Source organism: Odocoileus virginianus, chromosome X, assembly GCF_023699985.2.
Source record: "Odocoileus virginianus isolate 20LAN1187 ecotype Illinois chromosome X, Ovbor_1.2, whole genome shotgun sequence".
Lineage (NCBI taxonomy): Eukaryota > Metazoa > Chordata > Mammalia > Artiodactyla > Cervidae > Odocoileus > Odocoileus virginianus.
The window spans coordinates 5,911,972-5,984,060 of NC_069708.1; the positions used below are offsets into that span (position 1 = coordinate 5,911,972).

General features: G+C 39.6%; 1 protein-coding gene and 1 non-coding gene across 2 annotated transcripts; both read right to left on the reverse strand.

Annotated features, from left to right (window-relative positions):
- Nucleotides 1–23,969: 23,969 nt before the first annotated feature.
- Nucleotides 23,970–24,103, reverse strand: LOC139033187 (U8 small nucleolar RNA). Its single transcript, XR_011485815.1, has one exon. It is a non-coding gene; the product is annotated as a U8 small nucleolar RNA (small nucleolar RNA).
- Nucleotides 24,104–30,917: 6,814 nt separating this feature from the next.
- TASL (TLR adaptor interacting with endolysosomal SLC15A4) lies at nt 30,918–45,916 on the reverse strand. Its single transcript, XM_020871047.2, has 2 exons — nt 45,656–45,916; nt 30,918–34,355 (listed from the first exon to the last, which is right to left on the reverse strand). Exon 2 carries the CDS (start codon nt 34,352–34,354, stop codon nt 33,452–33,454), a length of 903 nt encoding a protein of 300 aa, XP_020726706.1. The 5' UTR covers nt 34,355; nt 45,656–45,916; the 3' UTR covers nt 30,918–33,451.
- Between the last annotated feature and the right edge of the window lie 26,173 nt (nt 45,917–72,089).

Genomic DNA, 72,089 nt, shown 5'->3' on the forward strand with positions numbered 1-72,089 from the left:
CAACTCCCGGAGTTCACTCAAACTCATGTCCATCGAGTCGGTGATGCCATCCAACCATCTTATCCTCTGTTGTCCCCTTCTCCTCCTGCCCCCAATCCCTCCCAGCACCCCAATACAAAGTAAAAAGTTTTTTAAAAAAGAAACAAAGATACACATAGATTAAATGAGTAAAGGGAGTCTATAGTATGATGATGGATGGACGTGAAGCTTTTGGTGATGAGTATGCTATAGTGTATGTTATGTTGTTGTTTATTGCTAAGTCATGTCCTTCTCTTCTGTGACCCCACAGATTATAGCCCACCAGGCTCCTCTGTTCATCGGATTTCCCAGGCAAGAAAACTGAAGTGGGTTGCCATTTTCATCTCCAGAGGATCTTCCTGGCCCAGGGATTGAACCCACATCTCCTGTGTCTCCTGCATTTCAGGGAATTCTTTACTACTGAGCCACCAGGGAAGCCCACAGTGTATGGCATAAAGAAGTCAAAATACACACATGAAGCTTACATAATTTTATAAACCAATAAATTGTTAAACAGTTTTAAAGCAAAATTTAAAAACCTAAATGGATGAAGAAAAACATACCATGTTAACATTAATCAAAATAAAGCAGAAAGACTTCCCTGGTGGCACAATGGATAAGAAATCACCGGCCAATGCAGGGGGCACAGGTTCAATCTCTGATCCAGGAAGATCCCACATGTCGTGGAATAACTAAGCCCATGTGCTACAACCACAGAGCCTACTCTCTAGGGCTTGTGTGCCATATCTACTGAAACCTGCAAGCCTAGGGCCTTTGCTCCACATCAAGGGACGCCACCACAATGAGAAGCCCTCCCATCGCAACTGGAGAGTAGCCCCCGCTTGCAGCAACTAGAGAAAGCCCATGCAAAAGCAACAAGGACAGCAAAGCCAATAAATAATTTAAAAAAAAGAATCTATGAGACTGTCTCCTTTTAAAAAATTATTGGCAGGTCTCATTCATTAAAAAAAAAAAGAAAGCAGGAGTAGCTATGTTAATTTCAGACAGAGCAGACTTCATAGTAAGGAAAGCTATCAAGAATAAAGAAAAGTATTATGTGATGATGAAGAGGTCAGTTCTCCAGGAAGACATAAAAATTCTTAATGTGTATTTGCCTGACAGCAGACCATCAACCTGCAGGAGGCAAAAACTGATAGAAATAGATGAATCCATTATCATAGTTGGAGACTTCAACCCCCCCCCCCCAGAAATAGATAGATCCAATGGCAGAAAAATCAGTTAAGACATACATACCAATAGCTGAACTCAATAAAGCCAGCAGCCAACTGAATATGATTGATATCATTCAACAACGGTAGAATTCATATTTTTCTCAAGCGCATATGAACCAGTCAGCAAGTCAGACCACAGTCTGAGCCATAACAAACTTGAAAGCATAGGAATCATACACTGTCTGTTCTCAGACCTCATTGAAATTAAACTTGAAATTAATAACAAGATAACTGGAAAATCACAAAATATGTGGAGAGTAAGCAGTACACTTCTAAATAACACATGGGTCAAAGAAGACATCTCAGGAGACTTTTTAAAATACTTGAACTAAAGATGAAAAATAACATCAAAATTGTGAAATGTAATGAAAACAGTGTGTAGGAGGATACTTATGGCATTGAATGCATATATTAGAAAAGAAAAAAGATCCAAAGTCTGCAATCTAAGTTTCCACCCATAGAGTGTACAACACCAAGAGTGAACTCTAAGGTAGACTATACACTTTAGGTGATTGTGATGTGTCATTGTAGGTTTATCCTTGGTTAAAAGAAGTAATTTATTTTGGGGGGGGGCTCCAAAATCACTGCAGATAGTGACTGCAGCCATGAAATTGAAAGATGTTTGCTCCTTGGAAGAAAAGTTATGACCAACCTAGATAGCATATTAAAAAGCAGAGACATTACTTTGCCAACAAAGGTCTATCTAGTTAAAGCTATGGTTTTTCCAGTGGTCATGTATGGATGTGAGAGTTGGACTATAAAGAAAGCTGAGCACTGAAGAATTGATGCTTTTGAACTGTGGTGTTGGAGAAGACTTTTGAGAGTCCCTGCAAGGAGACTGCGAGGAGATCAAACCAGTCGATCCTAAAGGAAATCAATCCTGAATATTCATTGGAAGGACTGATGCTGAAGCTGAAACTCCAATGCTTTGGCCACCTGATGCGAAGAACTGACTCATTGGAAAAGACTCTGATGCTGGGAAAGATTTAAGGCAGGAGGAGGAAGGGACGACAGAGGATGAGATGGTTGGGTGGCATCACCGACTCCATGGACATGAGTTTGAGTATGCTCTGGGAGTTGATGATGGACAGGGAGGCCTGGTGTGCTGCAGCCTATGTGGTCGCAAAGAGTCGGACATGACTGAGAGACTGAACTGAACTGAAAAAGAAGTAATGCCAGTTTGTGATATTGATAATGGGAGAGACTATGAATGTGTGAGGGCAGGGAATAGATGAGCAGTTTCACAAGTGCTAGGGTGTGAAGATTAAATGGGTCCAGACAGATAGAATTAGCAGCGCTCTCTGTGTGACTGGGAAAATGGTATGGCATTAATACAAATCAGAAGCCAAGAAAGTAAGACCTAGGAAAAAGGAGAGAATTAGATCAGGTTTATGCGAAGAACTGACTCCTTAGAAAAGACCCTGATGCTGGGAAAGACCGAAGGCAGGAGGAGTAGGGGACAACAGAGGATGAGATTGTTGGATGACATCACCGACTCAATGGACATGAGTTTGAGCAAGCTCCAGCAGTTGATGATGGACTGGGAAGCCTGCAGTCCATGGGGTCACAAAGAGTTGGACACGACTAAGCAACTGAACTGAGCAATAATGTTGAATTTCAGGCCCCCATGGTACAGTCATACAGGAAATCCCAGTGAAGTGCAGTGGTATGAGTGTCAGTAGACCCATTCAGTTTTGTGATTTCTTTTTGTTTGTGAGCAGAAACCTTAGACTGTAGAGTTTATCACAGGCTGGATATTTCCACCTGCCCTGTGAATGAGACTCATCCAAAGTGAAGTCCAGACCTCATCTGGAAGGATGAGGAAGAGGACCCATCTGGAATGAGGTCAAGAAGAATGCATACATTTCAAATTACTAGAAAAATAGAGTGGTATTGAAATAGCTGGTCTTGGAACCTAGGTTGGACAAGATAGAAGGAACAGACCTCTTGGTTTATTTCCCTCTATCAAGCCTCCTCACCTCTCTTGATTTCCATGGCTTTTTCTTTGTTACCTAGGATTACTACATCTTTTTCTTCACGCTTTTCAGAACTAGTCTAGAGTTTTACCCTGTGACTAGCCCTTACAGATCAATATACCCAATGGCATAATTCAATAGGGTTTCCAAAATGCAGTGTTTAAAAGGAGGTTTTTTTTAAAAGTCACTTTTGACAGATAAGGAATAGAGTGAAAATTTGGCTGAGCTAGCCAAGCAACGTTTGCCCTCCAGCAAATCACTACCACAGGAAGAGAAGAAGGGGCTAAGACAGGAGGACAGGGAGGAGAAGGAAGAAGAGGAAGATGAAAAATGAACAAGAATTAGAAGGAAAGAGGAAAGGAGGGAAGAAAGAGGAAGAAAATGTTTTGATTGGATCCACTGAGGTGCAGTAGAATCACATAAAGATTCGTTGTTCAGTCACTCAGTCGTGCCCAACTCTTTGCGACCTCGTGGACTGCATGCAGCACACTAGGCTTCCCAGTCCATCACCAATTCCCAGAGCTTGCTCAAACTCATGTCCATTGAGTTGGTGATGCCATCCAACCATCTCATCCTCTGTCATCCCCCTCCTCCTGCCCTCAATCTTTCCCAGCACCAGGGTCTTTTCCAGTGAGTTGGCCCTTCACATCAGGTGATTGTTTTCAGTAATTCAGGTCAACATGGAGGCAAGAAATTCAGATATGCCAGTCTTCACTCTTTCATTCAGTCTTCAGCACTCATCAGTCAGATGAAACTCATTCATTCATTCTCACTCATTCATTCTGCTTCAGACATATAGATCCTTCTTAGGTCTGTTAGAAGTAAAAAATAGGGTCAAAAATAGGATCTTGAGTCCTGAAAAATTTATATTAATTCAAGCTTTACTTTGTATTAAGTATGTGAAGTGGAATAGCTTATTTATCTTTTGAGCCTTGATTTTCTTGTGTATAAAATAGTAAATATTTAGTTTATTTGCCCTACTTTAAAATGTCTTCATGTATGTATGCTTATGCATCACCCATCATAGAGCTCAACAAAGTCTCAGTAGCTTCTAGTTTACTTCCTTACAGAATTACTTTTAGATTTAAGTGAAATAATGTATTTGGAGGCACCTGGAAAGCAGTAGATTAGCTTGACAAATTTGCAAAGTAATAAAATGATACTTGAAAAAATAGCTGTAGTGGTGTATATATTCTCATGATTTTTCTAAGTTGACATGAGAATGAACTTATTTTCCTTTACTGAATAATACCTTGTAGCCTTATTAAAGTTCTAAATAGTCTCCCTGCTAAAATAAAATGGTAGTGCATTCCCTAGAATGTTTTCAGTCACTGTAAAACATCATCTAACTGCAGTGAATATTTTTTTAGAGGCAAGCCACATTTGACTTTGAGACTGCTGACAGAGAGAAAATACAGTGTTGATTAGCTTGCTAAACCCCACTAGATTTCCAAGATAATCATCTTCTACTCTACATTTTATTTGTATAAATGAGGCCCTAGTCTGTATCTACATGACCTCCAAAATTTAGATTAAAATGGTTCCTAACCTGTAGATCTCTGATCCCTTGTGGTAGTTAATTGCAAGATGTCTTCATGTTGATATACACACAGAATGTTAATTTCTCATTTAACACTATGTCTCATGAATATTTGTGCTAATATTTTAAATATTTCTTGCAGTACACACAGCACTCAGCTCCTGGGGATTAATGAAATAAAATATCATCTCAAGGCATGTATATTAGAAGAGATTCCTACTTTTGAGTAAGAGAAACCAAATTCAAACTAAAAATTATATGTAGAGATTCATATATCTGAAAAATATATGAGTAAGTCCAGGCATGAATAGTTCTAGGAGCCCAAACCATGAAAATGGAACTCCATCTCTTTAAATATCTCATCTTTATGCCCTGTCACTGAGCTTTATTCTCATGAGTACTTTATTATTGTGTAGATGGTTGCCAACAGCTAAAAAGGCTTATATAGGCAAATGCCACTAGTCCAGGAAAAAAACGGGACTGTCTCCCTCTCAACAATCCCAACAAATATTCAAAGATTATCTCAAATTGGGTTAGTCCGTGTCCATCTTGGAAGTAATTATTGTGGCCAAGGAAATTGGTTGTTCTGATTGGCCAGGCCTGAGTCACATACCTACCCCTGAAGACAAGAATTGAGTCAAAATAATTCAAGATGAATGGATTGAAAGTAGAAAAGAAGGGATGCTTCACCATAGGAAAACTGGTGTATATTGGGACCTCAGTAAACAGAAGGGACACTGACCAGTAAAAATAACAGATGGCCATTATAGCATTTTGACCTTCTAGTGATGTCCATGTGTAGAGTCTTCTCTTGTGTTGTTGGAAGAGGATATTTGCTATGACCAGTGTGTTCTCTCAGCAGAACTCTGTTAACCTTTGCCCTGCTTCATTTTGTACTTCAAGGCCAAATTTGCCTGTTACTCCAGGTATCTCTTGACTTCGTACTTTTGCATTCCAGTCCCCTATGATGAAAAGGACACCATTTTGGGATGTTAGTTCTAGAGGGTCTTGTAGGTCTCCATAGAACTGTTCAAATTCAGCTTCTTTGGCATTAGTGGTTGGGGCATAGGCTTGGATTACTGTGATATTGAATGGTTTGCCTTAGAGACAAACAGAGATCATTTTGTCATTTTTGAGATCGCACCCAAGTACTGCATTTTGGACTCTTTTGTTGGCTATGAGGGCTCTTGCCCACAGTAGTAGATATAATGGTCATCTGAGTTAAATTCATCTATTCCACTCCAGTTTAGTTCACTGATTCCTAAAATGTTAATATTCACTCTTGCCATCTTCTGCTTGACTACCTCTAATTTACCTTGATTCATGCATTCCAGGTTCCTATGCAATATTGCTGTTTACAGTATCAGACTTCCATCACCAGTCACATCCACAACTGGGCATTGTTTTCGCTTTGGCTCCATCTCTTCATTCTTTCTGGAGTTATTTCTCCATTCTTCTCCAGTAGCACATTGGGCACCTACCGACCTGGGAAGTTCATCTTTCAGTGTCATATCTTTTTGCCTTTTCATACTGTTTATGGGGTTCTCAAGGCAAGAATAGTGAAGCGGTTTGCCATTGCCTTTTCCAGTGGACCACATTTTGTCAGAATTCTCCACCATGACCCGTCCATCTTGGGTGACCCTATATGGCATGGCTCATAGTTTCATTGAGTTAGACTATGCTGTGGTCCATGTGACCACAGTGGTTAGTTTTCTGTGATTGTGGTTTTCATTCTGTCCCTCCTTATGGGCTTCCCAGGTGATGTTCATGGTAAAGAACTCTCTTGCCAGTGCAAGAGACAGAAGAGATGCAGGTTCGGTCTCTGAGTTGGGAAGATCCCCTGGAGGAGGGCATGGCAACCCACTCCAGTATTCTTTCCTGGAGCCTATGGACTGGTGGGCTACAGTCCATAGGATCGCAAAGAGTTGGACATGACTGAAGCGACTTAGAACAGAGCAAGTAAGTTTCCTTAGCTGTCCTTAGCTCTCCTATGAATACCATGTCAGGGTAAGTAAGTCTCTTGAGCATACTATGTTGGGTAAGTAAGTCTCCTTAGCTCTCTTGAGAACACTTGCTTGGGGTAAGAAAATCTCCTTAGCCCTCCTTCAGTTCAGTTCAGTTCACTCAGTTGTGTTAAACTCTTTGTGACCCCATGGACTGCAGCACGCCAGGCTTCCCTGTCCATCATCAACTCCTGAAGCTTGCTCAAACTCTTGTCCATCGAATCAGTGATGCCATCTAACGATTTTGCATGAGGTGATCAAAGTATTGGAGCTTCACTTTCAGCATCAGTCCATCCAATGAATATTCAGGACTGATTTCCTTTAGGATTGACTGGTTGGATTTCCTTACAGTCCAAGCAATTCTGAAGAGTCTTCTTCAATACCACAGTTCAAAAGCATCAATTCAGCCAAGGATACTGGGGTGATGGCCTATCCCTTCTCCAGCAGATCTTCCCAAACCAGGAATCGAACCATGGTCTCCTGCACTGCAGGTGGATTCTTCATTGCAGCTGAGCTACCAGGGAAACCCCAAGCTCTCTTTAGCTCATCTTAGAAAACTTGTCTGGAGTAAGTAAGTCTCGTTAGTTCTCCTTAGAACACTTGTTGGGGTAAATAAGTCTTCTTAGCTCTCCTTAGAACACTAGCTTGGGTTAAGTAAGTCTCCTTAGCTCTCCTTAAAACATTTGTGTGGGGTTAAGTAAGTCTACTTATCTCTCCAAGGTCTCTGTAGCTCTCCTTAGAACACTTGCTTGGGGTAAGTAGGTCTTCTTAGCTTTCCATAGCTCCCCTTAGAACATTTACTTGGGGTAAGTAAGTCTCCTTAGCTCTCCTTAGCACACTTGCTTGGGGTAAGTCAGTCAGGCCACTGCCAACCCACACCCTCCACTGGAGACTCCTGGACACTCACAGGCAAGTCTGGGTCAGTCTCTTGTGGGGTCACTGCCCCTTTCTCCTGGGTCCTGGTGCAAACAAGATTTTGTTTGTGCCCTCCAAGAGTCTTTTCCCCCAGTCCTGTGGAACTACTGTAATGAAATCCCACTTGCCTCCAAAGTCAAATTCCCTGGGGTTTCTCAGTCCCTTTGCCAGATCCTCAGGTTGGGAAATCTGTTGTGGGTCCTAGAACTTTCTTAACAGTGTGAGAATTTCTTTGGTATAATTGTTCTGCAGTTTGTGGGTTGTCTGCTTGGCAGCTCTGTGGTGGGATTAATGGCGACCTCCTCCAAGAGGACTTACACCCAGGCTGTGTGACCCAGGTAGCTGCGCACAGAGCCCCAGCCCCTGCAGCAGGCCACTGCTGACCTGTAATGGCCAACACCGAAATCAGACCGATTATATTCTTTGCAGCCAAAGATGGAGAAGCTCTATTCAGTCAGAAAAAGCAAGACTGGGAGCTGACTGTGGCTCAGATAGTGAACTTCTTATTGCCGAATTCAGACTTAAATTGAAAAACGTAAGGAAAACCACTAGACCATTCAGGTATGACCTACATCAAATCCCTTACAATTATACAGTGGAAGTGAGAAATAGATTCAAGGGATTAGATCTGATAGACACAATGCTGAAAAACTATACACAGAGGTTTGTGACATTGTACAGGAGGTAGTGATCAAGACCATCCCCAAGAAAAAGAAATGCAAAAAGGCAAAATGATTGTCTGAGGAGGCCTTACAAATAGCTGAGAAAAGAAGAGACGCTAGAGGCAAAGGAGAAAAGGAAAGATATACCCATTTGAATGCAGAGTTCCAAAGAATAGCAAGGAGAGATAAGAAAGCCTTCCTCAGTGATCAGTGCAAAGAAACAGTGAAAAACAAAAGAATGGAAAAGACTAGAGATCGTTTCAGAAAATTAGAGATACTACGGGAACATTTCATGCAAAGATAGGCACAATGAAGGACAGAAAAAGTATGGACCTAACAGAAGCAGAAGATATTAAGAAGAGGTGGCAAGAATACACAGTACTGCACAAAAAAGATCCTCATGGCCCAGATAACCACAATGGTGTGATCACTCACCTAGAGTGATCCTGGAGTATGAAGTCGAATGGGCCTCAGGAAGCATCACTACAAACAAAACTAGTGGAGGTGATGGAATTCCAGTTGAGCTATTTCAAATCCTAAAAGATAATGCTGTTAAAGTGCTGCACTCAATATGCCAACAAATTTGGAAAGCTAAGCAATGGCCACAGGACTGGAAAAGGTCAGTTTTCATTCCAATCCCAAAGGAGGGCAATGGCAAAGAATGTTCAAACTACTGCACAATTGCATTCATCTCACATGCTAGGACAGTAATGCTCAAAATTCTCCAAGGCAGGCTTCAACAGAACATGAACCATGAACTTCCAGATGTTCAAGCTGGATTTAGAAAAGGCAGAGGAACCAGAGATCAAATTGCCAACATCCATTGGATCATCGAAAAAGCAGGAGAATCCAGAAAGCATCTGCTTTATTGATTACGCCAAAGCCCTTTGACTGTATAGATCACAACAAACTGTGGAAAATTCTTCAAGAGATGGGAATACCAGACCACCTTACTTGCTTCCTGAGAAATCTGTATGCAGGTCAAGAAGCAACAATTAGAACTGGACATGGAGAAATGGACTGGTTCCAAATTGGGAAAGGAGTATGTCAAGGCTGTATATTGTCACCCTGCTTATTTAACTTCTATGCAGAGTACATCATGAGAAACGCTGGGCTGGAAGAAGCACAAGCTGGAATCAAGATTGCTGGGAGAAATATCAATAACTTCAGATATGTAGATGATACCACCCTTATGGCAGAAAGTGAAGAGAAACTAAAGGGCCCCTTGATGAAAGTGAAAGAGGAGAGTGAAACAGCTGGCTTAAAACTCAACATTCAAAAAAACTAAGATCATGGCATCCAGTCCCATCACTTCATGGCAAATAGATGGGGAAACAATTGAAACAGTGGGAGGCTTTATTTTGGGGAACCCCAAAGTCACTGAAGATGGTGACTGCAGCCAATAAATTACAAGACACTTGCTCCTTGGAAGAAAAGCTATGGCCAACGTAGACAGCATATTAAAAAGCAGAGACATTGCATTGCTGACAAAGGTCCATCTAGTCAAAGCTATTGTTTTTCCAGTAGTCATGTATGGGTGTGAGCATTGGACCATAAAGAAAGCTGAACACCGAAGGATTCATGCTTTGGAACTGTGGTGTTGGAGAAGACTCTTGAGAGTTCCTTGGACTGCAAGGAGATCCAACCAGTCAATCCTAAAGGAAATCAGTCCAGAATATTCATTGGAAGGACTGATACTGCAGCTGAAACTCCAATACTTTGGCTACCTGATGCGAAGAACTGACTCATTGAAAAAGACCCTACTGCTGGGAAAGATTGAAGGTGGGAGGAGAAGAGAATGACAGAGGATGATATGGTTGGATGGTATCACTGACTCGATGGACATGAGTTTGACCAAGCTCAGGGAGTTGGTGATGGTCAGGGAGTCCTGGCGTGCTGCAGTCCATGGGGTCACAAAGAGTCAGACATGACTGAGCCACTGAACTGAACTGACTATAGCATTATGGAATCAATAGTGTTAATTTGCAACAATTCATTTTTTCAAACTTTGTGGATATTAAAAATGTTTTGATGGCTAAAAAGGGGTCCTTACATTGGAGAAGTTTGAGAATATCTAACCAATTATTTCGATAGGAGTATATGAACTGATATTGATAGAATATATGGGTGAGGAAAGTTTCTGTCTCTCAATCTGGGTGATTAATGTGTTCAATACGATGCCTCAAATGACTGCTTTGGAACTTCTTGTTCCAAAGTCTACAGGTCCCTAGTTCAGTGAGTTTTCTTGGCCCATTAGATAACTTCACAAAGCTTTGCTTCCTCCAGAAAGCAGGAAACTCTATGGAAGAAAATTTTATAAAGCACATTTTCAGCAAGAATTGTCTTGCAATTGAAGTGTTTATCCTTGTACCTTCTGAGGTATCCAGATCTTTATCCATTCCATATATAATAGCTTATATCTGCTAACCCCAATCTCCCATTCCATCTCTCCCCCCAACCCCATCCCCCTTGGCAACCACAAATCTGTTCTCTATGTTCCTGAGTCTGTTTCTGTTTCATAGATAGGTCCCTTTGTGTCATATTTTAGATTACACATGGAAATTATATATATTTATCTTTCTTGTACTGACTTCACTGAGCATGATAATCTCCAGTTGCGTCCATGTTGCTGCAAATAGCATTATTTCACTCTTTTTTATGACTGAGTAGTATTCCATTGTATATAGATGCCACATTTTTTTATTGTTACTGTGTTGGATCTTCGTTTCTTCTCAGGCATTCTCTAGTTGCAGTGAGCAGGGGTTACTCTCTAGTTGCAGTACACGGACTTCTCATTGTGGTGGCTTCTTTTTTGCAGGGCACAGGCTCTCGAGCACATGGGCTTCAGTAGTTGTAGAGCATGGGCTCATTAGTTGTGCCACATCTTCTTTATCCATTCATCTGTCGATGAACATTTAGGCTGTTTCCATGTCTTGGCTATTGTGAAGAGTGCTGCTATGAACATAGGGGTCCATGTATCTCTCTGAATTTAGTTTTGTCCGGTTATGTGCCCAGGAGTGTGATTGTTGGATCATATTGCAACTTTGCCAAACCTCCATGTTTTCTGTAGTTACACCAACTTACATTCCCACCAACAGTGTAGGAGGGTTCCCTTTTCTCTACACCCTCTCCAGGATTTATTTGTAGACTTTTTAATGATGGTCATTCTGACAGGTATGAAGTGATGCCTCATTGTAGTTTTGATTTGTATTTCTTCAATGTTTAGCAATGTTGAGCATCTTTTTATGTGCCTGTTAGCAATCTGTATGTCTTCTTTGGAGAAGTGTCAATTTAGGTCTTCTGCCCATTTTTTTCAAATGGGTTGTTTATTTTTTGTTTTTGTTGAGTTGTAAGAGTTGTTTGTATATCTTGGAAATTAAGCCCTTGTTGTTCATATCACTTACAAATATTTTCTTCCATTCTGTAGGTTGTCTTTTCGTTTTGTTTACTGTTTCCTTTGCTGTACAGAAGCTTGTAAATTTGACTATGTCCCATTTATTTATTTTTGCTTTTATTTCTATTCCCTTGGGAGATTGACCTAAGAAAACATTGGTATGATTTATGTCAGACAGTGTTTTGCTCAGCACATGCTTTTGTTCCTTGTGTATTTTGTAGAAGTTCACCATTGCCTTTTGGCCTTGATTGATACTATGGAGAAATCTGAGGCCAGCCTGAGTGACTTGATTTTTTTTTCGCCTGATTGCCCAATGGATTCTTTTATATGTATATTTATAACTGATGTACTAAAAAGGAATTTTCATAATGTACTTACAAATTTTGATTTGAAAAAAGTAGTTGAAGTGTAGGTGTGAATATGTTAGTAAAGGTATTCAAATTTGGATCTTTCATTTATTTTTAAGGTCTGGTAGATTTACCAGTACATGTTTTAATGCAGACCATTCTAAGTCAGTTTTTTCCCTAGCCAACAGTATAAAGATTATCTTTTGTTTAAAGAAAGTTTTTTAATATTTAAAATTCTGTTTTTCTTTTCCTGGGACTGCAGTGTGTTTTGGCTGTCTTCTATAACTATTGTTTTCTCTCTAATCTCTTTTAATTTCTTTCTTTATACTTCATTAGGATGACTATTTTCATTTCTGTCTTCTATTTATCTCCCACTTGTTTACTCTAATATCTATAATTACACCTATGATGTATTTTCCTCCCGATTCTCTTTATTTCTGTGATTCAGCCATTTTTCTTCTCATACTCTCCCATGTTTTGACAACTCACTTGATATTCTGCCTCATGTCCTCTTTTCCCTGAGTTCCACCATTCCTTCTTTACAACTATTCTTCCAAGTGGCAATTGCTTTCTTTCTTTCTTCTTCTTATTTTTTTTTATTTCTTGATAAAATGTTTTGTCACCATCATAGGTTGAGTTTCCTCAGAAATAGATTCTAAGATAAGGATATGAAGCAAGTTGTTTATTTGGGCGGGGATCCTAAAAATACTGGTGTGAGACTGGTAAACTGAGAAAAGAAAAGGACGAAAGGACAGCAGCCAATAGTAGGTGCATTCATGGGCAGGTTACTGCTGTGGACAGTAGGTCCCAATCCTGCTGGTGTCCTCTTGGAGACTGTGTATAACAGGGATTCTCAAGTTTTATTTAAAGTCATATAGATGACCATGGGATCTTTTCAAAGAACAGATTCCTGTTCAGCAGATCTGAGATTCTGGAAGTCTATTAAGATCCCTGGTAATGTTGAGTGATAAAAATGTAGAACCCACTTCAGAATTGTCCCTGACATTTCCAAAGTGGTGAGTTTATTATTGATTGAGGGCTGCCTCTGGAGACATAAACCCTTGCCCACCTTGCGTTAGCCGTCATGAAGTCACAGGAGCTTGCAGCAAGTAGCCAACAGCATTTTCAGGAACTGTGAGTGCAAAGGGGATGGAGCAGGCACCAGTTATGTCTATTAGTCACAGTTTTCCTTGTCCAAGGCAACATTCTTCTGGTGAGCGTTTTCAGGTATTGGTAATATTTACAGCTGTATCATACATTTTTTTTTCATATGGTGTCTGTATGCCTGTTTCTTTTCTATTACTCATGGTTAAGTAGGTTATATTCTTGGGGGTCAGCTACTTCCAGTCCATGTTTACAGCAGGGGGTGAGGGGAATGATAGCGAGAGTGACTTCACAGAACAAAGGCTCCCCCTCTGCTACCACAGAGGTACATTGCTTCCTGCAGTTATGGTGCATCTGTGGATTATCCGTGTAGCCCCAACTCTTTTGCTTTTCTGACCCGAAGTGGACTTCTGAGAGCTTCTGCGTGCAGGCCAGAAGACCCAATTCCTATACCTACGGTTATACATAATGTATATAGCTTTAGCACATCTGAGTAAGCCCCTTCCTTTCTGATATTTTCTGAGAGCTTACATTATTACTACCTCTCACCGTTCTCAAGGGCTTCTGTTCACTCACTGCCTCCTATACACTTACACTCAGTCTCAGCTTCCTTCCTTATATATTTACATATATAAATATACTGTGTATATATATGTACAAATGCATATAAATATAATATATTTTGAAGTCTGAGGAATATTTGTCTCCTGGTTTCATTCAAAGTGGAGTTTGTACAGCATTTTCCTCCCTTTTGCTTTTGTAATAATTCCAGGAGGAGAAGGGGTAAAAGTATTTGCACTATTAGGTTTTTAATTCATAATTTAATTTTTTATTGAAGTATTATTGATTTACAGTGTGGTGCCAATCTCTGCTGTACAACAAAGTGACTGACTCAGTAATACACATATAGACATTCTTTTTTATATTCTTTTCCATTATGGTTTAGTACAAGATACTGAATATAGTTCCCTGTGCTATACAGTAGGATCTTGTTGTTTATCCATCCTGTATATAATAGTTTACATCTGCTAACCACAAACTCCCAATCCTTCCCTACCTCACTCCCCCCTTCCTTGGCAATCACAAGTCTGTTCTCTATGTCTGTGAGTCTCTTTCTGTTTCATAGATAGGTTAATTTGTGCCATATTTTAGATTCTACATGTAAGTGATATATAGTATCTGTCTTTCTCTTTCTGACTCACTTCACTTGGTATGTTAATCTCTATGTTCATCCATGTTGCTAAAAATGGCATTATTTCATTTTTTTATGACTGAGTAACATTCTATTGTATATTTGCACCAGCTCTTCTTTATCCATTCATTTGTTGATGGACATTTAGGTTGCTTCTCTATCCTGGCTACTGTAAATAGTGCTGCTATGAACACTGAGGTACATGTATCTTTTTGAATTAGAGTTTTGTCTGAGTAAATGCCCAGGAGTGGAATTACTGGATCATATGGAAATTCTACTTTTAGTTTTCTGAGGAACCGCCTCACTGTTTTCTGTCATATTATTAACTTTAGAACACAATCCTCTTATATACCAGGCTGATATATAGCCTGGTATATATACCAGGTAAATATACCTCTTATATACCAGGCTGATACTGTATATACAGTACAGTCAAAGATGAATATGACATTGCCCCAGCCCTCACCTTGCTGATGGTCCTGCATAGTGTGTTAAGGCAAGCTGGAAGCTGATGTACTGAGCTAAGACAGTTTGGCTCCCTATCTGGGCTGTCGTTGTGGCACTGGGGAACATTAAACTTGTCTGACTCAAGTTTCCACATATGAAACCAAGATAATTATTTTTGTGCCTAGCATCTGTAAAACATACTGTCAATGCCTAAACCTATTGCAGATCCCTTTATACATATGTTAAGAGATGATTCCTCTGTTTAGGAGAAAATAGGTAATTGATGTTTATAAAAAATAATAGAAGTGTTACAGAAAATATCCCTTTAATCACCAAAATAAATACTAATAAGTATTATGATCTACCAAACTTCAGAAGTGTTAACAAAATGTCTATGGCTACACAGCAAACAGTTGGCTAAACAAATATTCAGATTCTGTCATTCAGTCCCAAAACCTGTACTTTTTCCAATGCACCATATTGCCTTTCCCTGGAAGAGGGTAATTTCTTCCAGAAAATTCTTAATAACCACATGCCTATCTTAACAAACTTATACTTTAGGAGTCAATTAAATATTTTTTTGTTAGACAAACTAGCTACCCTATCCAAATCAACCCTCCCAGAGCACTCATTATTTGCTGTTATGGCATTCTGCTTATTTCCTTCATAACACTTATTCTGACTTGTAATGTTTTTTACTTCTGTTTTACCTGTTTATTCTGTCTCCTGGACCTGCTCAATATACTATACCAACACTATGCCTAGTAGATTCTGTAATACCTGGGAAGTAGCCAATACAAATTGATTAAAAGAGTGAGTAAATGGGGTAATGCACAGATTAATGAGTCCAGTGCCTGGAGAATACTGAGCCAATCTACCAAATATGCTGGGCCACGTTTTCAAAGAAAAAACCTAGTAAACATTAATATCAAGTAACAGATAAAGTTATACAGAGAATTAAGAAGCCACTTTAGAAATAAATGCTCAAGGATATTAATAGTTTGTAATAATATCTCATGAACCAGAAATGGTGGAAGAGACCCTCTCCCCTTCCCTCTTCTTTCCCTCCTCAGATGACCTATCATAGGGATCTAGTTTGGCTGGGGAAGAAAGGGGTCTCTGAAAACATGGTAAAGGTATTCTTCACCAGGGTAGACTGAGGCTTTTGATGGAATTTTTATTACATCATTAGCTCTGGAGCTCCATATGCCTCTGGAAAGTACAGGAAGATGGTGAGAAGTGATGAGGTGTCCAGAGGAGAGAGATCCCAAAATGATCTATTCAGGCATTATGCTTGGTCTGAATTGAAGGGAATGGCAAAGAGCATCTTCAAGGTTATTTTCTAGATTTACAATGTAGGGAAAAGTGTTGCCTAATTTATTTCTGTGGCATGTTTCTCAGGAGCCTCAGTGACATTTAATTAATGTGTAGGAGACCCCAATAAGAAAGAACAACTGGACTCCATGCTTGTTTAGTACAGACAAGAGGTGATTGGTTTAGAGTAGAAGTTTTCAGTAGTTATATATTAAGAAAAATATGTAAAGGTTAAAAGATGTTAGAAGTTTCTTTGAAGAGTTTTGAGAAAGGGCTTAACCATTTCTTAAGTTCTTCTCAGTTTGGTCTTGCCTGAAGACATGAACCAGATGGTTTCTCAACATCCCAATAGTTGTGTGAGTCTATGATAACATGAAGGAGTACTTCTTTTTATACTTCCCAGATTCTCCCATATTTGCATTTTCAAAATGGGTTTATTGAGATATAATTGACATTTTATAAATTGTGCATATTTAAAATGTAAAATTTGACAAATTTTAACACACACTCAAGAAACCATCAGCACAATCAGAAAATGAACATACTCATTACCCTCAAAAATAATTTATTTTTAAATATCTACAGAGCCTGGGTATCATAAAGAGGTACATTTTGACTCAGAGTAATACATTTATAGCAATTATAATATCCAATCTGACAAAAACATGGACCACCAAAGATAAGAGTTTATTGTCATCGGAGATGTTCAGTGAGGTAGAGGTTGAATGAGATCATCTCTTTGTCCCTCTCAATTCTGAGATGCTCTTATTATCTGAAAATCAGTGTTTCTCTTATTTCCATTTTTCAAGGAATATGTTTAATTTTAATTTTAATTATGTCTCATAAATCTTATAATGAAACTTTGAAATTAGAAAAAAGAAAAATAAACCTACATAATACTAATGTCACAGCATAACCATTATTAGTTTGGGCGTAAAAAATCCTCCTAGTTTTTTTTTCCAAATGTATATTTCATTTTCATAGTTGATGGTACTTTTACTGTCCATACCATTTTATATAATTTCTTTCATTTGGTAATATTTTCTCCATAGTTACTATACATTTTTTCAAATCTCTTTACTTGTTATTTTGAAACAGTTATAGATTCTCAGGAAGTTGAAAAAATGTACAGGGAGGTTCTGTATACCCTTCGTCCAGTTTCCCCCAATAATAAGAAGTACTGAGGAATGGAATCTAGTCATGTACTCCTGTAAGATTTACAATACTATAAAAACAGAAATCTTACAAGACCCCAGAGCATCCCTCATCTGAAGCAGTCCATCTGTACTCAGTCTCATCTCTGTGCCCTTGGTAGTCCTTGTGTGGAGTAATGAAAGACATTGGAAGTCATGCCTGGAAGTTGTTAAGACCTTTGTGGTACTGTCAGTATGTATGCTGTTTCTCCTGCCTTGCACCCTGTTAGTTAAACCTGGCGGTATTTGAAGCCAGTGGTATATTTTGAATGTGATTGCCACTATGAAACTAAGACATTCTTTAGTGGCTTTATAGGCTTCAGTTCTCCCCATCCCACAAGGACTTGGCCCAATTTTGGCAACAGTGGGCAGGGCAGAGGGCCTCCTTTCAGGAACTGCATTGATGTTCAAGCTCTTTCCTATTTTCTGACCTTGTCTCCCTTTTTACCAGTCTATGAATCTGTTTCTAGGTTTAGGGTGAAGAAAACTGTCCATTACTGATGATACAGTCTTTCAAATAGTTTCTGTTTTTTAATCCTTCTTTACTGAAGTATAGTTGATTTACAAAGTTGTGTTAATTTCAGAAGGTGTACAGTACAGCAATTCAGTGTCATATATATATATATATATGTATATATAATTTTTCAGATTATTTTCTTTTTTTCATTTATTTTTATTAGTTGGAGGCTAATTATTTTACAATATTGTAGTGGTTTTTGCCTTACATTGACATGAATCAGCCATGGATTTACATGTGTTCCCCATCCTGAACCCCCCTCCCACCTCCCTCCCCATCCCATCCCTCTGGGTCATCCCAGTGCACCAGCCCCAAGCACTTATCTCATGCATCCAACCTGGACTGGCAATCTGTTTCACACTTGATAATATACATGTTTCGATGCTATTCTCTCAGATCATCCCACCCTCGCCTTCTCCTACAGATTCTTTTCCATTATGAAAGGTGAAAGGGTTAATCGCTCAGTTGTGTCCAACTCTTTGCAACCTTTATAGGTTGTTACAAAATATTGAGTATAGTTCTCTGTGCTCTACAGTAGGTCCTTGTTGGTTGTGTGTGTTAGTCACTTCAGTCGTGTCCAACTCTTTGTGACCCCATGGACTGTAGCCCACAAGGCTCCTCTGTCCATGGGATTCTCCAGGCAAGAATACTGGAGTGGGTTGCCATGCCCTCCTCCAGGGGATCTTCCTGACTCAGGGATCAAACCTAGGTCTCCTGCATTGCAGGAAGATTCTTTACTGTTTGACCTATCTGGGAAGCCTTGTTGGTTACCTGTTTAATATAATGTAGTGTGTATATTTATCCCCACCTCCTAATTTACCCCTCCCTCCACCCTCACTCCCAATTATTTTCTCTTCAGCCATAACCTTGGCTTTGTTTTTCAGTTCAAAGCCAAGACTCGGGCGTCTCTGAGTTTGGGATTCTCAGCTCTTTTATGAGGAAGTAAAGGTCAAATCCCTTAGCTATCTTGGTCTGTCTCTATTATCCTGCTGTACCTGTCAGTTGAGGCAGAGTACTGTTTTGTGGGATAAAGATCAACTATGGTACCAAACACACCTTGGTTCACATGTCACCTTCAGCTTTTAGTAGGTATATGATATGCAGCAAATCACTGAACCTCTCTGAGTCATTTAATAAGAGTTGACAGTTTGAATTACTCTTTGGTTATGCCCATGCTTCTTTCAGATTCTCTCAACTGTCTTTCTCTGATGCCACAAAGGTTTCATTTTTCCTGAATTAGAGTAACATGTCATATTTAAATAGCAGTCTTTCCCTTCATCAGTTTTTTTTTAATATTTTTAAATTTATTTGTTTGGCTGTGCCAGTTCTTAGTTGCAGCATGTGAACTCTTAGTTGTGGCATGTGGAATCTAGTTCCCTGACCAGGAATTGAACCAGGGCCCCATGGAGTCTTAACCACTGGACCACCAGGAAAGTACCCCCTTTGTCGATTTTAAAAACAAAATATCATTTGCACCTTCATCACCTTTGCTTCCTGGTGTGACAGTCTTCAGAAAACTGAATAGCAGAAAAGATGTAAAAAAAGGGAAGAAAAACAATACCTGTGAGACAGTGACAATTTCTGCCTTGCCTTCCTAAATCTCTCCAATGTCTAGAAATGCCAGAGCACAGTTCTTCTACCAGCACATCTTTTCTTTAATCTCATTCTTATTTCTTCAGCCTCTCGCAGATTCTGCTTATGAGAAAATCCCTCTCATCCCGCCACCCTCTGTCTTTTCCTCTCATCTTACTCATCCTCTCTTCATATCCACAATCATCACAGCAATCTTGAAAGAGGAAAAGCAAAAATTCTCATAAAAGTGATGAATATACCTACCCCACAGGGTTTAGAGAAGATCAGGTGAGCTCATGGACTAGAAATTCCTTTGGGAATAAGTGCTACCTATATGCCAAGTATTGTACCGATCATAGCCCTAGCAACAGCAAGGCAGCAGGAGTGATATTCCTGGCATCAGATGAAAAGCAATCAGGGATATGAACCTGTCGGCCCTGTCTTGCTAATTGTTAGAACAGGTGGTCAGACGTGTATTTGCATAAAAGACTGAGGTGCTCCTGGGAAATACCTTATTTTGAGGACGGAAAGCAGCACAGTGAATTTGACACAGGAACAAAGCTGCTGAAGATGATTAATTAATGTTGCCGCACCTGGAGACTGTAGACACCTCCTATCAATCATGAAGATCTGAAACTGCTACCAAAAGTCTTGGTCACCGAGAGGCAGCAGTGATGCTGAGTACAGCATGGTGGCAGCAATTTGAAATTACTCCTCCATTGGAAGCATTCTCAGGTCATTAGGAGAAAAAGTGGCTGTAATGAAAATCTTGATGATTAAAAAAAAAAAAAAAAAACCTGGAGGAAAACACTGGGCCACCTGCGCCAGGCTTTTTCTGTCCTGCTAACAGAAGGCAACAAAAAGCAGAGGGAACAAAATGCCAAGAAGTATTGATATGTTCAGGGCTCCAGGAGTATTTGGGGAGTAATTGGGGGAACATACAAAGATTGATAAGAGAGGGCCCCTGAATTAACAAGTATGCACTTCAGCTTGGAAGGTAGTATTAAATGTTTAAGAAACACTGAGAGGGACTCCCCTGACAGTCCAGTGGTTAAGAATCTGCCTTGCAATGCAAAGGACATGGGTTCGATCCCCGGTCAGGGAACTAAGATCCCACATGCCACAGAGCAACTCAGCCTCTGTGCTATAACTACTGAGCCCTTACACCGCGAATAGAGAATCCATGTGCCATAATGAAAGATCCCCCATTACACAAGGAAGATCCCACATGCCACAGCTCAGACCCAACACAGCCACATAATAAATAAATATTTAAAAAAAATAAGAAACACTGAGAACTAACACAAACCAATAAGGCAAACCTACACCAAGTACCTGTACATGAGCTAGTTATAATGATTTGGGTACTTTAAAAAACCTTGCAGACCAGCAGAGGTCTGTGGGTCACAGTTCAACCAGGTATAAATATAAGAATAACTGATCCTGTTCTTACACACACACACACACACACACACACACACGCACACACACACACACTCCTTTCCTATGAGCTTTCCTGGATTGCTGCACTAAAGCTTCTAAGTTGCTGTTGTTGTTTAGCTGCTCAGTCGTGTCTGACTCTTTGCAACCCTATGGACTGTAGCCCACCAGGCTCCTCTGTCTGTGGAATTCTGCAGGCCAGAATACTAGAGTGGGTTGCCATTCCCTTCTCCAGAAGGTCTTCCTGACCCAGGGATTGAACCCAGGTCTCCGGCATTGCACGTGACTTCTTTACTGCTGGGCCACCAGGGAAGCCCCAAGCATCTAAGTATTTATATCTTTTTAAAATATTTATTTACTTGGCCGCACCAAGTCTTAGTTGCAACATGTGGGATCTAATTCCTTGACCAGGAATCAAACCTGGGCCCCCTGCATTGGGAGTGCACTGGACCACCAGGGAAGTCCCTAAGTATGTGTATCTAAGATACTCTTCATCCTTAGTGAGATAAGGCAAAGGAACTGGCTTCTTCTTCTACAATTCCCTTGAGTCTTCCTTAATCCCATAAATAACAATAAAAATGTTAAGATTCTTAAAAATGAAAAAGCTCATGTCTACAGTATCACATGGTTTTCCGGAATTCTCTTGCTGCAAGAAAAGAAAAACTTCCACAAAGCCTACCAGAAAATTAGCTGAATATGAATATTTGGTTCTTGAAGACCTGAGGCTTTTTTTCTCTGACTTGGGTTTCAGGAAGACAGTTTCCACCCCCTCCCCAGACATGTGTAGCCCTGTTGTGGGTCTGGATATGCTCAGCAAGTGTGAGGCTATGGTTCCCATTTTTGTCTTGAAGTTTTTTAGTCTTCACTTACATCCCACCATTCCAGCAAGAATTAATGATCTTTATTTATGACTCAGAAGTAGAAGAGTAATGGTAGGAATGTAGATTCTTCTAGCCAATAATAAATTGTTATTTGACTACAAGTGACACTCATATTTATTAGTTACTGGCTATAATAAACAAAAATAACTAAAATTATCACACAGGCATCGTATATCATGAAACCGTTTTTCAGTAAATGGCTTTGAATTCTTAGAATCATTGAATCTTAAACCTAGAAGAAACTTTAAAAGTTATATAGTACAATGCATAAAGCAACTATACTCCAATAAAAATAAATTTTTAAAAAGTCATAGCACAATGTAAATTTTTCAAAATCAACATTATAGACCGTGCATTTTCATTAAAGATAATTTAGAAAATATAGAAAGACAATATCATGTCTAGACCCATTGCCTACAATCATTTTGAATATTATGTGTCCTTTGTTTCAGCCTACTTTCTATGCAAAGGTGACTTATTTTATAAAAATATAAATCATACTGGATATATAATATTATATTGGGATTTTGCACTGAAAATTGTATTGTAAATATTTTCTACACTAATAAATAACCTTCCCAAATAGCATTTTAAATAGTTTTGGAAAATAATTTACCAAATGCTGTATCATAAGTTATTTAAGCATTCTTCTTGTAATTAACAATTAATTGATATATTAACTTTCAGGAACATAAATTACACAGAAATTAATTTGTTAAGGTGTTATCTTGCTTATCCTAACCTCTTAATTTTGTATAACTGGTATACTCTTGTTTACCCCACAAATAGAATAAAATTTAAGTTTTAGTCCAGCCTGGTAAATGGCATTAAGTCTAATAATTTAAACTGAGTTTCATTTGGAAGAGCCCAGATTTCAGATATTCTTTGCATCTACTGTTATTTTTAAGAGGTCTATAGGGCAAACTGTACCTCATTGCACTGGGGGGCAGTGGGGAGAAGGAATCCATATGATGGTATTGATGTGATCCCATCCCTGTGTGTTCTGCTGGCTTCTGTTGCTAAAATTTTGGCTGATGCAATTTTTGACCTGTTTTTGTGACAACTTGGCCCAATCTTTGTTCCCAGTGGCACCTGAGAATTCTCTGGAGTCTTAACATGTCAGTTAGCTTTAGCTGCCTAATAATCCACTCTAAAATTCAGTAGTTTAAAACAACGATTTTACTCATGATTTTTCTGGGCATGTTTCTATCTGGGCCAGGTTCATGGGGGCAAGCTGGGCTTGTTCATACATTTATGATCAGTTGCCAGGTCAGCCAGGTGATGGGTGGCCTCATAGGTCCCCATTCACACATTTGGCGTTAGGCAGAGGCAATGGATGTTACTATCACTAGCCTGCCTACTCCTTGTTATCCGGCAGGCTAACCTGGACTTTTTTATATGGTAACCAAGTTCCCAAAGCAGAAAGAGGGCAAACTCCAGTCCACTATTCAAGCCTATGTTTCCATAATGTTTGTTAATGTCCCTTTGGCTAAAGCAGTTGAAAGAGTACATACACTACCAAAGGGCATGGATAGAGGGAAAGGAATATTTTGTGACCCTTTTCATAACCTACAACATACTATGTTTGTCATTCACCAAGTTACAGACACCATAGCAACCCACTCTGGCTATCCTACCCATTTAGACTGTAGGCAACCCAGTGGGGACATGCAGAAATGTTCTGAGGTCAAGAACCAAGTGTAGCTTTGGAGTAGCAATTGTACTTATCTTTCTAACCATTCACCGTCCCTTGTTTCTGTAGCACATGGTTAAATGACTCCATCTCACAACCTCTCTTAAATACCTCCTTTGTTTGCCAGGATTTTTAGTTGTAAACAGAACGATCCACAAGTGCTATAATCTCAGGATCAAAGTCTCAAGAGTTCATACAGCCTGGGAAAAAATGCACAGTCTTATCACAGACCCACTACTCCAGTCTTTGGCACTGGATGCTGGAAATGCCGCCACAGCTGAAGATAAAATTCTTTAGTCTGTGTATTTCCTGGATGATCAACTCTTCCCACATGCAACCATTAATTTATGTTGCTGCCTCCAAGTTGAACCCTGAGGTTAAGGACCTGGGTCACATGCAGAACTCTAGAAGCAAGGAAATCTCGGAAATGTAGTTTTTAAATTTCTGACTTTGTATGGAAAAGAAAGCTAGAGGGTGGTTGTAATGGGTGCTAGGTGATCTAATTTCCAGTATTTTTTTCCCAAGAAGAATCAAACAGGAGCAATCAATGTTGCAACTCCTGATTATGCAGAGCTCCTAATTATGAGTCATGCCAGCTCAAGTCATAATGTTCTATTCTGCCCTCCCAAGGGAAGAATGGGTAAGGATTATGCTTCTTGATGATTGACCTCCAGTGTTCACTGTAGCTTCCTATTCTAAAGTCCAAGGTTAGAAAAGGGAGAACAGGATGGATAACTGACCATCTGCTCCCCATATCCATCTCTCCTACTCTTCTTACGATCTCATGAGCTTGAAGGAAATGGATTCTACTTTCTCTCTGGTGAGATTTGATCTACATAGACAGGCAACTGAGCTTTAATGGTGAATGGGACATTTCGGGGTTCAGTTCCAGAGAAGCATACCCTGAGGGAAAGATCTGTGCCAGTGATGTATAAAGGAAGTGCTCTTGGAATCAACTTGTAAAAAGAAAAATGAGTAGGAACAGAATAGCAGGATAAGGAAGTAGGAAAAGCATGACAGGTTTTCATTTTCAGGCAAAATCCTTAGGAGGACAGCTGCAGCCTGATCCTTCGAGGCAGCTCTGAGGCATAGTACCTGAGAGTTTGTCCTAGGTAGACACAAGGGGGCTGAGCTTTCATACTAGTGCCTTCTTCAGCTGTTGTTGGCTAAGGGTCATGTCTTTGTTTCGTCTGCTATAACAAAAGTGTCATAGTCTGAGTAGGTGAAACAGCAAACACTTAATTCTCAGAGTTCTGGAGGTTGGGAAGTCCACCATCAAGGTGTCAGTGGATTTGGTGTCTGACGAGAGTCCTCTTCCTGGTTCATGGATGGCTGCCTGCTGGCTGTATGCTCATAGGGCAAAAGGGTCAGGGGAACTTTCTAAGGCTTCTATTATAAGGGTGCTAATCCCATTCATGTGGGCTCCACCCTCATGACCTAGTCACCTCCCCAAAGTCCTGCCTCTTTGGGGATTAGGATTTCAACAAATGAATTTGGAGGAGTAGGGACACAAATATTCAGTTCATCAGAGGCCACCACAGGGTTATATAAATGCCTAAGCAGTTCCAACTCTTTTTTTTCCCCTGGGCAGACTTTGGGAGCCCAATGGCAGTCTTCCAACTAGGGAGTAAGAAGGAGGTTGAAGGCAAAGTACATTGAAGCTGGCAGAGGCAGTTGAAAAGATGACAGGATGGGAGTTCCCTGGTGGGCCAATGGTTAGAATTCTGGGTTTTCACTGCTGTGGCCAGAGTTCAATCCCTGATCAGGGAACTGAGGTATCCTGAAAGCCACGTGGTGTGGCCAAAAAAGAAAGGATCACAGGAGACCTAAGGGAGTACAGTGGACACTGTCCACTATGCAGTATCTTCTCATTAGCAATATCATGCAGTTCCCCAGGCCTGGATTTTAATTCGTGTGATGGGATAGTGGCTTGGCATTCAACATCCATTCCACCCTCCTTGTGTTCTGCAGTGGCTTGAAAGCAAAAACTACATTTCCCAGGCTTCCTTGTGATTAGAATTCTGGGTGTGATTTAAAATCGGGTGCACCCCTGCACTGGAGAGGAAGGAAGGGAAAGGATGGGGAAGGTGGGGAAGAGAGAGAAAATTGAAGGAACAAAAGGGAAAGAAGAAAAAGAGGGAGATAAAGGAAGAGAGGGAGGAAACTTCCCTATTTCCATTGCCTCCTCCCCTCAGTTCACATCCATTGGACTAGCACTAAACCTAGCTTCTCACTGGTCCCTCTCCTAGTGCTGTTACTTTAGAAAGTTGGAGATTTCCATCTAGGTTACTTCTTCCTGGGACACAGCTGAGGAATAGGAGTCAGTTATAACTCCAACTTCCCCACCAACTTGGGTGTATAATAAGTAATTTTCTTTCTCTCTCTTACCCCCCCATCTCTCCCCACACTCCACCCCATCTCTCTCTCTCACCACCCCATCTCTCTCTTTCTCTCTCTTTCTCTCTCTCTCTCTCATGCACACTTGTGCTTTCTTAAAAAACAAAACAAAACTGAGTCTCTGAATCTAAGCTTCCATTTTCCCATGATGGCAGGAAATATCAGTCATTCTTGGCTTCTCTATTCCTTCTCAGGGTTGTGTCACAGTTCTGGAGTCTTACACAATGTCAAGGAATGGTAGAGGGGCAAATGGGGAGTTTATGTCTGACCTTCAATTTATAGACTGTTGGTCATCATTGGACACGGATTATCACAGGTCATTGCCAGAAGAGTCACTGCTTCATCTACACGGCCTCTTCAGATTCCCAGCCGTCCACTGCTTCTAGGTTGCCGATAGAACCAGGAATCTTTTTTCAGGGCTTTCTGTGGTCCCATCTGCCACAAGGCCAGTCCTCTTTCAAGCCATGGTACCTCCCAACGTGTATGTAGCATGGGGGTGGTGTCGTTGTGGGGAAATTCTCGAAATGCACATCCAGGTTCCTGGTTTTCTATAACCTAAAAATCACTTTTTCTTCTTCTTCCAACCATGTGCTTTCTCTCACTTAAAATAATCTGGTAAGTCAGAACATTCTTCTGACAGGGATATACTGACAGTACAAAATATCTTTGAATTCATCTTTCAGTTTGAGCTGAACTATTCACTTCCTGAACCTTGATCTTCCCCTCAATTTTTCAAGAGGGAAAAAAAAATAACCATAGCGTGCAAAAGAAAATTTGTTAAACCTTTGCCATGTAAATTTGTAAAACTCACTTGTCTTCTTTTTCCCATCCTCCCAATCCCCAAAGTTAGTGAGTCATAGAAACAACTTTAACAAGTATTCTCTACAGGTCTCCAGTGAAATGTTGAAAGACTCTACTTGACCTCATTTCTTTCAATATTGGAGTTGTTCCTGCCAAGATATTGGACACAGAAAGACACAAGTAAGGGCTTGGAGAAGGAGGGGAGAGGTCTCAGTACCAAATGGGCAGTGAGATTAAGGCCAGAGTATGTGTATACATTCAGTTGCTTAATTGTGTATGACTCCTTGTGACCCGCCAGGCTCCTCAGTCCATGGGATTCTCCAGGTAAGAATACTGGAGTGGGCTGCCATGCCCTCCTCCAGGGGATCTTCTGACCCAGGGATCGAACCCGCATCTCCTGTGTCTCCTGCATTGGCAGGTGGATTCTTTACTACTGTGCCACCTGGGAAGCCCTGAGATTAAGGCCAAGTCAAGGTCAAAGCCAGGGCTGATTATTAAAGTCCATACTTAAGGTACCCCATCTCTACCCCTTCCCTTACTTCCCAGAGTGCTTAGTAAAGAAGATTCTAGTCATAGCCCTGTAATAATGCCTGAGAGTCCAAAACTAAAGAAATAGAGGTAAGCAAGGACGGGCTTCCCTGGTAAAGAATCTGCCTGTGAGATGTGGGTTTGATCCCTGGGTCGGGAAGATCCTCTGAAGAAGGAAACAGCAACCCACTCCAGTATTCTTGCCTGCAGTGGAAGTGAGAGTCTTAACCACTAGACAACCAGGGAAGTCCCCACTATTCTTGTCTGGGAAATCTTGTGGACAGAGGAGCCTGGTGGGCTACAGTCCGTGGGGTCGTAAAAGAGTCGAACATGTCTTAGCAACTAAACAACAACAGCAGCTACTGAATTGGTATAAATCGAAAGAAAAATGATTCAACATGCCTTAAATAGTCATTGCACAATTCTTACTACGTTCAGCGTGCCTTGCTTAAAAGGTTTGATACTACATCATAAAGGAGCTGTTTATACAGGGACTGTGAATCTCATCTTTGCATCACAGTTGATGCTCAGTAAATATTTGTTGAATTTAGCTGAATTTAAAATGTGAGGAGCTAAAACATGACAGATGGTTTTGTATGGACAATACAATAGAAAAAGAAAATAATCCAAATTATATTTGTTGAATGTCAAATCCTAGGTTAGCAAAACTCAGATTGCTGTTGTTTATTATGTCTTATTGTTAATACACACAACTGCCTGCTTATGTTGGCTGAATGCATTAGCCTCGATTATGTAGGTGGGGCCAATTTATTCATAAGGTCCTTATAAAAGCAAGGCAGGAAGCTTAGGGTGAGAGACAGAGGTGTGATGCTGGCTGAGGAAGTTAAAACAGTGCACAGTCAGGAGCTGAGGAACAAGGTTGGCCTCTAGGAGTTCCAAAGAGTTAGAGAACCAGTTTTATTCTAGAGCCTCCAGAAGGAAGGCAGACCAACCAAGAAGTTGATTTTGACCCAGCTAGAATGACTTTGGACTTCTGGCATATATGACTGTAAGATACGTTTGTGTTGTTTTAAGCTCTGAATTTTGTGGTCATTTGTTACAGTGTCAAAGGGTAGTTAATATGCTGCTCATTCGTTCATTCATTCAGCTCTGGTTTCAGCCATTGACTGTCGTTCCAGACACTTTCATACCTCCGCTTAGAACACCCCTTCCATCCATCTACCTCAACCCTATCTCGTTCTTCAAAAGTAATTTAAACCATCACTTCCCCTTTGGAGTCTTTGGCCCTGGGCCCCTCCACTGTCCAGCACTCCTGAGCACATCTCCTTTGCAGCACTTACCACACTTGAGTTGGAATCATTGATTGCTCTATTCCTTCCTGTTGGTACCACTTTGCCAAGTTCTTGCTTAAGCAAGCAGCTTTGTTACTTGTTCCTTACTTGTTTGCCAGGTCCCTCCAGGATAACAAGGTGACAGAGAAGGGGTCAAATCCTCTGTGTTTGTACACATGCACACACGTGTCTTCCCTGCATGTTTCATATCAGTACACAGTGCTCCCCCAAAGCAGCATCAAATAAATGCTCATTTGAAAAAGAATGAACCAGTCTGCTTTGTAACAAGTCACTTCTCAAATTATCAAAAGGGTAAACATGTGCAATATTACTATAACATGTTTTTATTATACCATTTACTAAGCTGCTATAAGAAATTAAGCTCACTTATTCAATTTTCTTCTTGAGGAGAAACTCTGAATAGCACTTTTTTCTAGTCAAAATTACCTAGTTTTCAGACTGATGGATCTTTCGATTCAGCCATCAGACATGGTATCCAACACAGCAAAACTTGTTTATCTCTTGACATGTATGAATCAGCTACCAACTGTGTGCAGGTATTGCTTGGAACATGGAGAAGCAAATGAATAAATCAAAAGTTCCAATTTGTAGGCAGGAAGACGGGCAAGTAAATACTACAAAACAGAACACTATAAAGAAAAGAACATAATGGTAAAGAAGGTATTTTTTCCTTGGAGTAGAAAACCAGTCTTTAATGAGACAGATGGTGGTATGACATGAGCTTGAGTAAATTCTGGGAGTTGGTGATGGACAGGGAGGCCTGGCGTGCTGCAGTCCATGGGGTTGCAGAGTCAGACACGACTGAGCGACTGAACTGAACTGATGGTGGTCCACAAAAGAATAGGTGGTAGTAGTTAAGAACCAGTACTTTAGGGACTTCCCTGTTGGTCCACAATGCAGGGGACATGAGTTCGATCCTTGGTTGGGGAACTGGGATCCCACATGCCATGGGGCAACTAAGCTGGGGCACCACAACTACTGAGCCTTCACACCACAACAAAAGATCCCACGTGCCACAATAAAGACCTAATTCAGTCAAATAAAAAGAAATAATTTATTGGAAAAAAAAAAGAACCAGGACTTTACATTTAAATGGAAATATATTCAAATCTGGTTCCACTACCGCCTGTGTGCCCTTGGACAAATTACTTACCTGCTCTGAGCCCAGCTTGCTCCTCTGTGTTTAAAAAAAAAAAGGCAGGGGTGGAGGAATAATAGGCATACTCTCTCATGAGGTTATTATGATAATTATATAAAATTCATAGAAAATGCCTAACATGGTGCCAGGCACCATGGCAAGCAATTAATGCATTGTTGTTGTTTAGTCGCTAAGTCATTTGTGACTCTTGCAACCCTATGGACTAGCCCACCGGGCTCCTCTCTCCATGGAATTCTCCAGGCCAGAATACTGGAGTGGGTAGCCATTCCCTTCTCCAGGGGATCTTCCCACCCCAGGGATTGAACCCAGGTATCCCACATTGGCGGGTGGATTCTTTACCACTGCACCAGGAGGGAAGCCTAATTAATGCAGAGTGGCTATTATTTATTTAAAACAGTGGATAACATTTCTGAATTAATATTTCAAAACCAGATTTTTTACATGATACCACATGTTGTTAAAAAAGAAAATTCACCCTACAAATACTGGGAAAATACAGAGGATGCTGTTATGCTTCATATTCCTCCTCCTGGTTGAGGAACTCATTCTCCCAGGAGCTGCCAGGAGTTTGGCTTCTGAAGGCTGCCAGCTGATTTCCCCTTGAGAAATTTGACTCTGAATTACTTCAGCTACCGTTGCGCCCCCTGCTGGTCAAGCGGGAGAACCAAAGCCAACCCTCTCATTTCAATTTGGAACAATTTTTTTTTTTTTTTTTTTTTTTTAGTTTTGAAAAAATTTTATTTTATATTGGAGTATAGTTGATTTACAATGTTGTTTTAGTTTAAATATACAGCAAAGTGATTCGGGTATACATATACATATATCCATTCCATTTTCAGGTTCTTTTCATATAGGTTATTACAGAATATTGAGTAGAGTTTCTTCTGCTATACAGTAGATCCTTGTTGTTTGTTTATTTTTTAAAATTTACTTATTTTTAATTGAGGGATAATTGGTTTACAGAATTTTGTCCTTTTCTGTCAAACCTCAACGTGAATCAGCCATATATGTATATATATCAGACATATACATGTCCCCTCCCTCTTGAACCTCCCTCAATTTTTTAACTTTATTTATTTATTTTGTTCCCTGGTAGCTCAGCTGGTAAAGAATCCACCTGCAATGTGGGAGACCTGGGTTCAATCCCTGCATTGGGAAGATCCCCTGGAGAAGGGAATGGTTACCCACTCTAGTATTCTTACCTGGGAAATCCCATGGACAGAGGAGCCTGGCGAGCTACAGTCCAGGGGTTTGCAAAGAGTCAGACATGACTGAGTGATTAAGCACAGCACATTTATTTTAATTGGAGGATAATTACTTTACAATATTGTGATGGTTTTTGCCGAAGGCCCACCCCAACCAAAGAGCTCCCTTAAGTGGCTGAGGCATCTATGGAAACCTCTTTGGCTTTCATCATTCCCTCACAGAGGTTCCCAACAGGCCCCCATAAACTCACCAGTCTCCCTCTCACGGTCACCCTCCTCAAGGCGGCTGAATTAACTCAATCACCCATTGTATGGTCAGGGCACTGCTGTGGAGCCGGGTAGGCAAACCTTTTGTGGAAGGAAAGATAGTGTTTTTGGCTTCTGTTGGCCATATGTTCTCCATGACATTTACTGAGCTTTGCCTTTCTAGTGTGAAAGCAGCCGTAAAGAATACAGAAATGAATAGATATGGCTTTGCTCCAATGAAGCCCTGTTTAATGGACACTGAATTAGAATATCATAATTCTCATGTCATAAAATATTCTTCCTTTTATTTTAAAATGGCTGAAAAAATTCTTAGCTCATAGGAGTTCAAAGGATGTAACTAGGTGTATTGTGGTCGTTGTTTCATAATATGCAAATAGCAAATCATGTTGTACATGTGAAACTAATGTATTATATGCAGATTGTTGTTGGTGCTGTTGTTTAATTGATACATTGTGTCTAACTCTTTGTGACCCCATGGACTATAGCCCACCAGGATCCTCTGTCCAGTGGGATTCTCCAGGCAAGAATTCTGGAGTGGGTTGCCATGCCTTCCTCCAGGGGATCTTCCCAGCTCAAGAATTGAACTCGTGTCTCCTGCATTGATAAACAGATTCTTTACCACTGAGCCACCGGGGAAACCCTCTCAGTAAAAGAAACAGGTGGCAGGCTAGATTTGGCCAATGAGTCATCATTTGCAAGTCCTTGAATTAGAGAAATTAAGTGGAGCAGTGAGACTCTCATGAAGCTACCATTCTAGGGCATGAATTTACAGAATTTGACACCATGAGATCCTAGAGCTTGTAAGAGAATACAGAAGACCCCTTCCTGACTCCAGAAGGGACAAGAGAGCATGTCGAAAAAGAAGAGAAAAATGGGAAAAATAAGATGCATAATTCCTTTTCAAGCTTAGTACCACCAAGAAAATCAAACACGGCAAAATAAAGCAGTAGTTTAATGTTCAATATGTGGTATTTTCCCTTTTAGAGAACTTCATCCTCCCAGTAAACAGAATCAGATTTGAGTGGCTATATTTGAGGTTGTAGCTAAGTAATCATTAAAAAAATAAAAGCACAATGGCAATTTGCTACTATTTTCATCTTTATAAAGAATATAGTTTTAAATGATCTGGCACAGGATAGGGAAAATAGATACAAATGTATTTTTTGAAAGCTGTTTGAACCTGTCTTTCTACCCAAATATAGCAGCCTTCAGTGGTCCATTTCCTTCAAAAAGAAACAACTCCGAGGATTTTACTTGGGTGACAAACAGATGCTTAACTCCCTACCCTGAAACTTTTGGCTTTTAGTTTTGCCATGGTGTGCATTCTTCTTTTTTAAATTTATTTATTTATTTTAATTGAAGGATAATTTCTTTACAGAATTTTGTTGTTTTCTACCGAATATCAACATGAATCAGCCATAGGTATACATATGTCCCCTCCCTCTTGAACCTCCCTCCCATCTCCCTCCCCATCCCATGCCTCTAGGTTGATACAGAGCCCCTGTTTGTGTTTCCTACAGCAAATTCCCGTTGGCTATCTATTTCACATATGGTAATGGAAGTTTCCATGTTACTCTCTCCATACATCTCACCCTCATCTCCCCTCTTCCCATGTCCATAAGTCTATTCTCTATGTCTGTTTTTCCATTGCTGCCCTGCAGATAAATTCTTTGGTACCATCTTTATAGATTCCATATATATGTGTTTATATATGATATTTTATCTTTTTCTTTCTGACTTACTTCACTCTGTATAATAGGCTCTAGGTTCATCTACCTCATTAGAACCAACTCAAATGTGTTCCTTTTTATGGCTGAGTAATATTCCATTGTGTATATGTACCACAACTTCTTTATCTGTTCATCTGTCAATGGACATCTAGGTTGCTTCCATGTTCTAGCTATTGTAAATAGTGTTGCAATGAAGAGTGGGATGTGTGTGTCTTTTTAAATTTTGGTTTACTCAGGGAACTTGCCTAGGAGTGGGATTGCTGAGTCATATGGTGGTTTTTTAAGGACTCTCCATACATTGTATGCATCCTTAACTTGGTTTGTCTTCTTTTTCCTTTTCTGTATTCCCTTATATGAATCATACCATCTTTTTTGATCATTTTTATTTTTGCTTTGTTGCTGTACAGCCCTCACTTGGAAGTCATTATAGCTCCTCTCCCCACATTCCTTCACGTGTAATATTATGAGATTTCCTCTTAATCCATACCTGACCTGCAACCAACCTTTTCTTCTCTACCCCTTGCCAACCCCTTCCTGCACATTCTCAGAATAAATGAATACTTGTTGCTTAGGATTTGAGTAGTTGAGAAAGAGCAGTGGAAGCACCCTCTCTATGGATTCACGTTGCTATACTGAGAAATATGGAGACTCGGTGTGCTGATTTCGGTTGACCCATACTGTAATAGGCGGTTAATGACGATATCCCTGGCTTTCGAGATCTCCAGGTTCTTCTCTATAGAGACTTGAATACTGATTTGGTCCACGTTTGTCATGATGAGTTCAGATGCCAGAATCTGGGTAGGTGAACTGTCATGAAACCCAGTGTCCATAAAGTACTGCTTATACAACTCCACCAGCTTCTGCTCCAGGTATTCATTCAGTACCGCATTGGAAATAGGCTTCTGCATTTGCAGGCTGTTTTTCTCTTTGATGCTGGTTATTCTCCAGTAGGATGAATACCGCTGGATAGGGGTGGGTGGCAAGTCGCTGGGCTGGGTGGACATGGAATCCTCCATGGACAAAGGAATCTCAGATGATTTCAGCAAAGGACCATACTGAAAACTGCCCTCAGAGGGGAAATCTGTTGTCACTGAATTAATGGCCATCACCTGGCCCCCTGCAATCTGTAAGTCATTGTAATTCTTGCAGATACTCTTGCAGGAAGGTGGGACCAAGTAGGTCTCTTTGCTGGTGTCTCTGTATAGTTCAACTGCGGCCAAGTTTGGGCTTTCATACACAGGATTGGGGTTTGTTTGCAGCACCGTGATTCTCGGATTTCTACTATGTTGGCTCTCTCTTGAATACACTGAAGAAATGATCTTGCCAGAGGATTTGCAGCTCACATAGAGATTTTGGACTTGTGTTTCATCCACGGAGGAATAGGAAAGACTGTCAGCTGCTGTGGCTTCCATCTCCTCTTCCTTTTCCTCAGCCACTTGCTCATTAGAAGATGGATAATTCCATTGGATGTCATTCCGGTACGCAAGTCCACTGAGATAGCCTTCTGACAGCATTCTGGAAAGAGAGTGTGTGAGTTACAATGGGGGACAAGAAGATTGGAGTCTCACAAATGGACAGCTGTGCTATCAAAAAAGTAAAGGGCAATAAATAAGTTGATTTCATTCATTCCCCAAGCTCTTACTCATTCTGTGCCTGCTGTGGTACCAGAGTGCTGGCGTGTGCTGGAGGTATAAAGATGAAATGGACACAGTTCCCTCCTTCAACAACTTTCTGAGTAACAACCTGGGGTGAAGGAGGAGAGATGACAGGCTATGTCCCAGAGAAGGTGGCATTTCAGATAAACTGAAGCCTAGGAGTTCCATCCCTAGTCACAGAGTTATAAGAAATTGATGAGATGGCCTTACATGGCATATATAAGACACTGAGCCTAAGCAGAGAGGTCTGGGGATATTGACTGAAGTTGAATCCTAAAGGGCCTTGGGAGTCGGGCAAGGGCATCTGCCTTCTGCTTGAAGGAAATGGAGAGTGATTGAGTAGCTGCAAACTGTGGAAGCAGCATCACTAGTGGGTTATGGAAAAATGAGAGAATTGGTGGCAGATTCTACTGAAAATGAGAGCTATATCTTGCTCATCATCGTATTTTATTCTTGGGAGCTAGCGCAGTTGTCTGCCTTGAGGAGGAAATCAAAGGATCCTTAACTTGAATGAAATAATGAACAGCAGTGGCAGGGTATGAAATTAATTCACTGTCAACCTGTCATTAAGGACCATGAAGCCTTCATCTCCCTTTGCTGCCCAGGATGGCTTTCTTGCTCTCTCCGTCCTAGTTTTTACTGTATGTCCTGGAAATGTTCCTGTGTCTGACTGACGTGTTTACCTCTACCCCAGTTACCAGGGAACTTTTCTTACTGTGAGCTTTTCCTCTGCCTGCACCCGCCCCCTCCCACTGTCAGCAGTTGTCACTGGATTCTAAGGTGACTAGAATAGTACTCTTGCCTGGAAACTCCCATGGATGGAGGAGCCTGTAGGCTGCAGTCCATGGGGTCACTAAGAGTGAGGCACGACTGAGCGACTTCACTTTCACTTTTCACTGTTCATGCATTGGAGAAGGAAATGGCAGCCCACTCCAGTGTTCTTGCCTGGAGAATCCCAGGGACAGGGGAGTCTGGTGGGCTGCCGTCTATGGGGTCGCACAGAGTCAGACACGACTGAAGCGACTTAGCAGCAGCAGCAGCAGCAGGATAGGCTCGGGGCTTCCCAAGGGGCTCAAGCAGCAAAGAATACACCTGCCAATGCAGGAATATTCCTGGGATGAGAAGATCCCCTGGAAAAGGAAATGGCAACCCACTCCAGTATTCTTGCTGGGAAATCTCATGGACAGAGGAGTCTGATGGGCTACAGTCCATGGGCTCGAAAAGAGCTGGGCATGCCTTAGTGACTCAACCACAACCACCAATGTTCTCAATGTTTATTTCTTTTAGGGGGGACTATTCCAAAATATGTTCAGAAGATTTATTAATGATTTAAATGTTTACTGTATTCCAGGCACTGGCATGTACTATGAAGCTACAAAGTTAAAGGTCTTCAACACATCCGTGAAGCGATTCTTAGATGCTGGACACACTTATAACAGTAAGAAAATGTTCTTTCCAAAAAAAACTTGTGTGGTTCTGTTCTTAACAAACTGAACATCCAGGTGAAAAGGCAAATCTTCTATACATGAGAAGATAATTAACAGAGCAAGAAAGTTTATCCTAAGGCTTCCTAGTGATGTAGTTACCTCATGACCCTCCCACTTCACTCCACCCAGATTGCAAGTGGGGTCTTCTACCTTCAGGACCTAAGACTATCTTTGTGGGAAATCAGAGCAAAACCACATCTCCCAGCTTTTGAGTTACTAAAGAATCTTTAGAAAGTCTTGGTAGAAATCATAGTTTTAGAGAAATGAATTTTGACATTCCATAACCTGAGCTTTTACCCTTCAGAATCCAGAACCCTAAATGACTGGCGGCTCGGTCACTGAGCCAAGTGGCTCAGTGGTAAAGAATCTGCCTGCAATGCAGGAGACCCGGGTTCGATCCCTGGGTTGGAAAGATCCACTGGAGAAGGAAATGGCAACCCACTCCAGTATTCTTCTCTGGGAAATCCATGGATAGAGGAGGCTGGTGGGCTACAGTCCATGAGGTTGCAAGAGTTGAATACAACTTAGCAACTAAGCCACTACCAAATGACTTAGGGCATCATATTGACATATCAACAATAGACTCGGTGGATGGAATCCCTGTGGAGGGAAAGAGGATGGCGCCAGACAGATTAGGGGAGCCCTGAGTAGATGAGGCCTGTGCCCTAACCCCCGTGTAGAACCTGAGGAGCAGGAGGAAAACCAACCAAGTGGAATGCCTGGGTGGACCGTCCTAAAGGCTGCATTGTGAAGTCTGCTTAGGTACCAGCATGCTGCCCAGAGCCTGCAAACCTGGTGAAAAAACCTCCACTGGGGATGGGCAGATTGCAGACATGATAGCTGTAGGGCCAGATGAATGATGAGAACTTACCATGGATGCCCATGTGACTATGTGACAAACAACCAGAAATGTCCCCACTGCGCCACCTCCCTCCCATCCCCAGCATCCCCAGCTGATGCTATGGCTTTATGGAAGCAAGCTGGAATTCAGAGGCCAGCCCAAGCCAGAGGGACCCCTGAAGTGACTGTGATTACTCAGAATGTGAGCCCAAAAGCAAGATCACACTGAGGGAGAGAAAAGCAAAGGATTTTAGGAAAAATAATGGATTAGACATATACCTGTATTCTTTATCCCCCTCCAAACTTCACTAAAACAACAGTAAATTATTTTTTTAAATATAATACATGAGAAAAGGGAGAACAAGAGAAGAGACTAGAGCAGTTATACTTTAGAAACTGGAAAGCAGTAGATCAGGGGTAGATGACTTAGAGAAGCAAATGAAAAATCTAGACCAGTGCAGTCCAACAGAATTTTCTGGGATGATAGATTGATCTTCATATGTGTTGTCCAAAATATTAACAGCCATATGTGACTATTAAGCACTTGAAATGTGGCTAATGAAACTGAATTTCACTAATTAATTAACTTCATTTAATTGAAACTAAAAATACCACGTGGCTAAGATATTGGACAACACAGACTTAGAAGATCATCAAGGTGATAATGCAAAATCATTCTTGAGTCCCCCTTGTTCCCATTCAGCCATTATCCCAAATCACCTGTTTATCACATTTCTTTTCATATTAAAAAAATTATAGTAGATTCTTCTCTCATTTTATGTGGCTGATGTGTATAAGTTCTCCAGATAACCTCTGCTCGTTCACAGTAGTGAAGGAAGTGGATTTTGTTTTGAGTAATGGCCAATACCTGGATTCGATCCCTGAGTCAGGAAGATCCCCTGGAGAAGGGCATGGCAACCCACTCCAGTATTCTTGCCTGGGAAATCCCACGGACAGAGGAGCCTGGCGGGCTATATATATGCCATGGGGTCATAAAGAGCCGGATGTGACTGAGCAACTAACACACACATAAAAGCCTCTTTGCCCTATTTATCATGGGCTGAGAGCTTTGTTGATACCTTAATTCTGGTAGAATAAGAGCCCTACCATAGGGCCCAAGGCAGACCAGTACAGTGGTAAGCTCAATGATGGAAAAGCAGAAAATGTGTCCTAATACCAAGGGACAGAGACACCCATGCCTAAAAAAACAAATTCCTGAGAAAGGAGTGAGAGAAAAGGTCAGGGAGGTATATTGGGACATGCAAGGCTGAGGACTTTAAGTTTACGCTGAAGGCAATACAAACCTCTGGAACGTAACCAAGGTTTTTCAAGGCATGATATCTATGAATAAAGGGCAAGGTGAATGTCAGCAGAATGAAATTGGAGTCCAGGACCCAGGTTAGGAGCTTCTGGATTCATGCCCACCTGAGCTGTTCAGGGGCAGGAGCCAAGAGGAAGGAAGCAGAAAAGGAAGAGAAGCAATGAACTTGAGAGGCCATGACTCCTGGACTTGGTAGTGAAGAAGAGAGAGGAGTCAGAAGTAACTGCCCCTAGGCATGCTGACAGTTGACACAAGCATTGACCAAAGTGGAGAGATCAGGAGAAGGAGCCAGGAAAGGAGCTGATGGGCTTACTTCAGTTCGTCTTGAGTCAGACGCGGGGTAACTGAGTGCAGGTGTCTAACCGTGCACTGGAGATTCAAGCAGGGAACTCATTAGAAGGCTTACTGTCTGTCAACAGTGACGTCGTCTCCCAAGTGTGGGCTGCAGGATTTTCTATCTGGAGGCTTGAGGAGCTTGTAGGGGTAATAATTTCTGTGGGAAACCTGCCTTGAACAGTACAAGGAGTAATGAGCCACAACAAGCTCTGCAGTGTCGATAGTGTCACAGAAACTACAAGAACTTCCAACGTGAGCAGGTCACATACTAAAAATCCACATTGGACATTGGAAGGTAAAATTTGGTTGCTATGCAGACTCAAAAAAGAAACTATTGAACTAGTAGTCAAGAGACTAGAATTCTAGTCCTGATCTTGCTGTGGTTTTCAGTCTAGTTAATGGCAGGTCTATAACAGGACTAGCATTTACACTAGCTACAACCCAGACACTGTTCTAAGTGCCTTTTATGTACTAAATCAATGAATCCTCACAAAAATTCAAAGGTGTAGGTACTATTCTCATTTTCTGTGTATCAAAATTAAGTACTATGTCCATAACCAGCAGGCATTCAAATGCTGATCAGTCAGAAAACAGAGTCTGCTAGAATCCCCTGGTAGTTCAATGGTTAGAACTCCACCATTCCACTACAGAGGACCTGGGTTCAGTCCCTGGTTGGGGAGCTAAGGTCCCACAAGCTTCACAGCATGGACAAAAAAAGGAAAGGAAACAGAGCCCACGCTTGCATGTCACTTAACCTCTCAGAGACTCAACTTTTTATCCGTAAACTGAGAATGTGGGATTGAATTATAGAATCCCCTCAAACTTTAATATTGCATGGGCTTTTGACTATATTAAGAGAAGAAAATAAGTGAGGTAAGCATTGCATATGTGCATGCTTCAGTTGTGTCCGACTCTTTGCGACACTATGGGCTGTAGCCCACCAGGCTCCTCTGTCCATGGGATTCTCCAGGCAAGAACACTCGAGTGGGTTTCCATGCCCTCCTCCAAGGGGTCTTTCTGACCCAGGGATCGAACCTGTGTCTCCTGCATCTTCTGCATTGCAGGCAGATTCTTTACCGCTTAGCCATCAGGAAGCCGGAGGTATTACTCAGAATCAAAATCCATTTCTGAAAATGAGCAGCAGAGGGCAGCAGAGAGCATGCTAGAGCAGCTTTTGCAAGATTTTTCTCAAGCTGTGGAGAGTAATGTGTGAAACTCCTAAATTATACATATGTTAACTCATTTGATCTTTATAAAAACCCTTTAATGTACCACCAGAATTAAAATAGTACTATGTATCATGATATCTTAAAATTTTAAAAGAGAGAAAGTTATTTGGGTTTATTTTGATTAATTGTTGGCATTTTTCTTAATAAGCTTCAGTAATTACAAAATTTTTAGAAGACCTCACCCTTCAAAGTTATTAAAAAGATGTACTTCAAATAAATATTTGACTTAATTTTATCCAAGATGGTAAAACTTAAGTCAATGGATTATTTCAATTGTTCAAAGATATTTTATCACTTGAATTTTTATTTCTCATCATAGAAAAGATAGAGACCGAGATACATCTGGAATTTTCCATGACTGAGTAAGAGTTTGAGGGAAAATGGATACATGTGTATGTATGGCTGAGTCCCTTCACTGCTCCCCAGAAACTGTCACAACATTGTTCATCAGCTCTACCCCAAACCAAAATAAAAAGAAAAAAAAATTTTTGAAGTGTGAAGGAAAAGACTTTCAAGGACATTTGCAGATGAGATGTTCTAGACAAATTTAGCCTCCATTAATCATTACCAGACAGGGGAATACCAAAATTAACCTGCTGTGCAAATTCACAACTTAGAAATATGTACTGAAGTGCAGCACGTTGTTAAATCATTTACTTGGATTTCAGAAGAAATTGTAATATGAATTCTTCCTTCTATATTAACACTTTTCAGAAAACTGTCATTATAACTCTGTACATAGACATACTTTTAATTTACCTTCAAATAACACAAGCATGGATTTAAAGAGAAAAATTCAAGAGGGAAGAAACTGGTAAGAGGAAATGTTTGGAAAAACCCAACTTAGGGTTCAGAAAACTTTTTCTATAAAAGGCCGAATATTTAATATTTTAGGTGTCTGTCACAACCACTCAACTTGGCCATCATAGCAGGATAGCAGTGAGAGACAGCATGTAAACAAATGGGTGTGGCTGTGTTCCAGTAAAACTTTATTTACAAAAACAGACAAAGGGCCAATTTGACCCACAGGTTATGGCTTGCCTATCCTTGACCTAAATTGAAAAGCAGGTGCAGTAATTGGGATAGGACACAATAGTTGTGTTGGGTGCTTTCCAGCCATTACCCCTAAACTTCCAGTAGCACTGCACTGTTAGATATTATCATTATCCAGGTTTTCCAAATGAGAAAACTGAGATTAAGATAGGACAATACATGTAAATCCATGGCTGATTCATGTCAATGTATGGCAAAAACCACTACAATATTGTAAAGTAATTAGCCTCCAACTAATAAAAATAAATGGAAAAAAAAGAAAATAAAAATAAAAGAACATCCAATTAACATAGGTAACTTTCTTAAAAAAAAAAAAAAAAAGGACAAATGACCTTCCCAAGATCACAAAGCAAGTAAGTAGTAGAGGCAAGATTCAAGTTCAGATTTTCTAACCCCAAAGTGTGTGGTCTATTCTTAAAACATTACACTAATGCATAGTTGAGAGCAGTTAATATTGCACAGTCATGAGAAACAATTAGTCCTTCCAGGAAAAGGGTACCATCCCGACTCTTGTTGTAATAACAACCGTTGCCGAGGAAGGGAAGGAAGATGCAGTGAAATATAGAAAGAAAAGCTAAGAATACAGCCAGTGCCCACCCCACAGGGCTACATGCTTGAGTCAGTTGTGTATCAGTGTTCATATGTCTTTGAGATACAGAAATAATTTCTATTCTGCTCTTTCTGAAAAATTTTTTTCTTTAAAAAGTGTTTTTACTTGGAGGATAATTGCTTTACAACGTAGTATTTGGTTTCTGCTGTACAATAGCATGAATCAGCTATATGTATACATATATCTCCTCCCTCTTGAGCCTCCCTCCCCGCCCCCCTCCCCACCTCCCACCCTTCTAGGTCATCACAGAGCATGGAGCTGAACTCCGTGTGTATACAGCAGCTTCCCACTAGCTGTCTTTTTTATACATGGTAGGGGAGCCTAGCGGGCTCCAGTCCTTGGGTTCGCAAAGAGTTGGACACACACACACACAGTGTATATATGTCAATGCTACTCTCTCAATTCATTCCACCTTCTCTTTACCCCACTGTGTCTACATATCTGTTTTCTATATCTGAGCCTCTATTTCTACCCTGCAAATAGGTTCCTCAGTACCATCTTTCTAGATTCCATATATGTGCATTGATTTATGATATTTGTTTTTCTAACTTCACTCTCTGTGATGGCCTCTAGGTTCATCCACATTAGTCTGCTCTTTTAATCTAACCATATGACCACTTTCCTTAACTATTCCCACTGCTGTAGCCTGGCATTGCCTTCCCCTTAACTTTACAACCACAGGGTAATTTAATATTACAGATACCCTGTTTAAATATCAACAGCTCCCCATTACCTCCAGGATAAAGTCCACACATGTTAGGCCCTCATGATACATAGTTCTTATCTGCCTTCTTCATCTCAATCTCTGCCTGTTCTCACAGAACCCAGGACCCCAGCCATGTTGGACTCCTCCCAGTTCACCCACACCCCATGCCCAACCCAGGCATTCATGCCCTTCTTCCTCTGTCCGAGACCCTGTTTCCCTATCCATCCCCACTGCACCACCACCCATCAAGTCTCATATCTCAACATTCCAGAGCCCCTGGCCATCCATTCAAAATCCTTGCCCCTAAATTAGAAAGAAATTCTAAGTTCTTGTCTCTCCTACCCCAATATATTTATCAGGATTGCACAGAACCTCAGCAAAATCCAGCTGCTACCTTGAACAGTGAAATAAATCATCAGACAGTCCTTTAAATGGAGTAACTGGCAATAGCAAAAGAAAAGCAGGAAGATGGAGGATTGGTAGGAAGTGGGGGTATTGGGGGATGATGCGGTGGCAGAAGAGATCCTGTCCTTGAAAAGACAGTTTGCATGTATGCGAACTAAGACTTCTGAGAAGCTAGGTGGTTGAGACAGTGCAGAGAAGACCTCCATAGCCACATAAAAATGGAGGCACTGGATGGGACTGCCTCAGGGCATCATAGTATGTAATGTCACAGAAATAGGGACAGGAAAATGTTATTGTCTGTTTCATAGATGATCTTGAACCTAGCTAGTTGGGGTGCAGTTTAGTTCCCACCTGTCAGCATGCCTGCTTATATAGGTCTGCCTTTTCATGGAAAATAACAGGCACAACTTATGTTAGCAAATAATTTCTCATAGTAGACATGAAGGTTTTTCTTGCTTGTTGACTATGTGCAATCACTTCATGTGCCTCCAGGAATGTTTTCCCAGGTCAGATTTGGAGAAACTGAATTGTCTTTCAAGTAGCCTGGGCCAATTTATTCTCTCACCATCAGTGTCTAAAATTAACTGTTTCCACTGATATTCTTCAATACACTATTATTTTTTTTAATTTTCCAATCAGATGAGCACATTTATTTTTGCCTCATATTTATAGTGAAGCAAGCTGTCTTGTTAAGATTATATGTAGGTGATATAACGGAAATGTTATTTTTTCATAATGCCTCCATCCCCAAAATACTCTATTTCATCTCTTTATTTCCCCTATAATCTAAATTTTAGATCCTTTCATTCCAATCTATATTTTTTAAAGATCTTGATTTGGGGGACTTGTAAATAAACCACTGAAAGGTTATCATTGAAAAACTTGAATATTACTTTGTTCTTAATCTAGTTATAATAATGGAACTAAATCTATGTTACATCAGGATTTTTTTCCAATGCATAATACAAGAACTTTACCCAAACAAGGTGTTTCTTTGGATCTCCTGCATTTTCCTGACTCTTATCTTGAAAGTAACATGTTCTTTAGAGCTGAAAATAACCATTCACTTAATCATACACCTTGGTTTATGTTCCTGTTATTTCATATTCTGTGGCATTTGTTGATGGAGGTTCTAAAATATTCCTTATTTTGTTTCATTTCCTGTTATAAAACATATAATTTGGGATTACCGATTCCTCTGTCAAACATGAAGTGATTCTTACTTAATGAGTTAGTTCCCAAAAGTCTAATTTGATGGCTAAAATAATCATAAGTCAAAAGGCCTCTGTTTTCCATATTAACATCAGCAAGTAAATTTCTGTTCAGTTCTACTTAGATTCTTATGAACAAAGGGAACAGCTACTTTCAGGGGCTTTATCTGGATATAAATTTCCTTATTTCAGAAAATATAAATTTTGATGCAGATATATTAGTAAATATATTTTTGTCATAGTTTGGATTTTTCTTCATATCCTGTCTTTATGTCTCACAAACAGAAAAATGAAAGCTTATGATCACTTAGAATTACTTTAAAAGTATTTTGATACTAATGAAAGGACGAAAAAATAAGAAAAGCAATCATGATAGAATTGATACTAAATCTCCTTGGTGTTATAATTCTTAATTGTTAATTATATTGTTAATTATGGCTATTACCATTAACATTTACTTAACTGTAAGCATATCAACCAAATGCAATGCAAGACTGAATCCTGAATTAAAAAACTCTCTAGAGGACATGTGGATAATTAGAGAAATTTGAATATGGATCAACTATTAGATAATAGTATTAAGATTAAATTTCCTTAGCATTATAGTCATGTAGAAGATTACTCTTTTTCTTAGGAGATATGGGTCAAAAATTTGAGGGTACTGTCCTGAAATCAACAATATACTTTCAAATAGTTCAGGAAAAAAAAACAACCTGTGTATGTGTGTGTTTATGTATATGTACAGAGAGAGAGAGAGACATAGCAGGAGAAAAAATAAATGTGATGAAATGCTACAAGTGATTACTAGAAACGTGTGTGCATTGCACTATTGAACGTGTGTTCATTGATAGAAACGTTTGTTCGTTGAAGTATTTTTTCCATTTTTCAATAGGATTGAAACTTTGCAAAAAAAAATTGGAAGGAAAGTAACTACAGTTAGTTAATGAAGGGAAATTTACATTCTATTGTACTTATGAAGAGCTCAGAGGGACAATATCTTATATATCTAAAATAATCATTAGGTCTATGGTTGGAAATGTTCTAGTAACTTGAAATAACTATTGAAAACATCACTTTGCTCTGAAATAATAAAATTAGCTCACATGTGTAGATCCCCCAAATTACCATTATAATATGAATGTTTTACACAAATTTGAAATACTCTCCACTCCTCCAGAAAGCTTCTCAAGCTCAGAAACACGAGCTTCTTACAACTGACGTACACAAAAATGATCTAAAAATATGAGTATGAATATTCTGGTCAAACCAAGTTTATATTCAAGCACATAAAGATGTGCTCAAAATAAGAATGAGCAGATCTAAAGATAATTCAAGCAAAAGCTCACTTGTGCATGTACTGTCTTTAATACCAACAGGGAGACTTTTCCCAAATCACCCAGATGGCAATTTGAAAAGCCTCATCACTGTCAATCACATTTACTTAGCGTATATCCTGCCACACAGAAAAACACTTATCACAACTTCATCCAGCAAATAATTGAGAGTCACACTGGAATTTATTGTCATTGTATTCATCTCTAAAACTATGTTCCTGTGACCAAATTTGAGTTGTTCTGTCCCTGCAAAATTCTGCTTAGGTTTTTAGGCCTTCTTTAAAAAACGCAGATGCTAAACCTATGTAGAAATTAGCAAACAGTGACTAAAGAAGTGACATAACAAATACTTGATCATATCAGTCAAAATTTTAAGTAAAAAGTTTTAGAAATGTCCAAAATGTGAGCCTAAGGTAAGAGAAGTGGAGTGTTTGGCTTAATTTCTCTTCATTGTCTAACTCCATTGAATATTTGCTTACATTCCCACTCACTTCTGACCTGGTAAATGAGAAAAGCATTTTAGATGTCATGAGATTGGATCTGAGTTTTGCTGATAAAGGGTGAAGAAAGGGTGAGAAGAGAAATGACAGAGTTCACAGTCATAGGGTTTGTTGCCTCTTTTGCTTACCTTCACTAACCAGTCCGTGCCTTTGGTCCTGGAGAAATACCACGATTGACCATATAGAGATGAATAAGCCAGCCAGTGCTTTGACCAGAAGTGTTCGCAAGCCTTTGGTGAGTCTACTTTCCCTGATAAAACCAATAAACTAAGTCGGTCGTTGCCCTTGCCATTCTTTTTATAACTGATCCTATGGAAAAAGTTGTTTTTGCTCAAGTCTGATTTGTGCTAAAGAAGAGTGGGAAGTCCCAGAAGGGGGGAGGCAATAACTGACAAACCCACATCAAGCCACAGAATGGTGTTTCTTCCCCTTTTTGAAAAATGAAACCTATCTATGAAACTGCCTCTTGTTAAAATAGTTTATTGCTACATGTTATGTAAGAACCCTTTAAACATAAACGTATTCCTCTAACAAATTCCCTGGGACCCCTCTCCCAAAAGAGAGCCAAGTCAAAGATGATTTCTCAAATTCTGTCTCATTGTTAGCCTTTAATTTTTAAGTAGTATTATTTCTCAGTTGGACTCATAATTTTAAAAAATGCAAATGAAAAAAGTTTTCTCTCTCAAATTAACCAAGGTTTAAAAATTCAATAGTACCCTAAGTGAGCAAGGTTGTAGGGAAGGAGGCACTCTCATACACTATTGGTGAGATTATAAACATTTTCAAAAAGCAATTTTCCAGTATCTGTTATTTTCCAAAATTTTAAATATTCATACCCTTTGACCCAACAATACCATTTCTAAAAGTCATCCATAAGATATATTTGCACCTGTACACAAAGATATGTTAAAAGATATTTGTGGCAACTTTAAGAAACAACCAAGAAAAAATATTCATAAATACGATATTGTCCAAATACCTGGGAGTATATCCCTACTGTAGAAAATTAATAAGGTAATTTTATGTCTAATAATAGGAAAAAATCTCCAAGATACATTGTTTCAAAAGAGCATAGAAGACATAATATGCTCTAATTTGTATTTTTAAAGCATAGACTATTTCTATAGGGATATACAAGAAACTAGAAACAACCAATTGTCTTTTGGAAATCTTAATTTTCTACACTATATCTTTTTGAAGTTTCTACTGTGTATATGTATAACTTTTCCATTGAAAAAAATAGTATTTTAAGTCATATTTAATTTTAATGCTCAAATGAATCTTTACTGAGTCTGTATCTTTACTGGAGGACAGAGAAGTCTGTCTGCAAATGGGTCAGTTATTCTAGCCCAAAAGCAGAAAAATATTTACAGTTCTCAAAATAATTTCACTAGTTTACCCTGATGGCTTCAATTAAACTAAGAAAGAGTAATCCTGTCCCAAATAATATCTGCTTCTGTTATCTTTTTCTACCTAACTCTAATCAAACCTAAATTCCAGGCTCTAAATATGTAAACATTTCCACTTCAGTTCAATTCAGTTGCTCAGACGTGTCTGACTCTTTGCGACCCCGTGGACTGTAGCACGTCAGGCTTCCCTGTCCATCATCAACTACCGAAGCTTACTCAAATTCCTGTCCATTGAGTCGGTGATGCCATCCAACCATCTCATCCTCTGTTGTCCCCTTCTCCTCCTGCCTTCGATCTTCCCCAGCATCAGGGTCTTTTCCAAAGAGTCAGTTCTTCGCATCAGGTGGCCGAAGTATTGGAGTTTCAGCTTCAACACCAGTCCTTCCAATGAATATTCAGGACTGATTTCCTTGAGGATCAACTGGTTGGATCTCCTTGCTGTCCAACGAACTCTCAAAAGTCTTCTCCCACACTGCAGTTCAAAAGCATCAATTCTTTGGCACTCAGCTTTCTTTATAGTCCAACTCTCACATCCGTACATGACTACTGGGAAAACCACAGCTTTGACTAGATGGACCTTTGTTGGCAAAGTAATGTCTCTGCTTTTTAATATGCTGTTTAGATTGGTCATAACTTTTCTTCCAAGGAACAGGCGTCTTTTTTTTTTTTTTTCTCATTGCCTCTTTGTTCAGGTCTTTATTCAAGCAAGTATCTTTTAATTTCATGGCTACAGAGATGGGAATACCACTTAATGGGCTTATTTTATTCACCTTTGACCTATGACTTATCTTGAAAAGTTATACCTTTAAAAAGTATACTGTCATTTTATTTCTGTTAAAGTCTTTTTTTAATTTGCTGCATTATTCCATGGAACATTACTTAGATCCATTCGAAAAGGCAATCTCCATGTATATGCCATAACACAGACAGTTTCTCTATTAGCCCCAAATTTGACTTGACCTGCTACCACTGGAATGACCAAACTCGTTTCCCCAGAGGCAGGTTCATTTGCAGTGTAATCCTCTAAAATCAGGCCTAACAATGTCTCCAGGTTTTTGAAGCCTGTAAAGCATTTAGCTGGAGGAGGTGGTGGGCGGAATTGGGAGATAGGGTTTGACACATATACACCACTGATACTTTGTATAATAAAGAAGGAAATGGCAACCCACTCCAGTATTCTTGCCTGGAAAATCCCATGGCCGGAGAAGGCTGGTAGGCTACAGTCCATGGGGTCGCAAGAGTCAGACACGACTGAGCGACTTCACTTTCACTTACTTTGTATAAAATAGATGACTAATGAGAACATACTGTATAGCACAGGAAACTATAGTCAATTCACTGTGGTAACCTGGATGGAAGGAAGTCCAAAAGAGAGGGGATGTATGTATATGTATGGCTGACTCATTTTGTTGTACAGTAGAAACTAACGGAACACTGTAAAGTAACTATACTCCAAAAAAAAGAAAATTAAAAAACTTAGCTGTAAAAAGTCATAGCAACTTCAGGGCCAAACACTATTTCATTTTATTCTAGTGTAGGTTTAACCATGACCAGATATACTATGAATATCCTAGAGTGGGTCTGACCTACCTCCAGAAACACTTTCTGATGGGGTCCCTATGGCAGTGCATGCCATTACCACTCTTGGGGGTGATTCCATCTGCTCTTGGTTGGGTTAAGTTACATTTATTGTTTTATTCAAATACAAGCTGCCAAATTTTTATTATAGTCACTCTTGATTTTGTCTCTTAAATTACTCATTTTATGGAAATCATCCTTTTCTGCAAGTATTTCCTGTAATCAAAAAGTTGGCACTATGTCAAGTTTGCTCTTTTGATAAGACTTGAGCTTATGAATATGGCTTGGAACTGCTTTCTGTTTGCTGACTTCAATATAGCAGAATTACATCCTTTGTAGCTGAAATCTTATAATACAATTTTATATACATCTGTTGTACGGCTATGCCTCTAAATGGATATTATTCCTGTTATTCAGTTGCTTCTCCTGGTGTCAAAACTTCCTCAAAGCTATTTCCATTATGATATCATCCATACTTACCTCACCCCCAATCCTCATGACTTCCCCCACCCTGTCCACCTCTACTCAATTCTAAGGGCTCTTCCCAGCACTTTCTTCCTCAACATTTTGTCTTTCTGTCACGTTCTACTTGCCAATTGCCAGTTCCAGATAAGAGCCTTCATTGCCTTTCCCATAACTAGAGAACAGTATGTATGTAGATATCAAATATCTATGTGTATGTATATATGCACATACACACAACTGATCAGTTCCCAAATTTATTCCATCTAACTTCAACTCTTTCAGTGTAAATTCTTTGTCTTCCTGAAGTATACTCTCGAGCCATTAGCCATATAGTTTTCTCTTTTAATATCAAATGACCCAACTGAACCTACTTTAAAGAGTTCCCAAGGCCCCTGAGTCAGCAAGTCTAATGACAATTATTTCAGCCTAAACCTCTTTTGACATTCTACAGTATCCAGTGCTATTCACTTACCTCTTCTTTAATAGTTTGTTTTTTAAAAATTTGTCTGCATGATAGAAATTATAAATGGCGCAAAAATTTATACAGTGAAAATTAAACCTCTCTCTTCATCTGATCTCCAGCTCTCAGGGCACTCCGGAGTAGCAATTGTGATCTTCAGTTTCTCCTGTATGAATTCAGTGATTACATCTGTCCTCTTTTGTATGCAAATAGTAGGATGCTGTGTATGCTATTTTATCCCTTGTCTTCTATGTGCAAACTTTTCAGTAGCTACACTGACTTGCAACACATATCTGTTCCAATAATAATATATTTACTCAGTTCTTTATTGATGCCACCTCTCTTTTAGGGAGGTCTCCCTTCTACCACCCAGTGGATGTGGTCTCATTGCACACTGCTAATTATTCTACCTCTTCACTTTCTCCTTTCGAAGCTCTTTGGTTTCCTATCAACCATCTATTTCCTAGAACTGAAATTCTTGCTTTTTTCCCCTCAGTGTCTTATCTTGGTAAACTCATAACTTGCCACACTTTCTATTATCTTTGGCTGACCTGGGAATCTGTATTTCCAATCCCAATGTCTTTCTCCCATGACCCCTAGATTTTCACTTTGCATCTCTGACTGCTTCACATAAATAAGGCCAAATCTTTCATCAATTTTTTTTTATGTGTACCATTTTTTAAAGTTTTTGTTGAATTTGTTATCAGTGGTTTCTTATTTTGTGCTTTGGTTTTGTTTTGTTTTGCCATGAGGTATGTGGGATCTTAGCTCCCTGAGCAAGGATCAAACCTGCACCCCCTGCATTGTAAGATTAACCCCTGGACCACCAGGGAAGTCCCCAAATCTTTCATCTTTTGACCCCAAAATTCATATCCTTACTTATCTTTATAGCATTACCCAAGCTCAGTACATCAAAGTCATTTCTATTTGTTTATATTTTTTCACCGTGATGGGTCTTCATTGCTGAGTAGGCTTTTTCTCTGGTTGTGGCAAGTGGAGGCTACTCTTTAGTTGTGCTATGTGGGATGCTCATTGTGGTGGCTTCTCTTGTTGTGGAAAACAGACTCTAGGTGTGCGGGCTTCAGCAATTGCGGCTCCTGGACTCTAGAGCACAGGCTCAATAGTGGTAGCACATGGACTTAGTTGCCCTGTGGCATGCGGGATCTCCTGGAACGGACCAGGGTTTGAACCTGTGTCTCCTGCATTAGCAGGCAGGTGCTTTAGCACTGAGCAACCAGAAGCCCTCAAAGTCCTTTCTAATTCAGTCTTATTCCTGATCTCTGCAATTAGTCAGCAGTGCCTGTCAAGCCGATTCAATAGACCAGAGCAATTTAAAACTGAATTTGATCTGTGCTTCCAGGAAAACAGCAAAACAAAAGCCCTGGCACCCTTCTGATAGTACATAATGGTATAAAGGTCAACTTTTTCATAATAATGTATAACTTGTAACATCTCTAAAAGCGTGATTCTATTTTTCCATATTCATTTTTCACACTTTATAGAGGGCATTTTTATAATCACTCTTTCCTGCAGATGCAATTACAGTATTATATATAAAGTTTTAGTACATTGCTGCTGCAGATTAATTTTAATTGATATTCTATAAAAATTCACATGAACGTATGAGAGTTTAGGAACATGTTGCATATTCCATAGGGTAGAATTAATATGACATTTAAAAATTTCTCACTATCCTTCAGTGGGTCTAATTTCTACCAAAGAAATCCATAAGGTAAGCTCCAGGACAGTACTGCTTATCTTGAGGACGAAATGACAGATTATAATTGCTTTATTAAGTACAACATTCTGAATTCCTATGAAACTGTAGTGGCTTGTTGCGCACTAGAGATTTTGTTATGTAGAATATAATTGATTGTAATGGATGCTGTTTGCTCTTGAATAACTCCCATTTTCCACTTGAGAGAGATTTTCATTTTGGCATCAAATAATATGATTACTGCATTTGTAAAGTTTCTGAAGCATTTTGTAATTTTTCCAGTTGAAAAATGATTCAAAATTGAAATATGATATAAATTAAAGGCGCAAATTGAACTTAATGCCATATGTTTTATTTTAAGGCCAAGTATCATGTGTGGAAGAGCTCATCCTCACTGGTTCTTACCATGAACTATTTGGCTTCTGTTTTCTGTCAGTCTTTGCTATCACTTGACATTCTCTGCCTTAAAGATTTAGCCAAAATCTCTAACACCAAAGCTGAAATCTGTATCATTAACTCTACAGTAAATTTTCCTTGGAAACACTTTTGCTACAAGTTCTTGCTTCTTTTTGCCCATCTTTACATACTTCTGAGGATTTCCCTAGTGGCTCAGAGGGTAAAGAGTCGCCTGCCAATGCAGGAGCCGCAGGAGATGCAGGTTCAATCTCTGGGTCGGGAAGATCCCCTGGAGAAGGAAATGACAACTGGCTCCAGTATTCCTGCCTGGAAAGTTCCATGGACAGAGGAGCCTGGCAGGCTACAGTTCATGGGGTTGCAGTAAGTTGGACGTGACTTACCGACTAAACAACAACAACACACACACTTCTGCCTCTTTCCTAGGTTTTATATGTTTCTCTGTTAACCTCTTCCCTCTCCCCCTAGTCTGATGTCCAAGTCTCGGGACACAGAGATACTTCCTCCTCAAGTCAAAATAAAGCTTCACTTCCTCTACCATAAATTGGTGTTGAAGAGAAAAAATCTTCTGTTCCTGAGTTGAGCAACTGAGAATTTCCATTTGACTGATGCTGTTTGTTTACCTCTTCTTTGAAGATCACACCAATGAGTATTTGCCTGAACTCTGCTTTAGTCCCATAACAATTTATTTCTGTTCAGTTGAGGAGGCCAAAGACTCAACCAGATTCATGGAGAATCTCAATTTTCTTGCATTAGTTTTTTTTTTTTTTTTTTATTTGACTGCAATGGTTCTTAACAGCAGCACGCAGGATCTTCCGTTTTTGTTGTGGCATGCAGGATGCTTAGTTGAAGCACTCCTGATTTTTTTTTTTTTAGTTGCAGCTTGTGGTCCTCTGCATTGGGAGTGTGCAGTCTTAGCCACCAGGGAATTCCCTTCATGCATTAGTTTTACCCTAAACCCAGCTCTATCTCATCTTTTTTTGTCTGCCTTTCAGATTTTTAAAAGAAGAAAGGAAAAGGCAAAGTTGAATCTTAGTATTCTGTCTTATTCATCCTTAGGACTGAATTCAATGAAAAGGATATATTAACCAATATGTTAAAATTGGGGGTTTTTTTGATAAGGTATGGATTTCCTTTTCCTTAGCATCCTTATCTCTGCATTTTTAGATAATCTGAACTATAATACAAAGAATCAGCATAATAAAACTTAAAATCCAAGGAGTTTTGAGCTCCCCAAATATATCTTTCTCCCCCAGCTTGACTGATTTAGAACAGTGGCTCTGGAAGGCAAAGTGAAAGTGTTAGTCGCTCAGTTGTGTCTGACTCTTTGCAACCCCATGGACTGGAGCCCAACAGGCTCCTCTGTCCATGGAACTTTCCAGGCAAGAATACTAGAGTAGGAGGGATTGCCATTTCCTTCTCCAGGGGATCTTTCTGACCCAGGGATTGAATCTGTGTCTCCTGCATTGCAGGCAGGTGCCCCAGGAAAGCAAAGGTCCCAAACAATGTATTTTATTTTTAGTTAGTTTTTTGTTTTTGTTCCCCCCCCCCCAGGGGATCTTTCTGACCCAGGGATTGAATCTGTGTCTCCTGCATTGCAGGCAGGTCCCCCAGGAAAGCAAAGGTCCCAAACAATGTATTTTATTTTTAGTTAGTTTTTTGTTTTTGTTTTTTTTCCCCCAGCTGTGTTGCACAGCATGTGGGATCTTAGTTTCCCAACCAGGGACTGAACCCAAGCCCCCTACATTGAAAGTGTAGAGTTGTAACTATTGGACTACCAGGGGAGTCCTGCAAGCAATTTAAATATTGCTCTACACCCAGATTTCTAATCAAATTTTTAGTTTCTGTCACCAAGAAGTTATTAGAAGTTCATAGAAGTCCTTCATGAGAGCTGTCTGGTCAGCTCTTAGATCCTGGCTCAAAGGTCACAGAGCCTAGAAAAATTAAGTCTGCAACATCTTTATGAGCTCTAATTCCACCGAACTATGTAATTTGGGTAGATTTCTGAAGGAAGAGCGACTATCCATTCTGAAGTCATGTAGAAGTTTCTAGTACCTCAGAGAAGTTCTAAATTTAAAAAAACTGACATTCTCTTTGGAATTCTTCTTAGTTTTATTTTCCCCCTTGATCCTATTTTTATCATGCCATTATACTGACTCATGTTTACAAAGGCAGCCATGGACATATGAAGCCTATGGAGGAGAAACTAAAATTTCAGTCCAAATAACATTATTTCACAAAGTGACAGGGAAGTGAAAATAGTGCCGTTGAGCCCTTTTGTCTCCAGATTTCCTCCCTTAGTGGAAAGTCTTCTGGGGTGGAAATTTTCCATCTCTGTCTTCTACTGGCCACATCAAGCCTTCCTTTGGTTCCTGTCCCTGTAGAGTAAAATTCAAGCAATGTGTGTATTGGATTATAGATTCAAGTGTTAGCTTTGTTTAAGCAACTTCTATTTATAGGTACCAGTCACAACAACAAATAGCATTCTTTGTAACTCTTTCCCTTGCTCTTTAATTCCTAAGGATGAGGTGTTGAAGGTTAATGAAAAACACTCAAGATAAATATTAAACCTACAAGTCACTCCCCATTCATGTTTAGTAGAAATCAATTCATTGTCTTTAAAGTTAAAAAGAATACATTTGAATCAGTTTTAATGAGATGGATGAAACTGGAACCTATTATACAGAGTGAAGTAAGCCAGAAAGAACAACACCAATACAATATACTAACGCATATATATGGAATTTAGAAAGATGGTAACGATAACCCTGTATGCGAGACAGCAAGAGACACAGATGTATCGAACAGTCTTTTGGACTCTGGGAGAGGGCAAGGGCAGGATGGGAGAATGGCATTGAAACATGTATATTATCATATGTGAAATGAATCACCAGTCCAGGTTCGATGCATGAGACAAGTGCTCAGGGCTGGTGCACTGGGAAGACCCAGAGGGATGGGATGGGGAGTGAGGTGGGAGTGGGGTTCGGGATGGGGAACACATGTACACCCATGGCGGATTCAAGTCAATGTATGGCAAAACCAATACAATGTTGTAAAGTAAAATAAATAATTAATTAATTTTTAAAAATGAACAATGGCTAATTCTAGAAAGAGGGCTTTATGGGAGATGGGAGGGAGAGGAAAAGAACAGAGTTTCACTTTACCCTTGATTTCTGTACTCTATGCTTGTATTGTATTATTTTACAATGAGTATTTATTGCATGCTATTTTTAAAACAATGTAAAAAGGAATCTCAAAACCAAAGTCTGTTATATTATTTTAAAAAAAAAGAAAAGAAAGCAATTCCTTCAAATTTCTTTAAGGGATTACTATGATGTGTATGATGATACAAACTTTCTTTTGGGGGTTCTTTATCAGAAATTCCTGTCAAATAATGAGGTTAGATAGAACTCTAATCCAGTGGATTTCCTTAATTGCCCAGATATCATGTCAAGTCAATCTATGAATCTTGGCTTACTTTAACATCTTTTATGGCAGTGCTTCTCAAGCTTTGGCATGTACAGAAATCACCTGGGAATCTTGTTAAAATCCACTTTCAGTCGGTCTAGGGTAGGGATTGACAATCTATATTTCTAGCAATCTACCAGTGGATGACAATGCTGCTCATGCACATAGGACCACACTTTGAGCAGCCAGGTTTAAGGTACCTGTGCTCTATATCTTAACATGAGGTTTTTTTTTCCTAGCAGGCAATAAAAGAGTTTATCAAATGTTACTTCTAGGATGATCATTTCTTCTCTGCTGTTCTTTTTTTTAAATTATGAAAGTATCATAACACATTTACAGGAGTCTTAGAAAATACAGAACAGAATTACATACAGTTCCACTATATATTGCAATTATTTTTTTAAGTAGATGTGTTAAGATTTTTAGTTGGAGTTTCAGTATCAAACACTCAAAAATTAATAGAATGAATATATAGAAAAGTAGAAGGATATAGTAGACCTGAAAAGCACCATGAACCAATTCAACATAATTAAGATTTATACAACAGTAGGATACAAATTCTGTTAAAGTTCCCATAGACTATAAACTGGGAGACACTGGAATGCACCCTAGGGATATAAAACAAGGTACAAAAATGTCATGGTCTAAAGGTATTGAAATCATGCAGAGTCTGTTTTCTTTCTTTTTTTTTTTCAGAGTCTGTTTTCTTATCGCTGTGGGATTATGTTAGAAATCAACATCAAAAGATACTTGAAAATAACCCACATACTTTCAAGTGCAATATGACATTTACCGAGAGAGATCTTTGACTTAGAACAGGAGGCTTTTTTAATAGGAAAAGTTTTTATGTGCAGCATGCCTACTATGTGTTTTATACTGACTACTTTGTGTTTCAAAGTTTGATTTAGGTCATTTAATCCTCAAAATAACCCTACAGATTAAGTAGAATTATTTTTTTTTTTACAATAAAGAAAGTTTTGCTTTCAGAGAAGTTAACTGTTTTACCTAAGGTCACACAGCTAGTAGGTGGCAGGGATTTGGATCCAGGTTTTTCTGCCTCCAAAGGCAGAGCACGATTCTTTACGTGTTATGTGCTAGGTCTTATACAGAACACTTCAAGACAGAGATGAGAAAGAGTTTCTAGCCTTTAGAAGTCAACATTACAATGGCAGAATTTGGACATATGCATACAAAGATAAATAAGAGCTGCTAAATATTGTACTAGTATCGGGGAAGTTAGATTATTGAGTTAAATAGTATTAAGATTGGAAAGGAACAAATGAAACTGCATATTTCTGTAAAATTACTTTAACTCTCATTCATCTCTGTTAAACTACATAAATATTTTCAATAGAATTTAAAATACTACCACTGGCATGCTTAACAGATATAAAGCGCATTTTAAGAGTTTAGAAAAGGAAGCTCTTGGTCATGGAGAGGTGGGGTTAAGGATACTGTCAAAGAAAAGAGAGAGATCTTGGATACAGAATGAAGGTAAAGAGCACCATTCATAGGGTATGAATAAAGGTGGACGAAAAGTGGTTTGTTGTGGAGATCGAATGGACCTATTTGACTAGAGCAGAGAATTCTTAATTTAGAGACTGTTATCAGTTACAATTGCTGCATAACAAACTATGCTGAAACTTTGTGGTTTAAAACAACAACCATTTACTTGGTTCACAGTTCTGTAGGAGGTTACTACTGGTCCAGGCCAGGCTGAACTGATCTCATCTGGGATTGCTCATGTGTCTGTGGTCAGTTGGAGAATCAGATGGGGGCTGACTGGCCCCAGGTGGCTCTGCCAACATGTCCAAGACTTGGTAGGGGCAGTGAAGGCAAATGGGTCCTTGTCACTCATCATCAACAGGTAGACAAGTGACAAGAACATGAAAGTGGCAGGCCCCAGTGAACCAGTATTTCTCAAGACTTTGCTTGTGTAACATTTGCTAACATTTGTAGTTGCTCAGTTGTGTCCAACTCTTTGCAACCCTATGGACCTTAGCACACCAGGTTTCCCTGTCCTTCACCATCTCCCGGAGCTTGCTTAAACTCATGTCCATTGACTCAGTGGTGCCATCCAACCATCTCATCCTCTGTCGTCTCTTTTTCCTCCTGCTTTCAATCTTTCCCAGCATCAGGGGCTTTTCTAATGAATCTAATGATTTGCTAACATCCCATTGATCAAAGTACCTCCCATTAATCAAAGTAAATCATATGGCCAACTCATATTCAAATAATTCTACCTCTTGATGGAAGAAGAGAATTGTGGACTTTCTAATACTTCCACCTGTAGATAACAGTGAAGAGGAAGTTGGACCTATTCTGAGTGTTGGGGTTAAAGAGGAGAGAAGGGTCTCCACGGCCACTGCGAAGTCTCTACTTCTATGATTATCTATTTCAATATTTAAGCTTCCTGGACTTCCCTAGTGGCTCAGTGGTAAAGATTCTGCCTACCAGTGCAGGAGACACGGGTTCGATCCCTGATCCAGGAAGACCCCACATGCCATGGAGCAACTAAGCCCAATGCACCACAACTGCTGAGCCCATGCACCCTAGAGCCTGTGCTCTGGGACAAGAGAAGCCCCCACAGTGAGAAGCCTGTGCACCGCAACTGGAAGGTAGCCCCTGCTCTCCCCAACTAGAGAAGAGCCCATGCAGCAATGAAGACACAGCACAGGTGGGTCTTTATTTAAAAATAAATAAATACATAAAATTAGTTTTCAAAAAATACTTAACCTCGTTTTAAAACGTGTCTGTAAACCATCTGCTCATGGTTTAAAAAATATAACAGTAAAGAGCTATAAAGGGGAAAGTTTCCTCCCCTTACCCCCCTCACTTCCACTCCCCAGAGGACATGTTTTCACCTTGATGGTAATCTTTTCTGGATGAGCTAAGTTTTTCTTAAAGGATTTTACAAGTTTTCAGCGTAAACCTTGTTGAAAACAAGTTACGTAAAAGAAATGTTCTGTATAGAATTAGTAATACTTTTGTTTGTACCTTTTTAGCATTGAGCTGTAAACAAAGGACCCCTGTTTTTATCAAGCATTTATTACGAGCCAGGCATTACGCATTTAGTACATAAAAAACAAGGCTACATCTGTGCCTCCACGCACTGGTAGTAGTGATTTCTCCATTTCTTTGACCAGGAAAAGGAATGACTGTGGTGCTGCAGACAGGAAATTACTACTAAATGTTGGCAGTACTTTTCTTCCTGTTTTACCCAAAGATAAAAAGTAGGAATTTAAGGGTGTATTCTCGGGCAAGTTTCACTTCTCCACTATGATTCCCATAAACCATTTTCTGATCACCACTCCAGGGTAGCCCAGTTGACCCCCTCCTTGGATCTTTTTGCCTTCTTACAATTCAGGAGGAAATGAAATTGTAGTGTTTACAAAGTTTTTATCCTAGGTCCAAGACAATCAAATCAAGAAAAACTGGTTCTTGCCAGTCCTCTGACTTAGGTCCTTCTGAACAAGTGGGCTGACGAGTCAGTTGCTTAATGCAAAATTCACTGTCCTAACCCTGGTGTACAAAGTACTTGCCACTAAACTGTGAAATTTGAGTATCCTGAAAAAAAGTCCCTCCCTATAAGAATAATACCTTGTCAAATCATTAACTATATTGTTTTTATACCTTTAAAATTTAAAGTCATTTCTGCATTCAGAATCTCATATGAATGGGTAATTTCCCAGGGGAAGTTTTAAAGTGTATACTGCAAACTTTGTGGGTTGAGTTTGTTGAGTAATGCCTTTGTTAGCAACTAACACTTTAGCTAGCCTCCATGAGGAGGTTGGGAAGGAAATGGTGCAATGTTTCCCAAAGTCATCTCATTCTAAGAATCATTGGAGTGACTTCCCCGGTGGTCCAGTGGCTAAGCTTCCATGCCCCCAGTGCAGGGGGCCCAGGTTCCTTCCCTGGTCAGGGAACTAGACCCCACATGCTGCAATTAAGAGTTTGCATGCTGCAACTAATACCTAGTGTAGCCAAATAAATAAATTTTCAAAAAAAAATCATCAGAAATGTTTATTACACAGTCAGATGTTCCAGCCCATTTCCCCAGAGATTTGGTTCATGGACCTAGGGAAGGACCTAAGACATTTAACAACCATCTCAGATAATACTTAGGATTGGGCAAATTTAGAAAACAGTACACTAGGACAATAATTGTCAACCCTGGATGTACATTAGTGTCAACTAGGAAGTTTGAAGATATGTATATATACATATCAATGTCCAGGCTCCCAACTCAAATTCTGATTTAAGTTACTGGGGTGGAGTCAGGCATTGATATTTTCTAAGAGTTCTTCAGGTGCTTCTAGTGTTCAGCTATTCTGGTGTACAGAAATCATTGTCTATAGCAGTAGTTCTCAATTTTTTGGTGACAGGGTCCCTTTATACACTTAAAAAGTATGGAGGATGCCAGAGAGTTTTTATTAGATGGGTTATACTAATATTTCCTGGAGGAGGCAGTGGTAACCCACTCCAGTACTCTTGCCTGGAGAATCCCCTGGACAGAGGAGCCTGGCAGGCTCCAGTCCATGAGGTCGCACAGAGTCGAACATGACTGAAGCAACTTAACATGCACACACTGATATTTTACACAATAGAAATTATTACTAAAAACAAATTTAATACTTATTAACTCATTTAAAGATGACAATAATAGATCCATGAATGACATAGTTTTGAAGAAAAATTTATTTTCCAAAAATACTAATGAGAAGACTAAATTTATTTTCTACCTTTACGAATCTCTTTAATGTTGCCTTATAGAAGACAGCTAGATTCTGCAATTTAATCAATTGGGATAAGTTTTTTTGGTTAAAGATTTCAACTTGATTTATATGAAGAATCCAGCCTTTCGGAAATAGGCAGTTGAAAAAGGAAAGAGTATTTTAATAAATTTATCAGATAATTATGGATATCCTTCTTTGACATGACAGCAAAGCTGAACAAGCAATAATTTCTTAAAGGTTGTAATATGGAATCTAGAACCATATTAGTGAACTTTTCACATTCTGTTAAAGTCCAATGGTCTCTCTTATACTTTGGATTTTTTTTTCATTTTTATTGAAGTATAATCGACATACCATATTATATTGGTTTCAAGTGTATAACATAATGATTTGACATTTGTACACATTGCAAAAGAACCACTGCAATAAGTCTGGATACCATCTGTCACCATACAAAGTTAACACAATATTATGACTATATTCCCCATGTTATTCTTTATATCATGACTTACCTATTTTATAACTGGAAGTTTGCATTTCTTTTTTTTAATTGAAGTATAGTTGATTTACAATGTTGTCTTAGTTTCAGGTGTACAGCAAAGTGATTCAGTTATATAAATATTTTCAGATTATTTTCCATTACAGATTATTACAAGATACTGAATACAGTTCCCTCTGCTATACAGTAAATCATTGTTGCTTATCTGTTTTTTGTATTTTGTATTTGTTAATCCTATACTCCTGATTTATCCCCCGCTTCCCTTTGTTAACCATAAGTTTATTTTCTATGTCTGTGAGTCTGTTTCTGTTTTGTATATAGATTCATTGTATTATTTTTTTAGATTCCACATATCTTATAATATTTGCCTTTGTTTGACTTACTTCACCTAGTATGATATTCTCTAGGTCCATCCATGTTACTGCAAACAGCAACATTTCATTTCTTTTTTTATAGCTGCGTAATGGTATATATGTACCACATCTTTTCAAGCCAGTTGTCAGTTGGTGGACACCTGGGTTGCTTCTGTGTCTTGGCTATTGTAAATAGTGCTGCTATGAATGTTGAGGTGCATGTATTTTTTCAAATTAGAGTTTTCGTTTTTTCCAGATATATGCTCAGAAGTTGAATTGCTGGATCATATGGTATCTCTGTTTTAGTGTTTTAAGGAACCTCTATTCTGTTCTCCATAGCATCTGTACCAACTTACATTCCCAGCAGCAGTGCAAGAGGAGTCTCTTTTTTCCACACCCTCTCTAGAAATTTTATTTGTTTATTTTTTGATGATAGCCATTCTGACCAGTGTGAGGTAATACCTCATTATAGTTTTGGTTTGCATTTCTCTAGTAATTAGGGCTATTGAGCATCTTTTCATGTGCCTGCTGGACATTTATATGTCTTATTTGGAGAAATGTCCATTTAAATTTTCTGCCCATTTTTAACTAGGGCTTTTTTATATTGAATTGTACAAGGTGTTTTTATATTTTGGATATTAACCTCTTGTCAGTCACATACTTTGCAAAGATTTTCTCCTATTCTGTAAGTTGTCTTTTCATTTTGTTGATGGTTTCCTTTTCTGTGCAGAATCTTTTTATGTTTGATTAGGTCCCACTTGTTTATTTTTGCTTTTATTTATTTTGCTTTGGTAGACTGATGTAAATAAGAAAATATTTATGTGAGAGAATGCTTTACCAATGTTTTCTTCTAGTTTTGTGGTGTCATGTCTTATATTTAACTAAGTCTTTAAGCCATTTTCAATTTATTTTTGTATATGGTGTATCAGAATATTCTCATTTCATTGATTTTCACATAGCTGTCCAGCTTTTCCAACACCACTTGCTGAAGAGACTGTCTTTTCTCCATAGCATATTCTTGCCTCCTTTGTCCAGGATTAATTGACCTAGCTGTGTGGGTTTATTTCTGGACTCTATTCTGTTCCACTGATATATATATCGTTATTATTCTAACACCACACTGTATTGATTACTGTAGCTTTGTAGTGTTGTTTGAAGTTTGAAAGGGATATGCCTCCAGCTTTGTTCTTTTTCCTCAGGATTGTTCTGAAAATTCTGGGTCTTTTGTGGTTCCATATAAATTTTAGTATTTTTGTTCTAGTTCTGTGAAAAATGTCATGGATATTTAGATAGAGAGCACCTTAAATCTGTAGATTCCTCTGGATAGTGTACCGTTTTAACAATATTAATTCTTCCAATTCAAGAGAATGGTATAGCTTTCCATTTTTTGAATCATCTTCAACTTCCTATATCAGTGTTTTATAGTTTTCAACATATAGGTCTTTTACCTCCTTGGTATTATTTGTTCCTAGGTATTGTATTTTTAATACAATTTAAATTTTTTTTAACTTTCTCTTCCTGATATATCATTGTTAGTGTAATTTCTGTACCCTGCTACTTTGCTGAATTCATTTATTAATTCTAACTATTTTCTGTGTAGTCTCCTGGGTTCTCTATGAAGAGTATCATGTCATCTGCAAATAGTGAGTTTTACCTCTTCCTTTCCAATTTGGGTACCTTTTACTTCCTGTCTGATTGCCATAGCTAAGATGGAAATTTGTATTTCTTGATCTTTTTCATCCATTTTGCCACCCTCTCAAACCTCCCTCCCTTCTGCCAACCACCAGGCTGTTGTTCTCTTTAAGTCTGGATTTTTTTTTTGATTCCACATATAAATGAAATCATGTGATATTTATCTTTCTCTGACTTATCACACTTAGCATAACACCCTGAAGTTCCATTCATGTTTTCACAAACGGCAAGATTTTATTCTTTTTATGGCCGAGTAGTGCTCTATTGTGTGCATACATGTGTGTATTCTTTATTCACTCATTCATTAAAGGACACTTAGTGCATACATGTTTTCAAATTAGTGTTTTTATTTTCTTCAGATAGGTACCCAGTGAGTACCTATTGCTGAGTCATGCAGGAGATCTATTTTTAATTTTATGAGGAACCCCCATACTGTTTCCACAGTGGCTGTGGCAATTTATATTCCCACCAACAGGGGATGAGTGTACCATTTTATCCACATTATTTCTTTTTTTAAATTGGATTACAGTTGACTTGCAATGTTATATTAGTTGCAGGTATACAGCAAAATGATTCACTTATACATATACATATATCCATTCTGTTTTAGATACTTTTCTCATATAGATTACCACAGAATATTGAGTTGAGTTCCCTGTGCCATGTTGTTTATCTGTCTCATATATAGTAGTGTGTGGGTTCATCCCAATCTCCTGATTTATCCTTCCCCCCAACATTTCCCCTTTGGTAACATAAGTTTGTTTTCAATATTCATGAATCTGTTTTTGTTTTGTGAATAAGTTCATCTGTATAACTTTTTAAAATTAGATTCCACATACGAGTGATACTGTATGATACTTGTCTTTCTCTGCCTGACTTAATTCACCTTAGTATGATCTAGATTCATCCATGTTGCTGCAAATGGCATTATATTGTCCTTTTTATAGCTGAGTAGTATTCCACTATATATATGTACCATAGCTGCTTTATCCATTCCTCTGTCAGTGGACATTTTGGTTGTTTCCATATCTTGGCTATTGCAAATAGTGCTCCAATGAATATTGGAATGCATGTTATCTTTTCATATTATGGTTTTCTCTGGATATATGCCCAGGAGTGGGATTGTTGAATATTATGGTAGTTGTTTTTTTATTGAAGTATAATTGATTTGCAATATTGTGTTAATTACTGCTATACAACAAAGTGACTCAGTTATACATCTTTTCACATTATTTTCCATTATGGTTTATCATAGGATATTGTATATAGTTCCCTGTGCTATAGAGTAGGACCTTGTTGTTTGTCCAGTCTATATATACAGTTTGCATCTGCTAATCCCAAAGTACTACTCCACCCTCCCCTTGGCAACCTACCAGTCTACTCTCTATGTCCATGATTCTGTTTCTGTTTCATAGATAGATTCATTTGTGGCTTATTTTAGATTCCACATATAGAGGATATCATATGGTGTTTGTCTTTCTCTTTCTGACTTACTTCACCTAGTATGATAATGTCTAGTTGCTTCCATGTTGCTGCAAATGGCATTATTTTATTCTTTTTTATAACGGAGTAGTATTCCATTGTATACGTGTACCACCTCTTCTTTATCCATTCATCTGTTGATGGACATTTAGGTTATTTCCATGTCTTGGCTGTTTTGAATAGTGCTTCTATGAAAATAGGGGTGCATGAATCTTTTTAAATTAAATTTTTTGTCTGGATATATGCCCCAAAGCAGGGCTTCCCTGGTGGTTCAGATGGTAAAGAGTCTGCCTGCAGTATGGGAGACCCAGGTTTGATCCCTGGATTGGGAAGATCCCCTGGAGAAGGAAATGGCAACCTACTCCAGTATTCTTGTCTGGAAAATCCCATGGATGGAGGAGCCTGGTCAGCTACAGTCCATGGGGTCTCAAAGTGTCAGACACAACTGAGCAACTTCTCTTTCTCTTTCTATACCCAGAAGTAGCATTGCTGGATCATGTGGTAATTCTATTTTCAGTTTTCTGAGGAACTTCTGTACTATTTTCCATAGTGACTGCACCAACTTATATTCCCATATGGTAGTTCTATATTTTTTTAAGGAATCTCCATATTGTTCTCCATAGTGGTTGTGCCAATTTACATTTCCACCAACGGTGTAAAAGAGTTCCCTTTTTGCTGCACCTTCTCAAGCATTTATTGTTTGTAGACTTTTTGTTGATGACCATTCTGATGGTATAAGATGATACCTCATAGTAGTTTTGATTTTCATTTCTCTGATAGTGATGTTGAACATCGCTTCATGTGCTTTTTGGCCATCTGTATGTCTTCTTCGGGGAAATCTCTGTGTTATTTCTTATCTTCTTGGTAATAGCCATTCTGATAGGTATAAGGTAACTTACACTTTGAATGTATATTTTGCTCATGTATGATTTTCTAACATCATGTACCAGTCATTTGAAAAAAAACACTGGTCCACTGAATTGCATGGCCCTTCAAAATGCTGACATATTTCATAATTAATGGATCCAGTTGTCAACATTTTTAATTTTTGTTTGTAAACTTGAATTTTGTCATTGGCTGCATATACTGTCAATTGTTTCCTTGAGTGGCAGATTGCATTCTTTTTCAAGAAAATATCTGCTAGAATTCCAAATCTGCATAGCCATAGTTTATCCATTGTTCTTTCAGGGGAGAAAATGGTGTTTCCTGAAACAAGTTCAGCCCACAGCTCAATCATTCAAGTGTTTTTCCTGGAGACATCAGTGCTACTTCAGCCAAAGTGCTTTCTGCCTACTTCACATTTCATTACAGAGAATATTTTTTAAAGTGTATTCAAGGGTCAAGATTTAGTACTAATAAATCTACTTATTTAGGTATATATTGCTGAGACTAGAATGTCTATGACGTGAATTATTTACCTATTTAAGACACACAGTAACATTCACAAAGTAGATATCATTATTCCTGTTTTACAAATAAGGAAATTGAAGCTCAAAAAATGTTAAATAATTTTCTAGATCACTTAAGGACCAGGATTTAAAGATGAAAATCCAGATCTTCCTGGTTTTAAGCTTGTTCTATTGCCACTGCACCAAATCATTTTCATTCCATTGAACTATTTGGGCTTAGATAGCAGCTACTAAGACTTAATGAGTACTTACTGTATTCTAGAATCAGTTCTCAGATCTTTAAATGTGTTAACTCATTTAATCCTGCCACCCGGGTCCATGTTAGCCATATTTAGACAGGAGCAAACAGAGACAGAGAGGTTATTTAGGTTTTAAGGACACAGAGCTAATAATTTTAGCTAGGATTTTAACCCAAGAAGACTGACTTCAAAACCATTTTGCTGGGGATAGGGTAAAAAAAAAATAATAAACCATTTAGCTAAAACATCCCCTAATTAAAAGCACTAAAGAGAAAAACCTAAAATCACACACACACACACACACACACACACATATGTATGTGTGTGTGTGTGTGTATGACTGGCATACTGGTAATTGTTTTCTGAATAAAAGAGCTACTTAAATACATGAAACAAACACTTTTGCCTGTATGCATATAAAATATCATGTGATCACAAGGTTTTGGTTTATTAGTTTCGTTTTCTCACGGAGAAGCAGAAACATGTGTGGAAAAACCTTCTGAAGTGTGTGGAAATTTTAGGCAAGGAGTGAATTCACATAAGCCACTAAGAATAGAGTCCTAAAAAGGAGCCTAGTTCAGTTTATGTTTCAGATTTTCAAGATCAGGATGTGGTGGCCGAGTCTGCAGATGGGAAAATGATGTGGTCGATTTCATACTGAGCATATGACAGACACCCATTGAAGAGCACACCTGTTCCTGGCAAAGACCAGGGCACTGGAACAGTCATGGGTTTAACAATAGTACCATTTCCTTTAGCATTTACCACCACAAAAATTAGTCATCTTGGGGTATATTTCCTTTATCTAAAAATAATGGTCATGGTATTATTATGGTACTTAATCCAATAGAATGGGTTTATATGTTAACCCCCAAGACAAAAAAGCTCTTTTTCCTAAGTGGAACTCCGTTTCTCTAGTCACTGGGAGACTCTTCATATTGAAAGAAAGGTTACTCATTTTTAGCCATTAAAAAGCACAAAAGTGCAAATAACACTCCCCCAACTTGGCCATCCCACATGTGCTCAAGAAACTGCCTCCCCCTGGCCCGTGGGGCTCCTCCCTTACCCCCTCCCCCCTCGGGTACCGAAGACCCTGCTGTGAACTGTGACCCTGCTTCAGTGACACACTTCTGTCTTTTCTCAGTCTCCCTTTCCAAGTCCTGGCTGCACCTTCTTGCCTTTCCCAGGTCAGAGCAGGCCAGAGAGTCTCTGCAAGAAGAGAAGGGACTTTAGGGGCAGGAAAACCCTCCCTCAGGAGGTAACAGCATCTACCAGCAAGAAGAGAAGGCGTGCTCTGTAACTAAAGACTCCAAACGTTTCAGCTGCCTCCCCTCCTCTTTCTCCTCCACTTGCTCTCTTCCCCCTAAGGGTTTCAGTCTGCTTATCACACACAGAAGCTCGCTGGTGAGACGGATGAGAAAGGAAGAGGCAGCCAGCTCCTCCTCTCCACAGGAGAGGCTCATGTTCAACTCCTTCACACCCACCGCAGACACTCAGTTCCAAACCCGATAAGGGTTTCTCCTTCCTAAGGTTTCCCACTTCCCATATAGGCTGTATTTTCCAACCCTAGAATTCCACTCTCTGCCCACGTGGACTCCACCTACAGCTTGGAACCGCACCAGTCTGCTCTTCCATTTAGACCTGTCAGGAACCTCTGAGGATGTTTCCCCTGGAAGTATTGCTACACCTAGTGGTTCTGATCTGTACTTCTCATAACATAGACTCTGCCTTCATTCTGCTTAAATAAACTTTCCTGTGCTAGCCTGGGAACCTAACCACATTTCTATCTCCTCATTATTTCTAGCTACTCAATATATTTTCAACATAGAGTGTGTCCTAAGAACTATTTTATTATTGGACAAGATAAAACCCTACTTTTACACAGGAGACAAATACATTGATCCAACTTTAGTGCATTACTGGGGGTAAGTTGAAATCCCCAGCCCAAGAATTATTATTTTTTTGTGTGTGTGTGTTTTTTTTTCCCCCTGAAGTTTTTTTTTTTTTTTTTATTAGTTGGAGGCTAATTACTTTACATCATTACAGTAGTTTTTGTTATACATTGAAATGAATTAGCCATGGATTTACATGTATTCCCCATCCCAGTTCCCCCTCCCACCTCCCTCTCCACCCGATCCCTCTGGGTCTTCCCAGTGCACCAGGCCCGGGCACTTGTCTCATGTACCCAACCTGCAGCCCAAGAATTATAACACAAGTCAAGCCTTGCCCCATCAGAAGGTTGGCAGAGGACCTGTTCCCTTAGAAAGCAGTGCGTGTGTGTGTGTGTGCGTGCGTATGCGCACGTGAGTGTGCACACTCGTGCTCAGTCATGTCCATCTCTTTTATGATCCCATGGACTGTAGCCCACCAGGCTCCTCTATTCATGGGATTTTCTAGGCAAGAATGCTGGAGTGGGTTGCCATTTCCTTCTCCAGGGGATCTTCCTGACCCAGGGATTGAACCCATGTCTCCTGCATTGGCAGGCAGATTCCTGTTTTTATTTTTAGATATCTAAGGCCCCAGAGGGGTGATATGGCTTCCTAAATCCACATGGCCAGTGACAACCAAGCCAGGAACTGGAAGCTGGTTCTTCGGATGTTCAGTCGGGCGTGATTTCCACTGTAGAACTTCCTTGTTGTTGTTTTGTCGCTCAGTCATGTCCAACTCTTTGCAACACTATGGACTGTAACCCACCAGGCTCCTTCTGTCCATAGGATTTCCCAGGCGAGAATACTGGAGTGGGTTGCCATTTCATTCTCCAAGAGGCAGGCGGATTCTTTACTGCTGGGCCACCAGGGAAGCCCCCCAGAAAGCAGAGAGTAGTTCCCCAAACTTCCCACTACTAAGCCAAGAACAGAGCTTCTGGGAGAAGTGGAAGCTCCAGCACTCTACTAAGAAAGATACTGAGAAAAAGTTCTGAGTCCCCTGAGAGAGAACAGGAAAAGAGTCTCAGAGAAGGGGAGGATTGTTCCTGGCGTCTGTCCCAACTTTGATAAAGAAGTCACCTCAAGCACAGCCACACAGAACAGGTGCGGAGTGGCCCTGAGAGTCCCTCACATCAGGGCAGCCCTGCTGTGTCAAGGAGGATGGCAGAAGGCAAACCGACTAGGACAGCACCTGGGGTATGTTGGCCATGAGGAGGTGCTCTGAAGCGGAAGTTGGGGGTTGCAGCTAGGCAGAAATTTCTCCTTTACACCTGCAAAGTAGAACCAAACCAGAGATTCTTGTTAAGATTTCAATAGTTCTTTGTCATTCTCCTCCACGAATTTCTCTTTCCCTTCCTATCTCGTCACTGACCTCAACCACTCCACTTCTCCCAGCAGTGTCTCTTCCCAGCTAGAACTTAGCAACTTTGCACCCACCATTCCCCAGCCTCTGGCCAGTTCCCCACCATCCTCTTCAAAGTTCTTGTTCTCTCCCTAATCTCCATTCTCTGTCCTCCTCATGTTAACAATTCTGAGTCTCATTCAAAAGGTATCAGCTTCTCTTTAATTGCTTAATTGTCTTAATGGTCTTACTCCCAAAAAAGATATCTTGGACTTCAGTAGTTCTTGTTGTTATTGTTTAGTTGCTAAGTTGTGTCCAACTCTTTTTGTGACCCCATGGATTATAGCCCACCAGGCTCCTTTGTCCATGGGATTTCCCAAGCAAGAATACTGGAGTGGGTTGCCTTTTCCTTCTCCAGGGGATCTTTCCAACCCAGGGGTTGAACCCACATCTCCTGCATTGACAAGTGGATTCTTTACCACTGAGCCACTTGGGAAACCTTCAGTAGTTCTTGCCACTTAGCGAAAGTACTGACAATTTCAGTGAACTGAAATGTAATGGATCGCTAAGATCTGTTGTAAGGAAACAAGATGCTGAATGATGTTTAAGCTGTGCTATCATTTATGTGGGGGAAATACACACACACACACACACACACACACAGAGTTCTAAATACATATGTTATATCTGGAAAGTATGGAAGAAGCTTTTAATATATACCCTTTGGTGTCCTTTTAAAAATATTTTATTTGCTCCATGGCTGATTCATATCAATTTATGGCAAAAACCACTACAATACTGTAAAGTAATTAGCCTACAACTAATATAAATAAATGAAAAAAATAAAATAAACTAAAAAAAAAATATTTTATTTGCTTAGCTATGTGGAGTCTTAGTTGCATCACATGGCATCTTTGATCTTTGTTGCAGCATGTGGAATCTTAAAGTTGTGGATTGTAGGATCTAGTTCCCTCGTGAGGGATTGAACCCAGGCCCCTGCATTGGGAGCACAGAGTCAGCCACTGGACCACCAGGGAAGTTCCTCCCTTTCATGACTTTTGCAATTGATGTTATGGAAATGAATTACCTTTTGTACAAAAGAGAGTTTATCTTTAAAAATAAAAGGGTGTATGAGAAAAGTTATTTTATATTCAATTATAAACAAGAATATTTTTTAAAAAATGTTTATTACATAAGGATAGCCACCAAATAATAACAGTGGTTATCTTTCAAAGATATCATATGAAAAATTTTTTCCTTCCTCTCCCTTTTCGCTTATTTGAGATTTCTGTTTTATAATGGATATGTTTTACTTGTCTATGAAAACTAATAAAGTAGAAAATAAAATGAGCACTGTGAGGGCAGGGAGTGAACGGAAATGCCTGTACTTCGCTGTAAACCTCCATTCACTCTAAAAAATAAAGTCTTTTAAAAATGTTTGGAATATTTCCATATTATAAAAGACAAAATTATAGAAATTCAAGCAATGGGGAAAGCCAGGGAAAACTATTTACAGAAATATCCCATACACCTTTCCATGTACATCTTCCTAATAGCTGCCCAGTTTGAAGCTAGAGCTATTTTCTATTATTTATCCACTCAGTACTCTATACTGAGTGCCTCATTTGTTATTATAAATATATACCAACAAGGCACAGCTTTGTATATGTCCAAGCATCCTCAAACCTCCAAGAGACCCAAGACCTGAGAGCCTCCTCCTTAGCATAGTCTCAGTTCAGAGTTACCTAGAGCATTCCTTCCCAAGTTGCTAGTATACAAATACCATCAGCCCACTGCCCTGATGGGGACAAGTTCCAATTTCAGGAACCATGCCTCCTCCCCTCAAATGTACCTTGATGAAAGCACCTTGACCAAGAAATCAAGGATTTCAGCAGATCTCCTTTTTAAAAATATTTCTTTTGGCTGTGCCAGGTCTTAGTTGCAGCACATGGAATCTTTGATCTTCACTGTGGCATGTGGGATATAGTTCCCTGACCAGGGGTTGAACCTAGGCCCCTGAATTGGGAACATGGAGTCTTAGCCACTGGGCCACCAGGGAAATCCCAACAGATCCCCATCTCAGTCTTAATAAATAACTTGTCACTGCCAGAACTAGGGCAACTCTTATAGTTTCTCCATGCCTTCAGCTATGGGATTGCCATCTATCTCCTACTTGCTTTCTCCTACATCATTCCTTCTTTATCTGTTCAGGCATTTGATCATTCATATTCCATGCATTTTTTTTTACCTTATCTCCAGTGTCAGGGGGTAGGAGATAGCTCCTACCTCCCCAAGTAGAGATTGCCAAAGTTCTAGTTTCAAGAATGCCAAGGTTGATTCAGAGTTTCAAGTCAGAGTATCATCCATACTTTAGTAGGAAAACTATTTTAAACAGTGCTACCACAGTAATGAGTTATGGCCAAAAACCTTGAGTAAGATTTTTTAAGTGAAATTGAAAGTCAGTCAGTCGTGTCCAACTTTTTGTAAGCCCATGAACTGGTGCTTGCCAGGCTCCTCTGTCCATGGAATTCTCCAGGCAAGAATAGTGGAGTGGGTAGCCGTTCCCTTTTCCAGGTGATCTTCCCAACCCAGGGATAGAACCCAGGTCTCCCGCACTGCAGGTGGATTCTTTTACTCTCTGAGCCACCAGGGAAGGCCAAGAACACTGGAGTGGGTAGTCTATCCCTTCCCCAGGGGATCTTCCCAACCCAGGGACTGAACTCGCATCTGCATTACAGGCAGATTCTTTACTAACTGAGCTACCAGGGAAGCCCAGATTTGGTAGGTTTCCTTTTGTTCATACTTATTTCCTTTTGTTGGTGCTGGGTCTTCATTGCTGCCTGGGCTTTTCTCTAGTTGCAGAGAGCCTGGGCTGCTCTTCTTCGCTGTGCACAGGCTTCTCATTGCAGTGGCTTCTCTTGGTGTGGAGCACAAGCTCTAGGGCTCGCGGGCTTCCGTGGTTGTGGCACATGGGCTCAGCTCCTGTATACACCCCTTCCAGCCTCTGTCACACGCCCCTCCAGCTTCTCTGACTCCAAGCGTGCGTGTGTGTTTAACTCTGTGCAAGAGGTACCAGCTTCCACTGTGGTAGATCTTCTCTATCCACTCATCTGTCATTGGACATCGAGGTTGCTTCCGTGTCTTAGCTACTGTGAATAGTGCTCTTGGGAACACTGGGGTACTTGTGTCGTTTTGAATTGTGGTTTTCTCAGGGTATATGCCCAGCAGCTCGGCACTCTGTGATGACCTTGATGTATAGCAGGAGGTGGGGTGGAAGGGATGTTCAAGAGGTAGGGAATATACATACACACATACAAAACTATATATGTTTTGCTGTAGAAGAAACCAACACAACATTGTAAAGCAACTATATT

Excerpts from the sequence above, each read along its gene's own strand:
- TASL (XM_020871047.2), bottom strand. The coding sequence starts at position 34,354 with ATGCTGTCAGAAGGCTATCTCAGTGGACTTGCGTACCGGAATGACATC.